The sequence below is a fragment of the Hypanus sabinus genome, chromosome 5 (assembly GCF_030144855.1).
Source record: "Hypanus sabinus isolate sHypSab1 chromosome 5, sHypSab1.hap1, whole genome shotgun sequence".
In the NCBI taxonomy this organism is placed as follows: domain Eukaryota; kingdom Metazoa; phylum Chordata; class Chondrichthyes; order Myliobatiformes; family Dasyatidae; genus Hypanus; species Hypanus sabinus.
In genome coordinates this window covers 152,941,608-153,013,696 of record NC_082710.1, presented here as the reverse complement: position 1 = coordinate 153,013,696, position 72,089 = coordinate 152,941,608, and the positions used below count along the sequence as shown (strand labels likewise).

At 43.1% G+C, this 72,089-nt stretch overlaps 1 protein-coding gene across 4 annotated transcripts; it reads left to right on the top strand.

The window, feature by feature from the left end:
• Nucleotides 1-22,700: 22,700 nt before the first annotated feature.
• LOC132394464 (major histocompatibility complex class I-related gene protein-like) lies at nucleotides 22,701-42,639 on the top strand. 4 transcript variants are annotated; one of them, XM_059970654.1, is made up of 6 exons: nucleotides 22,701-22,831; nucleotides 28,257-28,505; nucleotides 30,895-31,143; nucleotides 38,576-38,851; nucleotides 41,124-41,236; nucleotides 41,540-42,633. In XM_059970654.1, the coding sequence occupies exons 2-5, from the start codon at nucleotides 28,271-28,273 to the stop codon at nucleotides 41,198-41,200; spliced, it is 837 nt and encodes a 278-aa protein (XP_059826637.1). In that variant the 5' UTR covers nucleotides 22,701-22,831; nucleotides 28,257-28,270; the 3' UTR covers nucleotides 41,201-41,236; nucleotides 41,540-42,633. The 4 variants fall into 4 exon arrangements, with proteins under 4 accessions (XP_059826637.1, XP_059826638.1, XP_059826639.1 ...); XM_059970655.1 differs by having other exon boundaries at nucleotides 22,713-22,792; XM_059970653.1 differs by lacking the exon at nucleotides 22,701-22,831 and adding an exon at nucleotides 23,085-23,511 and having other exon boundaries at nucleotides 41,540-42,629.
• Nucleotides 42,640-72,089: the final 29,450 nt, after the last annotated feature.

Below are 72,089 nucleotides of genomic sequence, written 5' to 3'. Positions count from 1 at the left end.
TAGGCACCATGGTTGGTATGAATGAAGTGGTCCAAAATGGCTCAATTCTGTGCTGTATACTTCTTTGATTCTGTCATAATTGCATAATCAGGGATCATGGACTAGTTGCTTGTTGACAGAAAGTTAAATGTTAGATGGGAAATACAAGTAAATGAAATAAACTTGGAGTATCACTCCAGGCCTTTGAATTCACCCAGCTTGCACAATGTTACAAATGCTCTGGTCTATGTAGGGATGCAGTAGGTACAACTGCTGCCTCACATCTCCAGAGACCCGAGTTCAGTCCTGACCTCTGGCACTGTCTGTGTGGATTTTGCATGTACTCCCTGTGATTACACTTTGTCCCAGGAACTCTGGTTTCCACACTACTCACAGAAACATGCAGTTGGTAGATTAAAAGGGTGCTGTATATTGCCCTTTATTGCATGTAGTCAGTGGCAGGTATGGAGGAGCTTGATAAGAATATAGGAAGAATAAAGTGGGTTAAGAGTAGGATTAGCATAAAGTAGGTGTCCAATGCTCATGAATGGTGTGGTGAGGGACCTGCTTCCATGTTGTCTCTTTCTAAGAGGGCACAGAGTAAGTCTGGTTAAATACCCATGCTGATTCATGAGTACACAAACCAAAACTTACAGACATTACTGCTGTGAACACTGGGTTAGCAGCAAGTCTTTTCACCGAAGTGCAGAGAGATTAAGGCATTTGCCTTTGGCCTGGTCTGCAGATAAGTCAAATGTTCTTGACTTTGGATTTGGGTTTCCTGTGCTTGTGGATATCAGTACCAAGAGAATTACAGGTCCACTGTTGACAAGGTGTAAAGTGACCACCTTCTCAGCCACTGTGTAGCTTCAGACCATCAAGAACACAATGTCTTTGGACTGATCATTCTGGGATCATTTGTTTATTGAGCTCCCAGGGCTGAAATAACCGATCAGACCTGCTTACCCATCACTAAGGCAATTTATTTTGTTTCTAGCTTAGGATGTGAGGAAAACTGTACTGGGTTTTACCAAGAGAGTGCTGGAATGCACTGCCTGAGAGAGCGGTGGAAAGAGAGCCATTGATAGCACTCAAGGAGTGTCTAGATATACACTTGAATTTCCCATATATGGAAGCTACAGACTAAGTGTGGAAGGTGAGATTAATACAGATGGGTGATCACTAATTGGTGTGGAAATGGTGGACTGAACAGTGTTTTTTCCATGCTGTATGACTTGATCAATCATTTAACCAATACTTTGTTTGAAAGTCAGAGTAAAACAGCATAGAAATTGTCCTGTCAGATCAACTTCTCCATGCCGACAAAGGTGCCCAGCTAAGCCAGTTCCATTTGCTTGCCATTGGCCTATATCCATTGGCTTTTATTTTCATTATTCAAAATTTCTCACTTAAAGCTATGCCCTCTAGGTGTTGCTTCCCTTGTGAATTTTTGAACTGAGCAGCAATGTGTTCAAATTAATGTCTGGGCCTGCATTACAACTTAAGCTCAGGGCCACCATCCATCCAGATATACATTTACCAAGGTCCCAATAGATCACCAGTGCACATTGACAACCTATTGAGGAGTTGGGGAAGTGGGAATGGGAGAGAAGAGGTAACCTATGGGGTTGAGGCAGGGGGCAGACCCTCTGAGCTATTTAACTTTTTCATCTGGTTATTTGTCAGCAATGTAACATATTAAGCACACAGTTTTCAGTGCAAATATGACTTAGACTTTTGCATTTTTTGCTGCTTCCCTTTAGTACATATACAGGCAGTAGTATCTATAGAAAAGGCCAATGGTAACTTTCAACATGGCCGTACTTGGGCTATCAACTGATCTTGTCAACCGATTGTGGATTGCTTGAATACTTTTGCTACTTGATCTGGATTTCCTTGAGGGAGGCTGGGCTACTTCATGTCTGTTCCTTCATCACAAGACCACAAACATTGCCATGAAAAAACTATCAAATCACTATTCTGTCTTTCACTTTGCTGATTCTGATTAGGAAGATATTAAAATGTATACAGGTGCCATGATAGCAGAGCAGTTAGAGCAATGCTATTACAGCTCAGGGTTTTCTGGAGTTCAGAGTTCAATTCTGGCGCTGATCTGTAATGACCGCCGTGGAATGCGTGGAGTTAATCTGGTTGGTCGGAGTTTGCTGGAACGGTGTGACCTGAAGGCCAAAAGGGCTTGTTCCATGCTGTATCACTAAATAAATAAATACAGTAAATAAATAACTGATGCTACATTTTCTTTCTCTACCATATATTTTCAATCAGTACAATGATTCAATTTCTGCATGCTATTAATTATAATTCTCCTTCTCATAAGCTCTGAAAAAAATTATTATTCAGTACAAAAGAAAACTGAGATTGTGTGTCCACTTTGTGTATGTATTGATTGTTTATTCACTATAATGTACTAATTTTTCCCAAACCACTGTTCCTGTTTCACTTTTAGAAACTGAACTGACTTCCAGCCATTAATAAAAATGGACTAAGATTTATCATTCATCAATTTCACTTTCTGAAAAAGGGCTTTCTTGAAACACCCAGGAAGCATCAAGTTTGCTTTACACTATTTTATTGTGATGAAATGAGAGTTATCCCTTTCTATCCCATATAAATTTTCCCTTTCCAGATGTCCTCTGCCTGTCTGTGACGATCCTAACAGTACTATAGCCACAACACCACACAGTACATTTCCAAGTGAAGAGCAACTAATAGGTTCCCTTTAGGCTATCTACACAGACCTTTTGGTTCCTGAATAGTTGAAGTTAATTCGGCAGTAAACAGAAAAAATAATGGCACAGCAATAATAAAAAAATCACTAATACAGAAATATCCTGGGGATATCATGCAGACTGTGAAGAATCTCAGGATAATGTCCAATACTGGGAGCATCCAGACAGAGAATCTGTCATTGGGAAAGGTCCAGATTTGGAGTCTAACATTGGGGGAAGCCCAACTTTGAGAGGGATGAATGATGAGAAAGCCTAACAGGGGTGTTTCTGGAGTCACAGTCTGACATGATGGAGAATTCACGGCATGTTGGGAGAGTCTGGAACAGACCCTGACACTGTGGAATCCTGGACACAGCCGACAGCCTGACAATGGGGAGAGTCTGATGACAGAGACCAACACTGGGGTGAACCTAGGTCTGACCCCGATGCTGCTGGATGTAACACTTTGCCAGGCTGAGAAAGGTAATTAACATTCCATGTGTTTGTTATTTGTGGATCAAAGGACATCAGCAAAGTGTTTATAACTCCACAATGCATGCCCACAAAGGCCTCCACACAACACTTCACTGTCTCCAGCAGTGCTTTCTGATAGTTACTAGCACCATAAGATTATTACTCTTGTTTTTACAATTCAGAGTTTGTCATGTGTTACCAAAACTTTCCAACTGTTTTGAAGTGGTGGGATCAATGTCACAGCTTCTCTGTATATCTGATATGGAACGTGCAAGGCACAATCAATTCTAACATGCAGTAAGTCCCACACTGTAAGGGAATGCTGGCCATCCAGCTGTAAGACAGCAAACAAAACAGCAGAAACAGACATAACAACCAAGATACACTGCAAACGCTATGGGAGGGAGGGAGAGACAGAGAGAAACCAAAAATAGTAGACAAGATGACAGAAAGCAAAAAGTTCCTGCTGCCCTGATTATTAGCTGATTATTTCCATGTCCTGCTTTAGTTACCTGTGCATCTGTATCTTGCTTTGTTTGTCTATAAGTTGCTTTGTTCTGTTCATCTCTGCTCAGTCTGGAATTTACCTACCCTTTGGGAAGTGATTCTCGAGTCCTAGCCCGTGTTCTCTGCTAACCAAACCACAAATGTAGGTTCTTTCTTCAATTCCATCCTCAGCTCTGGTCTTCTCTGCATTTGGGTTCACTAATCTAAGTTTCTCCTGGTAGTTCACTGACTAAAGATATAGAACTTCATAACAACCCTGGTTCAAACCCAGCCTGACAACCACTCCTGTTACATTATTGGTGGCCTTCAGAGTGTTGTGACAGAATCTGTTGACAACATCTACCGCAGCTCCATTGTATTAGTGCTACAGGAGTGATAGGTGGCAGACATGACACTGATCAACTGGGCAGGATAGTGCTAAGGTTTTGTAATAGTGCAGTCATTGTGTTGGTATTGTTGAGTTCAAAAGTTTCACTCATACAGCACACTTGCTATCATTCTAGGCATTGGAAATACTAGGGGTCATTAGATACCATTCTATGCAGGACTGTGTTACATGACGACAGTCAAGGTACTTGTGGTGAAGGATTCAACAATGATAAAGTGTTCAATGTCAAAGACAGGTGGCTCAATTCTCCCTTGTTGGAAATAATAATTGTCTAGCCTTTGTGAGATATCAGCCTCAAACTGGAATTTGTCATATTAGAACCTGAGAAAATTTGAATGATAAGAAGCTTAGAACATGGTACAGCACAGGAACAGACCCCTGCTCTTCCCTGATCAGGAGATTGACGTAGGAGTTCCTGCTGCTGAACAGCTGATCCAGCGCTACAAGCTCACCTGGGGATGAGCCAGGGCTTCTCTGCTGCACGCCCAGAAACAGCGTTCCCGGCAGGCTGATCAGCTCCGTCGACAGGTGAGGTCATTCAAGCCTGGAGAGAAGGTCTGGTTGTCATGAAGCGATCTTCCCCTGAAAGTTGGAAACCAGAAATTGGCAGCACGCTACGTGGGACAGTTTGTAGTGGAAAAGGCTGTAAACAATGTGTCCTATAGATGCATCTTCTAGCATCACTGATGATCCACCCAGTATTCCATGTTTCCCATCTCAAGCTGGTTACTACATCTCCTCTGGTCTCATCACCCCACCCCCTCCTCCCCACCTCGTAGACAGTTCCCATGTCTATACTGTGCGGCACCTCCTGGCATCTCGCCGGATACGTGGTCAGGTCCAGTACCTTTTGGACTGGGAAGGGTAGGGCCCAGAAGAACTTACTTGGATCCCAGCAATGGACATCTTGGACAAGTCACTGATCCGAGACTTTCAGCGCACACTGGTCTGTGGCATCTCAGGGGCTGCGCCTAGAGTGGGGGGCTCTGTCACGACCACTGATTCGACAGTGCAGTAGATATGGCAATGGAACTTGTGAATTTTCATGTGTCAGCTAATTATTATTTAATCGTAACAGTACTTAACAGCATACCTGTCATAGTGCTTGTCGAGCCTTAAGGCACAGTAATGCTTCACTTCTGTTCTGCATCAGCCTTGCCTGAGAAATTGGACTGTGGAGTCAATGGACTCTGACGACTTGCAGTATTTGTTTAATAATTAGATGTTCTTTTTAACTGCAGTGTAGGCTTTGTTTTCTGTTTGAGAGTTTTAGCTAACAGCCCAGTTTGGCCTTGCTTTATTGTTTTATTTTCCCTCGAACACTGCTCGCATTAAAGTTTTGTGCAATATTGAACCATTTTGGTGTCTCTCACTCTGCACCTGGGCCATATCTGAACCATGGTGACACTCAGCATCTGAAACTGATGTGAAAGCAGCTTTCAGGAGGGTGAATCCACAGAAAGCAGCCAGACCTGATCAGACAAGGTACCTGGCATTGTACTAAAAACCTCTGCCGACTAAATGGCTTGTGTGTTCACTGAGATCTTTAACCTCTCACATCAGAAGTATATGGTACCCACTGCTTCAAGTAGGCTTCAATTTTACAGGTGCTGAAGAACAGCATAGTGACCTGCCCCAATCTTGCACTTACATTCACGATGATGAATGGTTTGAGAGGCTGCTGATGAAACATATCAGTTCCTGAGTAAGAGGTGATTTGGATCCACTCTAATTTGCCTAGCAGAGCAATAGCTCTACAGCAGATGCATCTCACTGGTGCTTCACACAATCCAAGAACAACTGGACAGCAAAGATTCATACATCAGGATCCTTGTTATTGACTACAGCCCAGCTTTCAATGCTAGAATCCCCTTGAAACTAATCAATAACCTCCAAGATCTTAGCCTCAACTGGATCCAGTATTTCCTTTCTTGCAGACCCCTGTTGAACTCAGTCTTTTTTTGTGTTTCCCCCTAGCCATCATTGTGTTTTTGTAATGCCATATGCTCCTGTCCCTGCCCCTGTTCAGCTCTGGCCCCTGTATCACTGATTACCCTGCTCCTCACCGGTTTCTCATTATTACCTGTATTACTGCCACTTGTGTCTCATTGTGATTCACCTATTATCTGCCTCTCTGTTTATTGCTCAGTGTATTTTAGTCCTGTGTTTTGCCAGATTGTGCCAGTCAGCTTTCCTGAGCCTTTCCAGCATTCATGTCTAAACTCTGTCCTTCTGAGTATGGACTGCTTGATCCAGATTCTGATTTTTGGATTTCTCTGGATTTTTTGATCTCTGCCTGAACTTTGATGCTGAATTTATTATTCCTCTGGATTTGTTACTCAATAAATATCACAGTCTGCACGGTACTGGTTCCGCAATTGGGTCTCTGCTTCAGTGTCCTGACAGACCCCAGTCAGTTCAGATAAGCAACACAATCTCTTCCATAATCTTCATCAGCAGAGGTGCATCACAGGGCTCTGTGCTGAGTCCCCTGCTGTACTCACTGTACACCTATGACTGTGAGGCCAAGCACAGATCCAATGCAATATTCAAATTTGCTGATGATACCACTGTTGAGGGCTGCATCAAAGGTGGTGACGTATTAGCATTCAAGAGGGAGACTAAAAATTTGGCTGAGTGGTATCATAACACCAACTTCTCTCTCATTGTCAGCCAGACCAAGGAACTGATTGAAGATATCAGAAGAGGGAAGCCAGAAGTCCATGAGCCAGTCCACATCAGAGGATTAGCAACTTTAAATTCCTGGGTGTTACTATTTTAGAGGATCTGTCCTGGACTCAGCAAGTAAGTGCAATTGTGAAATAAGCACAGCAGCACCTCGACTTCCTAAGGAGTCTGTGAAGATTTAACATGTCAGCTAAACCTTTAACAAACTTCAATAGGTATGTTGTTGACATTTATTGACTGGCTGCATCACAGCCTCATATAAAAACACCAATGCTGTTGAACAGAAAATCATCCAAAAGGTAGTGGATTCGACACATTACATCAAGGGTAAAGCCCTCCCAACCATTGAGTGCATCTACATGAAACGCTGTCAAAGGAAAGCATTAGCCATCAATGATCACCATCACCCATGCTGTTTTTTTCTGCCATCAGGTAGAAGGTACAAGAGCCTTAGGACATGCACCACAAGGTTCAAGATCAATTACTACACCTCAACCACCAGACTCTTGAACAAAAGTGATATCTGCACTGCATGCCCATCCATTGAGATGTTCCCAAACCAATTATCTCAATTTAAGGACACTTCATCTTGTTATCTCATGTTCTCGTTATTTATTTGTATTTGCTTTTGAACAGTTTGTAGTTTTCCGCACTCTGTTGATCTTTCACCGATCCTGTTGCAGTTACTATTCTATAGATTTGATGAATTATCCTGCAGGACAATGAATCTCAGAGTTATTTGTAGATGGTTATATATATGTACTTTGATAATAATATTTACTGTGAGCCTTTGATCTTTGAAATCTGTATGAGATCCTCTAATCTGGTGTAGTTTTTGTATTGTTCACATAGCACCATAGTCCTGAAAAATGTTGTCTCATTTTTACTGCGTACTGTACCAGCAATTATGGTCAAAATGACAATAAAAAGTGACTTGACTTGACTCAGTCTCTGCCACTCAAAGCACAGCAAAATCATCAGCAATCAATTACATTCCTAACGAAATGAATGTCACTAAAGCAGGAGATGATGACTGCTGGGCCTAAATTCTCTGAGGAAATCATTGGCTGGGGTGCCATGAAAAAGGCGTCTCCTGCGAACAGCTCGATGGAAATCATCAAGTATTCACATTTACTGCTGTCAAGTGTAAAGTCTCTGGTAAATAAAATTGAAGATCTCAGAGCAAGATTGCTGTACCAGAGGCACATTAAGGGCTGCAGTGTTTTTTTGTTTTACAGAGACTTGGACATCCTCTGTCCTTGAGGACGTAACGATAAAGCTCGATGATTTCACAATTCACCACCAAGACAGGACTGAGTCAAAGGTAAAGAAGGTGGTCAATACTTTATGATCAACTCTTTGTGCTGTTCAAACATGGTGGTGCTGCCCCAGTCCTGCTCACCTGGCCTAGAATATCTAGTGACCATTTAATCTGCCGCGTGAGTTTCAGCTAAAATGAGGTGAGATGTAGTAGTTTACAAATCACCTCAGGCCAGCGTCAAACAGCCACTAGACAAATTGAGTGATGCAATAAGCAGGCATGAAACAGCACACCCTTCACTCCCAGGTGAGCACAATGCCTTTTAAGCACACTTTGAAAGGGACAATAAAACTACAACTATGAGGATCCCTGCAGCACCCAGTGACCCTGTGATCTCTGTTTTGGAGACTGGCATCAGACTGTCTTTCAAGAGGGAGAACCCTCTCAAGGTGACTGGCTCCGATGAGTACCTGGTAGGGCTCCGAAAATCAGCACCAACTAATTGGCAAGTACGTTCAAGGATGTTTTCAATCTCTCATAACTGCAGTTGGGAATTCCTACCTGCTTCAAAAGGGCAACAGTCATACCAGTGCCCAAGATGTGCAGGATGAGCTGCCTTATCATCCAGTCGCACTTACATCTACGGTGATAAAATGCTTTGAGAGGGTCATTATGTCTACAACAACTCCAGTCTCAGCTGGTGCCTGGACCCACTGTAACACCCCAAGCACACCGACACCTCCAAGAGCAATGATGGCATCTGCCTTGGTGGGGGGGGGGGGGAGATCTTCTCTCCTAATCATTGGGAGGAGTCTCTTTTGGATTTATGAGACACACCTGAAACTGGCTGAGGTGTTAAGGCTGGTGGCTGCATCTATCAGTAGCTCAGTCTTGATACTTGCTCTGCTTGTTAGAATCAACTGCTAGAGTTTGTCAATCACTGTGGATTTATTTACCTGTGTCCATCCTGTGAAAGGACATACCTGAGATCTAGCCTGTGGAAATAACCCCTTTATTTTGTAATATTAATAATATAATGATAAATAATATCGTTATTTCCCTTCTGCCGTCATCAATGATGCCCTCACCCACATCTCCTTCATTTCCCGCACTTCAGCCCTCACCCCCTCCTCCCCTCACTACACCAGGGACCGAGTTGCCCTTGCCCTCACCTACCACCCCACCATCCTTCGGATCTAGCATATTATCCTCCACAACTACTGCCACCTTCAACAGGACCCCACCACTAAGCGTATCTTTCCCTCTCTACATTCTCAGCTTTCCACAGGGTTCATTCCCTCCGCGACTCCCTGGTCAACACGTCCCTCCCCATGGATCTCCCACCTGTCACTTATCCCTGTAAGCGTAAGTGCTACACCTGTCCCTACACCTCCTCTCTTACCATCAATCAGGGCCCCAAATAGTCCTTCCAGGTGAGGCAACACTTCACTTGTGAGTCTGTTGGGGTCATCTATTGCATCTGGTGCTTTTGGTGCGGATTCCTCTATATCGGCGAGACCCAATGCAGATTGGGGAACCGCTTCGTCGAGCACCTCGGCTCCATCCGCCACAACAGACAGGATCTCCCAGTTGCCACCCACTTCAACTCTGCTTCACATTCCCATTCGGATATGTCCATACATGGCCTCCTCTACTGCCATGATGAGACCGAACTCTGGTTGGAGGAGCAACACCTCATATACCGTCTGGGTAGTCTCCAACCCCTTGGCATGAACATTGAATTTGCCAACTTCCAATAATTCCCTCCCTCTCCCTTCACCCATCCCATCACTCTGTCTCCTCCTCCAGCCACCTATCACCTCTCTCATGATTCTGTCTTCTTCTACTACTCAATGTTTTCACCTTACATACTTCTCCACCTTTCCTGCCTATCCCCTCCCTGCTTGCCCTCCCCCAACCCTTGATCTTTCCTCTGATTGGTTTTTAACCTGACACCCACCGGCCTTCTCCTTCCCACCCTCCCCCCACCTTCTTCATAGGGACCTGTCCCCTCCCTCTTCAGTGTTGATGAAGGGTCTTGTCCCAAAACATTGACTGTTTGTTTCCAAGGATGCTGCCTGACCTGCTGAGTTCCTCCAGTTTGTTCTATGTGTTGATTTGACCACAGCATCTGCAGTGTACTTTGTACCCACTTGGAGTACTGTGCTTAGTTCTGGTCACCTCGCTACAGGAAGGATGTGAAAACTATAGAAAGGGTGCAGAAGAGATTTACAAGGATATTGCCTGGATTGGTGAGCATGCCCTTGACAATAGGTTGAGTGAACTCGGCCCTTTTCTCCTTGAAGTGGTGAGGATTAGAGGTGACCTGATAGAGGTGTATTAGAAGATGAGAGACATTGATTATGTGCATAGTCAGAGGCTTTTTCCCAGGGCTGAAATAACTTACATGAGAGGGCACATTTTAAGTTGCTTGGAAGTAGGTACAGAGGCGATGTCAGGGGCAAATTTTTACGCAGTGAGTGGTGAGTGCATGGATGCACTCTGCCAGTGACGGTGGTGGAGGCGGATATAATAGGGTCTTTTAAGAGACTCCTCGGTAGGCACAACTTACTATGAACAAATCCATGATGACTCTCTCTAAACAGGCCATGTCTATCCATATACTTATATATCATGTCCCTGATAATACCTTCCAAAAGTTTACCAACTGATAACTTCCAGTCACTGACCTTTAATTTACCTACTTATTATTAGTCTTGCTTAAATAATCGAACAACATTAGCTATCCAGTCCTTCAGCATTTCACCTGTGCTGAAGGACATTTTAAATACCATTACTAGTGTTCCTATAACTTCTGCGCCAGACTCCCAAAAAGTCTGGCGGGGACCAGATGAAGGGTCTTGGCGTGAACTGTTTACTCTTTTCCATAGATGCTGCCTGGCCTGCGGACTTACTCCAGCATTTTGTGTGTGCTGTTTTGATTACGAACTCTACTTCAATACACACAAAATGCTGGAGGAAGTGAGCAGTCTAGGCAGAATCAATGGAAAGGAATAAACAGTCAAAGGTTTGGGCTGAGACCTTTTATTGGGTTTGGGAAAAAAACATGAGAAGTTAAAGTAAGAAAGTGTGGGGAGGGGAGGAAAATGTACAAGGTGGTAGGTGATGGATGAAACTGGGAGGGGGGAGGGGAGCAAAGTAAGGAACTTGGACGTCAATTGGTGAAAGAGATCAAAGTCTGATGGAGGGTGAATCTAATAGAAAAAGACCATGAAAGAAGGGGATGGAGGAGGTGCACCAGAGGCAGATGATGGGCAGGTAAGGATAAAGGTGAGAGAGGGAAACAGGAATGCTGAATGATGAAGGGCGGGGGCAATTACTGGGTTTGAGAAATCGCTGTTCATTCCATCAGATTGGAAGCTACCCAAATGGAATATAAGGTGTTGATGCTCCAACCTCAACACAGTAGTAGAGAAGGCCATGGACTGACATGTTGGATTGGGTATGGGAAGTAGAATTGAAGTAGGTGGCCTCTGGGATATCCCATTTTTCTGGCAGATGGCGCATGGGTGACATGGTCTCCCAATCTACATCAGGTCTCACTAATATACAGGAGGCCATACCGGGAGTATCAACAGTAGATGATCCCAACAGACTCATAGAAAAGTGACACCTCACCTGGAAAGACTGTTTGGGGCCTTAAATGGTAGTGAGGGAGAAGATGTAGAGGCAGGTGAGGCACTTTTTCCACTTGCAAGGATAAATTGGAAAAACAGTGGGGAGGGACAAATGGACAAGGGAGTGGCATAGGGTACAATTCCTCTGGAAAGCAGAAAGTGCGGTGGGGGGGAAGGAAAAGATGTGCTTGGTGGGTGGAATCCCATTGGAGATGTCAGAAGTTACAGAGAATTATGTGCTGAATGTGAAGGCTGGTGGGGTGGTTGGTATGGAAAAGCAGAACCCTATCCCTGGTGGGTTGGCAGATGGATGGGGTAAGAGCAGACATGCGCAAAATGGTAGAAATGTGGGTGAGGGCAGTGTAGATAATGGAGGAAGGGGAGAAGGAGGAGATCTCATAAGTTCTGGAGTGAAAACTCTCATCCTGAGAGGAGATACAATAGAGACAGTGGAACTCAGAGAAGATGGCATTTTTACAGTGATGGGGTGGGAAGAAGTATCGTCCAGGTAGCTGTGAAAATTGGTGGGTTTATAAAAGACATTGGTGGATAAACTGTCTCCAAAGATAGAGACAGAGAAAAGGGTAGTTGGTGTCGGAAATGGACCAAGTAAATTTGAAGGATGGCTAAAAACTGCAGACAAAGTTGATGAAGCTGACGAGCTCAGCGTGGGTGCAGAAGACAGCACTAATGCGGTTGTCAATTTAGCGTAGGAAGATTTGTGGAGATGTACTGGTATAGGCTTGGAAAATGGACTGTTTCATGAAGGTGACAAAAAGGCAGGCATAGCTGGGACCCATACAAGTACCCATAGCTACAGCTTTGGTTTGAAGGAAGTGGGCGGAGCAAAAGGAGAAATTATTGAGAGTGAGGACCAGTTCCACCATACAGAGAAAGCTAGTTGGGTCTGTTGTCAAGAAAGAAATGGAGAGCTGCAAGTCCCACCAGATTGGGGGTGGAAGCACAAAGAAAGAGAGGGAAAGAACTGGTTTCACTTTCAATAATTTCTCCTTCGGCTCCTCACTGTGCTCTCTCCCTTTCTTGCACTTTGCACTCTCCTGATTTGTTGGAGTACTATGTGCAGTTCTACACTACAGCAAGTGTTTTATATGTACAAAGTACTGTCTGATATGGGGTTTGTATTCATTTTTTAACCAATGAGGAATGTTATTTTGTCTATGAGACTGGAAGCTTGGGGGGTTTTGCGGTCTTTTCTGGGGAGGCGGGAAGGAGACGCCGAGGAAGGTGGACGAGCGCTGTACTGCTTGTTCGACCACTGGGGGTGGTCCCAGGTGCGAGGACGTGCAGGTCAGAGGAATATTTAAATAAAAGAAAGAGGATATTTGTGATGTCTTTGAATGGAAAGCCTCATCCTGGGAGCAGATGCGGTGGAGATGGAGGAACTGGGAAAAGGGAATAGCGTTTTTGTATTTGGCAGGGTCGGAAGAGGTGTAGTCGAGGTAGTTATGAGACTCAATGGGTTCATAGAAGATGTCAGTGGACAGTCTGTCTCCAGAGATGGAGACTGAGAGATCAAGAAAGGGGAGAATAGAGTCAAAGATGGACCAAGTGAATTTGAGGGCTGGGTAAAATTTAGAGGCAAGGTCAGTGGAATTGATGAGCTCAGCATGGGTGCAGGAAGCAGCACCAATGTAGTTGTCAATGTAGTGAAGGAAAATTTGGGGAGCAGTGCCAGTATAGATTTGGAGCATAGACTGTTCAACATAACCAACGAATAGGCAGGTATAGCTGGGGCCCATGTGAGTGCCCATAGCTACACCCTTGGTCTGAGGAAAGTGGGAAGAGCCAAAAGAGAAGTTATGAAGTGTGCGTACTAGTTCCGCCAACCAGAGGAGTGTGGTGGTGTTGGGGAACTGGTAAGGTCTATTGTCAAAAAAGTAGCAGAGGGCTTTGAGGCCTTCTTGATGGGGAGTTGAAGCATATAACGACTGGACATCCATAATGAAATTGAAGCGGTCGGGACTGGGGAACTGGAAGTTATTGAAGAGGTTGAGGGCATGGGAAGTATCCCGGACGTAGGTGGGGAGGGACTATTCTATGGGTGACAAGATGGAGTCCAGGTAGGCAGATACAAGTTTGGTGGGTAAGGAGCAGGCCAAAACTTTGGATCTACTGGGACAGTCAGGCTTGTGGATCTTGGGGAGAACATGACTTCCTTACAGCATGATTAACCCTTTATACATTATATGATTTACTTATTGAAAATGGATAAGACTATTAATTTTGTTTCATGGAATACTAATGGTTTGAACCATCTGATTAAACAGAAAAATTAAAAAAAATATTCAATAGACTGAAAGCTCAAATTAGACAAAGGAGGACAATCAATGTTCCTTTAGATTTTCTACGGACATGCAGTTTCATTCTAATTCATCCACAAAGGTGAAAGGTGTTTCTATATTTATTGATTCTTCAATTCCATTCATTCATTATGAGACAATTTCAAACCCAACTGGTAGATTTTTGTTGATCATGGGTTTACTTTATAATCAAAAAGTTGTTATGGTTAATATTTATGATCCAAATCTCGATTATCCTGATTTTTTAAGAAACTATTTGCATTATTCCCTAACTGAAATGGATATAAGTTGATAATGGGTGGTGACTTTAATTGCTGTTTGAATACTTTGATGAATAGATCTTCAGTTAAACAAATCCTAACAAATAAATCTACATTTTTATTAATTTCTTTTCAGTGGACTCGTGAATATCAGACTTTTGCCAGCTTCTTCACCCTAATGATAAAGTATTTTCTTTTTTCTGTCATGCATATCACAATTATTCTAGAATTGATTATTTTTTTTATTGACTCCCAATTAGTACCATCTGCCATTGCTTGTGATTATGATGCAATTACTATTTCTAAGCATGCACCTCTGAAGTTATCAATTAAATAAGCTGATGTAAGTATTAGAACTAGACAATGGCAGTTCAACTCGACCTTACTTCAAGACTTAAAGTTTGTTATTTTCATTAAAGAACAGATCACTCTTTTCTTTTCAACTAACTCTACTGAAGGAATTTCCAGCGGGATGTTATGGAAAACTTTAAAAGCATGTATTCGTGGAAAAATTATTTCATACTCTGCTGGATTAAAAAAGTGAACCAATAATGAAATGTGTATATTGGTTGACAAGATTAAAGAAATTGTTAAATAATATTCAGTTCCTCTCAATTTGGAGCTTTATAAAAAGAGAGTTGAACTTCAGATGCAACATAGTTTGTTATTAACATCTCCCATTGAAAAGCAGTTAACTTAAAACTAAATCTCAATTTTATGTATATGGTGATAAATCGGGGAAATTATTGGCCAATCAATTGAAAACTGTTTCGGTTAAATGCCAGATTATTAAAGTTTGAAAACAGGATGGCAATTTTATAGTTGACAATGATGAAATTAATAAATCCTATCAAGAATTCTATACCTCTTAATATATATCAGAATTCCCTGACAATACTAATACAATGCATGAATTTTTAGGGAAATTGAATATCCCCAAACTATCATGTGATGAATGTTTACTATTAGATACACTGATTATGGAGAAAGAAATACAGACAGCAATTTCTTTAATGAACTCTGGTAAAGCCCCTGATATGGATGGATTTACAGTACAATTTTTAAAATGTGCTTCTGATTTACTCTCTCCTTGGTTAAGTAGAACTTTTAAAGATGTCTTATTGATAGGTAATCTATCACAATCCTTTTATAAATCATCCATTTCCTTAGTTCTTAAAAAAAGATAAAGACCCTACTGCATGTGCTTCATACAAACTAATTTCTCTGTTGAATGTAGATTTTAAAATTCTCTCTAAAATAATGGCAATTAGATTGGAAAACATTTACCCAGAATTGTTTCAGAAGGTCAGACAGGATTTATAAAAATCGTTACTCGTACTTTAATGTTAGGAGATTATTGAATATTACTTATACTTCCTCACCTAAAATTGCAGAATGCATTATTTCATTGGATGCTGAGAAGGCATTTGACAGAATTGAATGGAAATATTTGTTTTATGCACTTCAGAAATTTAATTTTAGTCCAAAGTTTATATCTTGGATTAAATTGATATTTCACACTCCTTTGGCCTCTGTGGATACAAATAGTCAGAGATCACCCTTTTTTAGGCTTTTTCGTGATACTAGGCAGGGCTGCCCTTTAAGTCCTTTACTATTTGACATTGCTTTCGAACCCCTGGCAATTATTTTTCAAGATTCACCAAATATATTTGGCATTATGCGGGGCAATGAAACACATAGGGTATCATTATTTGTGGATGACTTGTTATTATATATTTCTAATCCAGAGAAGTCCTTTCCTTTAGTAATATCATTACTTGCTCAATTTTGTACCTTTTCTGGTTATAACTTAAATTTTAATAAGAGTGAGTTATTCCCATTAAATACGCAAACTTTAAGTTACAGGAGTTTTCCAGTTAGATTGGCTACAGATATTTATGTATATAGGGGTTAAAATTACTAAGAAACTTCAGGACCTATTTACGGCTGATTTCTTACCTTTAATTGATCATATTAAACAATTATTAACTAAATGGTCTCCAATGTCTTTACCATTAGTTGGCTGAATCAATGCTATTAAGATGATAGTTTTACCTAGAGTTAGATAAAACCCAAAGTCCAAGGTGGTTGAATCTTGAATATGAGTCTGTGCAAGGGTTTTCATTTGCGTCTATTTTAGGGGCTTCACTCCCCTTTGCATTTACTAAATTGAACAAGCAAATTACTAACCCAATAATTAAATATACAATATCAATATGGTTTCAATTTTTTAATTTTTTTTTGATATGAATAAATTTACCCTTTCTAGTCGTATTTTGTTTAAATTTTTTTCAACCGTCTAGAGTTGATCAAGCCTTTCATCTTTGGAAAATGAAAGGAATAAACTGTTTTCGTGATTTATTTACGGATAACTGTTTTATGCCTTTTGAACAGTTATCTAATAAATACAATTTGCCTAGATAGCACTTTTTTAGATATCTACAGATTAGAAATTTTTTTATGTTATTTTGCCTACCTTTCCGATGACATATCAAGCTGAAATTACAGAAAAAAATTTAAGTTGAAATCCCTTACAAAAGAGTGTAATAGCAACTGTCTACAATTTGATTATGAAAATCTCTTTAGGTATGTTTGATAAAATAAACAATGAATGGGAACGAGAACTTAAAGTAAGTATATCCATAGAAGAATGGGAAAAGATTCTTAAATTAGTTAATACTTATTTAATGTGTACTAGACATACTTTAATACAATTTAAAGTGGTTCATTGAATATATCAGTCAAAAGTCAAACTAGCCCATTTTTGTTCCCATATAAATCCAATGTGTGACAGATGTAACTCTGAGGTTGCTTCTTTAACCTATACGTTCTGGTCCTGCCCTCTTTTGAAAAAATATTGGCAAAACATCTTTGATAATTTTTCAGCAGATTTACATATTGATTTACAACTCCATCCTATTACTGAAATTATTGGATTACCAATGATTGATTCTAGTTATTTATAGTCTTCAGCCTGTCGTTTGATAGGATTTATTATGCTCATGGCCAGAAGATCCATTTTATTTAAATGGAAAGATTTTGATCCCCTTACTACACTTCAATGGTTCTCTTAAACTATAGCTTGTTTAAACCTAGCAAAAAATTAGGAGTGGCACGATTAAGTTTGAGGAAACCTGCGAGTCTTTTATTCAATATTTCCATACATATGTCTTAAGTTGATTTTTTTTCTTTTTTGAATCCTTTTTCATAATACTTAACCGTTTATGGAAAGAGGAACGGAGTCAAGGACAGAATAATTATATTTAACATATTATGGCAGCCCACTTTTTTTTGTTTTGTTTTACTGTTTAGTTTAGGGGATTTTTCTTTCTTTTTCTTCTAAACAAACCTTTTGAACTTTTTCCTTCTTCAATTATCAAGAGATCAGGTGGACATGTCTGGATGTGATATTTGGAACTTATGTTTGTATGTGTTATAGCCATTATTGTAATCCTGTTCTCTAGATATTGTTATTATTGATATGTTCATTTAACTGATAATACTGCAATAAAACAATTTGAAAAGGAGGGGCATCTAACCTGCCAGGGGAGGTGGTGAATGTAGGTTTGTTTGCAACACTTATGAGAGGTTTGGTTAAGTACATGCATAGGAGCAGCCTGGAGTGCTGTCCAAGTGTGAGTTGATGGCACTATGAGGACTAACAATTCTGCATGTTTGAGATGGGCCATATGACCTACGCCTGTGCTCCATGAATCTGACTCTATGAGGAGAGGAGAGAGTGCAGGGGGAGAGAGTGAGGATTGGGAAATGGGAAAGAGCACACAGGTGAGTGGAAGATCATGGACATGGGGAGCAACAGAGAGCAGATGTATCTGAAAGAAGTAGACAGAAATTCTGGTGTGGGAGAGAGAGATGGATGGGAACAACGTGAGGAGCAGTGCAATGTGGAACTGGAGAGCAAAGGAGCTGATGAAGGGATGTCTGCAGTGTGTGAGAGTATGTTGCACTGCAGTGCAGTCCTGGTATTTCCAAGAACAGCAAAGCAGAGGGAGGGAGGTACAGAAAGAGGTGCTGGGCAAATGGTGGCACAAGAGACAGCAGATGCTGGAATATGGAGCAGAAATCAAAATGCTGTTGAAAGTCAGGGTAACTCTTATTTTTAAACAGAGTATTCTTTGTATATAAACTGAACTGCCAAAGAAATTGTTTGAGATAGGTAAATAAACAGCTTTTAAAAAACAGGTACATGGTTTGGAGAGTTATGGGCTAAACACTGGCAAATGGAATGAACATGGGCATCGTGGTTGCGCAGAAAGGCCTGTTTAATGTATTTTAATATCAAAATAAACTTTTATGCATAATAAAAATATTTACAAGAATAAAACATACAATGTATTTTTATTCACAGTCACAGTGAATGTTTAGAGTTCTATTATATTTGATAAAATTATTACGATTGTTGCCATGCACAGAAATTGCTGGAGGAACTCAGCAGGTCAGGTAACATCTATGGAAAAGAGGAAACAGTCTAAGTTTCAGATAGAGACCCTTCAACAGGACTGGAAAAAAAAAAGGAGATAAGAAGTCAAAGTAAGAATGTGGCATGACAGAAGTATGTGTAGGCAAACAGTTTGGGTCCAGTGATAATAATGTCATTAGTTTCAAGTTAATTATGGATAAGGATAGGTCTGGTCCTCGAGTTACGTTTCTAAATTGGAGAAGGACAATTTTGAGAAAATGAGAAAGGATCTCGGAAGAGTGGATTGGGATAAGATGTTTTCCAGCAAGGATTTGTTCAGAATGTAGAAAGCATTCAAGGGTGAAATTTTGAGAGTGTAGAGTATGCATGTTCCTGCCAGGGTTAAAGGCAAAGTTAACAAGCAGAAAGAACCTTGGTTTTCCAGGGAATTTGGCGATCTGGTGAAGAAGGTATAGGGAACAAGGAACAAATGAGGTTCTTGAAGAGTATAGAAAATACTGAAGAAGGAAATCAGGAAGGCAAAAAGAAGACATGAGGTTGCTTTGGCAGATAATGTGAAGGTAAACCCGAAGGGTTTCTACAAGTATATTAAGAGTGAAAAGATAGTAAGGGACAAAATTGGTCCCATAAAAGATCAAAGTGGTCATCTTTTTGTGGAGCCTCACAAGATGGGAGAGATCTTAAACAAATTTTTTGCATCAGTATTTACTCAGGAAACTCGCATAGCATATATGGAAGGAAGGGAAACAAGCAGCAGTGTCTTGGAACATATAGAGATTAAGGAGGAGGAGGTACTTGCTGCTTTACAGCGAACAAAGGTAGATAAATTCCCGTGCCTGACATATTTCCCTGGACCTTGAGGGAGACTCGTGTAGAATTTGCAGGGGCCTTGGCAGAAATATTTAAAATGTCCTTAGCCATGGGTGTGCTGCAGGAGGATTGGAGGGCAGCTCATGTTGTTCTGTTGTTTAAAAAGGGCTCCAAAAGCAAACCAGGTAATTACGGACCAGTGAGCCTGGCATCAGTAGTAGGTAAAATATTGGAAGGTGTTCTGAGAGATCGGGTATAGAAGTATTTGGACAGCCAAGGGCTGATTAAGGATAGTCAGCATGGCTTCATGCATGGTACATCATGTTTAACGAATCTTGTAGAGTTTTTCAAGGAGGTTACCAAGAAAGCAGGCAAAGGAAATGCTGTGGATGTTGTCCACATGGACTTTAGTAAGGCCTTTGACAAGGTCCCACATGGGAGGTTAGTTCAGAAGATTCAGATACTTGGTATCCATGGAGAGGTTGGAACTTGATTTGAAATTGACTGTGTCGGAGAAGACAGAGATTGATAGTGGATGATTGCTTATCAGACTGGAGGCCCGTGACTAGTGGTGTGCCTCAAGGATCTGTGCTGGGACCTTTGTTGTTTGTTGTCTATATCAATGATCTAGATACTAATGTGGTAAATTGGATCAACAAGTTTACTGATGACACTAGGATTGGAGGCCTTGTGGACAGCGAGAAAGACTTTCAAAGCTTGCAGAGGGATCTGGACCAACTGGAAAAATGGGCCAGAAAAAGGCATATGGATTTTAATGCAGACAAGTGTGAGGTGTTGCATTTTGGAAGGACAAATCAAGGTAGGACATACACAGTAAATGGTCAGGCACTGAGGAGTGTGAAGAAACAAATAGATCTGGGAGATCAGATACATAATTCCCTGAAAGTGGCATCACAGGTAGACAGGGTTGAAAAGATAGCTTTTGGCATCCTGGCATTCATAAATCAAAGTATTGAGTATAGGAGTTGGGATGTTATGGGGAGGTTGTATAAAACATTTGTGAGGCCAAATTTCTGGTCACCGAACTATAGGAAGGATATCAGTAAGATTGAAAGAGTGCAGAGATTTATGAGGATGTTGCTGGGGTCTTCAGGAGTTGAGTTACAGGGAAAGATTGAACAGGTTAGGGCTTTATTCCGTGGAATGTAGAAGAATGAGGTGAGAATTGATAGAGGTTTACAAAATTATGAGGGGTATAGACAGAGTAAACGTGAACAGTCTCTTTCCACTTAGGTTAGGAGAGATAAATACAAGAGGACATAGCTTCAGGGTGAAAGGGGAAAGATTTAGGGGGAACATTAGGGTGAATTTCTTCACTCAGAGAGTGGTAGAATTGTGGAACGAGCTGCCATCTGACATGGTAAATGGAGGCTCACTCTTAAGTTTTAAGAATAAATTGGATAGGTACTTGGACGGTAGAGGTCTGTCGGGTTATGGACTGGATGCAGGTCAATGGAACAAGCGGAATAAAGATTCAGCACATACTAGAAGGGCCAAATGGCCGGAATTTTGTGCTGTAGTGTTTTATAGTTCTATGGTGGCTTGGAGAGGAGGAAGTACAAGGTCGTAAGTGATAGGTGAAACCGGGAGAGAGGGAGGTGTGAAGTAAAGAGCAAGCGGTTCAAATGGTGAAAGAGATAAAGGGCTACAAAACGGGAAGACAGAAGGCCATGGAAGGAGGTGAAGTGAAGGAGCACCAGAGGGAGGTGGTGTGCAGGTAAAGTGTTAAGATGAGAAAGGGAAATGGGGAATGGTGAAGGAGAGGGGAGGAGGGGCATTACCAGAAGTTGGAAAAATCAATGTTCATTCCATCAGGTTGGAGGCTACCCAGACGGAATACATCATGGCAATAGGGGAGGCCATGGCTTAACATGTCAGAATGGGAATGAGAAGTAGAATTAAAATGGGAGCCCACTGGGGGTTGCTGCTTCCTCTTGTGAAGAGATTGTCAGTGTTTGCGAAGCAGTCTCCCAATCTATGTCAGGTCTCACCAATATACACGAGGCCACACACCTAGAGCACTGGATACAGTAGATAAACCCAACAGACTCATAAGTGAAATGTCGCCTCACTTGGAAGGACTGTTTGGGGCTCTGAATGGTAGTGAGGGAGGAGGTGTAGGGGCAGCTGTAACACTTGTTCTGCTGGCAAGGATAAATGGCAGGAGGGAAATCAGTGAGGAAGAACATATGAACAAGGGAGTCATGTAGGAAGCGATTCCTGCAGAAAGTGTGGTGGGAGGTTGTGGGGAGGGAAAATGTGTTTGGTCATGGGATTTTGTTGGAGATGGCAGAGGTTATGGAGAATTATGTTTGCTGAACACAGAGGCAGGTGAGGTGGTAGCTCAGGAGAAGAGGAACCTTGGTTGGGGTGGTGGGAGGATGGGGTGAGGGCAGAGGAGTGTGAAATAGAAGAGATGCAGCAGAAGGCAGCTTTGATGGTGGAGGAAGGGAAGCCCCTTTCTTTGAAGAAGGAGGACATTTCTTTAGCTCTGCAATGAAAAGCTTCATCCTGAGAGCAGATGCGGTGGAGAAGGAGGAATCGAGAGAAGGGGGTGGCATTTTTTCAAGTAACAGGGTGGGAAGAGGTATAGTCCAGATCGATGTGAGGGTCAGTGGGTTTATAAAAGACATCAATAGCTAAGCTGTCTCCAGAAATAGAGTCAGTGAGATCGAGAAAGTGGAGGGAGGTGTCAGGAATGGACCAAATAAATTTGAGGATGGAAACTGGAGGCAAATTTGATAAAGCTGACAAGCTCCACATGGGTGTAGGAAACAGCACCAAACAGTGTAGGGTTAGAACATAGACTATTCCTCACAGCCAACAAAAATGTAGGCATACAAGTTCCCATAATAAACCATTTGCTTGAAGGGAGGAGCCAAAGGAGAAGTTATTGAGAGTGAGGAACAGTTTCACTAGGTGGAGGAGAGTGGTGATGGAGAGGAACTGGTGGGGTATGGTGTCCAGAAAGAAACGGAGAGCTTTGAGACCATCCTAGTGGGATGTGGTGGTGTATAGGGTTGGACATCCATTGTGAAAATATGATAATCATGTCCAATGAACTTGAAATCATTGAAAAGATCAGGAGGGTGTGAAGTCTCAAGGATGTAGGTGCGACGGAACTGAGCGGAGGCGGGTGGGGGATAAAACTGAGCAGAGGTATGTAGATATACGTTCAGTGGAGCAGGAACCAGCAGAAACAATCGGTCTAACTGGACAGGCAGGGTTGTGGATCTTGGGCAGTTACGGATCGTACGGGGTGCGGGAAGTATGAGGTTGGTGGCAGTGGATGGGACATCCCCAGAGTTAATAAGGTCGGTGATGGTGTGGGAGACTGTTGACAATCTTCTAGGGTGGGGGGACGGGGTGGGGAGGGGTGGGGAGCTCTATTACAATAATTGAGGGGCTCTCTCAGAGAACCTGGCCACTCCCTGTCCAGTGGCTGAAGAACCCTATTCTATGATCATTCCCCATCCAGTCCTGTTTTATGAAGTCTGACTATGAATCAGCGTGTCTGGCCGCAGCTGAGAATTTATAGGGACAGTGGGTATTTTGTGTCGACACCTGTATTTCCCATCACATCTGCCGCCTGGCCCGCCGAATTCCTCTAGAAGTTTTGTTTTACCCAGTGACTGGTGAAGGTTTGTGCTGAGCAGCTTAGCTCGGGCTTTTAGGAGGTTCCTGAAATCTCCGCTCGTCGGATTTGATGCAATACTGGAAGTGGTTTGGCTCCGCTCCCTCCCGCGATCAGTCGACTCTCCGCAGCGCCCACAGTCCATTTCTCTAGAAGGATTTTCAGTTACTGGCTGCACCTGTAGATTACCCTGTTTACCCCAAGCCGCGTCTGTGAGTCTAACTCCACCCTCAGCACTTTACTGACTAACGATCAGGGTTCAGTCGATGCGAGGAGTCGTCGCAATGGAGAGTTGGACCGGACCGGTGTCGCTCCTTGTCACCGCGTTCTCTCTCTGCTCTGTCGCGGGAAGCCAGACAGGTGAGGCGAGGGTATGTGACGGCGATGGTCGGGGGTTGTGTCGGGAAACTCACCTTTAAATCTTTCAGAGTTCCTGGCTGTGGCTGCATTAGACGGGAAGACGAACTCATCGCACTCCTGTGTTCTATTTCACTCTTGCGACATTTCTGGAGTCGATAAACTCGGGGCAAAATGATCCTTGAATATGTTTCACCACTGGGTAGGAATTGTCGCCAGTTCCCAAAGTGGAAAGACCCACAATCTTAATAGAGGCATCACATTAAAGTACTTAATATGAGTTTAACTATCCCTTAACTTCCACGTTATATCAGTCTATTTCACAATACCAGAGAAATACTCCTGTTCTACCCATTCCTCAAGGATCTGCACACATATAGCAGTCCGAGTGTCCTCTTTCTGTGCCGTATGTGTGAATGACTTCTCTGCTAACAAAAACTAACTTGATTTCTCTCGTTCCAAGTTCTGACTCAGGCTCCCCAATCTGAAACACTTATTGTTTGTCTCTCAACAGATGCTTTGTTTTATTTTGTTTTATTTGCTCTGATGTCTCAATCTGCAGATATTTTTGTTCATTGACTTGCAAAAACTTTGCATATTGACATTCTGTGTGTTCCCTGAATATGCCTGCTTGTAATGCTGTTGCAAGCAAGATTTTCATTTTATCTATATCTAGCCATTCTTATGCATATGGGAATAAATTTGACTGAACGTGACCTAAAATCTCCCTGAACATCCTAAATTCCCTGCTACCTAAGGTAACAGAAACTGAGCAATATTGTTCTTCGTGATATATTGCTCCTATTTCTTCTGCTTCCTTTTCAAATGTATTTTCTGTAAGCAGCCAGTGCAGGCACAGAAATCTCCCATAATCTGCCATGTGTAAACATACTGACCAACCGCCCCAACACCAGAGCTTTGATGAACTCGGCACTCATGTCCAGTGCCAATTGCCTCCACTTCCTGCTGCATCATTCGCCATGAGCGGTGTTAACCTGGCCATTCACTTGAGAGGGGCCTTTTATCAAACCTCCCAGAAGTCGTTGTACATAACATGCATCGATGTTCTCTCAGTCTATGACCACAGCAATCACCAAAAACTTAGAGCCAACTCTTGATGCACTTTGAAAATAGAAAGAAAAAGTTCTGACAATAGTCAACAGGCCAGTATCTGGGGGAAAGAGGAACTGTTAATGTTTCAAGTTCAAGATGGAAAGCTCCGCAGTTCCGATAGCATGCAAGTACAGAGAAACAGAACTAATGTTTAAGGGCCAAGATGGAAACTTGCAACAGTTGAAAAAGGGCACGTTGCATTTCAATCCAAGAGGGACCAATATTCTTGTGGCCAAATTTACTAGAGCTGTTGGGAGTGGTTGAAATGAATATGGCAGGGGGATGGAAACCAGGACGATAGAGCTGAGGATGAGCCAGCAGGTTTGCAAGAAGATGATTGGTGTAACATGAATGTAAAAAGGACAAGACAATGATTGGGTACAAATACAGACATAGCAAAGAGTTAAATTGTACTACAGAGGCAAAATTCAAAAGGGTGAAGAACGCAGCACTGAAGGTGCTGTATTTGGAATAAGGTGGATGAACCCGTGCCGCAATTAAAGATTGGTCTCAATGACATTGTGGGGATCACGAAGCTGTGGCTGAGAAAAGGCCGAAGTTGGGAGCTTAACGTCAAGGGATATACTTTGTATTGAAAGGACAGGCAAAAAGGCATAGGCAGTGGTGTGACTCTGTTGGTAAGAGTTGGAATTACATCTTTAGAAAAGGGTGACATAGGGTCAGAGAATACTTGTGCTTGAGCCTACTCAGGGAAAGGCTATCATAGATTGGGTGATGTGTATTGAATTGAATTGAATTGAATTGACTTTATTAATTACATCCTTCATAATGGTAACATTACATCTCCAACTAAATGTACAATGTGTAATTCATAGTAATTTATAATAAATAGAATGTACAACAAGATAGTCAATATAACATAGAAATTCAGTTGTGTAGGCATGAATTAAGCAGTCTGATGGCCTAGTGGAAGGAGCTGTCCCCCTTGGGGCTGGCTTTTATGTTGTGGTATAATTTTCCAGATGGTAGCAGATGGAACATTTTGTGGTTGGTGTACCTCAGTTTCCTAAGGACCCTTTGGGCCCTTTTTACACACCCGTCTTTGTAAACGTCCTCAATAGTGGGAAGTTCACATCTACAGGTACGCTGCAAAAACACAGATCTTATTAGGGAGCTAAACATAAAGCATTCCTTAGGAGTCAGTGATCAAAATATGATTGAATTCATACTGCAGTTTAAGAGAGAGAAGCATAACTCACATGTATCAGTATCGCAATGGAATAAATGGAATTACAGAGGCATGAGAGAGGAGCTTGCCCAGGTACTCACTGGAGTTTAGAAAAATGTGGGGTGATCTGATTAGAACCTACTGAATGTTGAAAGGACTTGTTGGGGTGGATGTGGAGAGAATGTTTCCTGCGGTGAGAGTATCCAGAACTAGATGGCACAGCATCAGATTTGAGGGGTAGCCATTTAGAACAGAGGTAAGGAGGAATATTTTTATGTATATAGCCAGAGAGCTTTAAATCTGTGGAATGCTCTGCCACAGACTCTCAAGTCTGTGCATATATTTAAAGCGGAAGTTAATCATTTCCTGATGGTCAGATATGACAAAAATACAGGCGTATGGGGTTGAGTGGGTTTTGGATTCAGCCATGATGGAATGTAGAAAAGTCTCAATGGGCTGAGACTTTCCATAGGGGCACGATTGAGAGCATCCTGACTGGCTGCATCACTGCCTGGTATGGGAACTGTACATCCTTTAATCACAGGACTCTGCAGAGAGTGGTGCAGACAGCCCAGCACATCTGTAGATGTGATCTTCCCACTATTCAGGATATTTAGAAGGACAGGTGTGTAAAATGGGTCCAAAAGATCCTTGGAGACCCGACTCACCTGAACCACAAACTGTTCCAGCTGCTATCATCTGGGAAATGATACCGCAGCATGAGAGCCAGGACAAACAGGCTCTGGGACAGCTTCTTCACCAGACCATCAAACTGCTTAGTTCATGCAGAGACACTGAAGTTCTATGTTATATTGACTATGCTGTTCTACATAATATTTATTATAAATTTCTATAATTGTACATTGCACATTTGAATGGAGACATAAAGATTTTTACTCCTCTTGTATATGAAGGATGTAAGTAATAAAGTCAATTCAATTTAATTCAATTCAATTCGTATGTCCTCCAATCCAGGAAGCATTCTGGAAAATCTCTTCTGCACTTGGATACCTGTGAAAGTCTTGTACCATAAGACCATAAGATATAGGAGCAGAATGGTCCATGTGGTCCATCAAGTCTGCTCTGCTATTTCATCATGTCCATTACATCCAATTTTACTCTTGGCTCCAATATGTTGCCTTCTCCCTGTATCCCTTCATGTCCTGACCAATCAAGAATCTATCAACTCTGCCTTAAATATACATAATGGCTTGGCCTCCACTGCTGCTAAGTTGCCTGTGACAAAGGATCCCACAGATTCACCACTCTATGGCTAAAAAAAGTTTCCCCTTATCTCTGCTCTAAAAGGACAACCCTCTATTCAGAGACTGTGTCCTCTGGTCTTAGACTCTCCCACCATAGAAAACATCCTCTCTACATTCACTCTATAAAAGGCTTTCACCATTTGACAGGTTTCAATTAGGTCCCACCTCATTCTTCTGAATTCTAGTGAATACAGGCCTAGAACCATCAAATGCTCTTTAGGTGACAAACCTTTCAATCCTAGAATCATTTTAATGAACCTTCTTTGAACCCTCTCCAGTTTCAGCACATCTTTCTAAGATAAGGGGCCCAAAACTGCTCACAATACTCCAAGTGAGGCCTCACCAGTGCTTTATGAAGTCGAACATTACACCTTTGCTTTTATATTCTAGTCCTCTTGAAATGAGTGCTAAGTTTCAATCCCATTTGGGCTCCCTCACTCAGCTCCTTTCCTTTTACATTGATCACTGTATTGGTGCTGCTCCCTGCACTCACACAGAACTGGAAATTGTCGTTTTCCTTGCTCCCAATTCCTAGCCTGTTCTCCTCTTCATACAGGGCATAGCTAAGGGTTTCCTACCCTCACTGTGCTCACAAATGTCTGTTTCAACCTACAGAGTCACACAACTATCTTTACTTTTAATCCTCCCACTCTGCCTCTTGTGGGTCTCCACAACGAATTTTCTGTCCTCTTTCTCTGTCACCTTTGCTGTGATGATGAGAATTTCTACACTGGTGCCCCAGAAATTTCTTTTGCTTCTCCTCGAACCTTGGCTTCCTCTCTATCATGGCGGACACATATTCCAGTATGTTTGCCTCTGAATTAGAAGCAACCCTATAGTGGGAGTTGGGGTTCCTGTTTGCCTGCTGCCCTTGACCTCCTTTGTGCTGGGATATGGGTTATTCTGTTGGATTGGCTTCGGTGAGTACCTGCTTAGGAGTTTGAAAACAGCCAGAGCAGTGAGGCATGTTTTAGTTGCTCATGTTTGGGGAGCTAATAAAGTGGGGGGGGGGGGGGTGGGTGTGCTGCCTGATCCGGTCGGATGTCTGCTTGGATGTGTATTAATCCATTCAAGTGGTGAGTATGTTATCAAACTCCCGAGTTATGCCTTAGAAATTGTGAGCATCCTTTGTTGTTTCCTAACACTTCCCTCTCTTTCTCTCTCTCTCTCATTTTACTCAGGCTCACACGGCTTGATGTATTTCTACTTCCAATCCATCAACATTACTGAACTGCCAGCCTTCTTCAGGATTGGGATGTTGGATGACTTGCAGATTGACTACTATGACAGCACCCTCCGTGAAGTAGAAATCAAGCATCAGTGGATTGCAGATGGCTTATCGACTGACTACCAGAAAGAACAGAAAGAAATAACTGACAGGCTTCATGGGCTCCTCTCCGCATGTCTGATGCCAATCACCCCACACATTAGTGAGTGTCTTTGATCTCCACCGCCCCTTGAGTATCATAGTGACTTGCATATTGTCAATATCTTGACCTTCTCTTGGATCCGATTTTGTTGTGTCAAGTTTAAAGTCCTTCACCTTTTCAAATCTCTCAAATCTCCATTCTGCTCTCTACCTTCCTTAACTCCAATTAGAAGAATTCCATCCTAATCATCTGGGTAAGTTCTGACCCTTAAATGTAAACTGATTATCCAGTCCTCATTCCCCACTGACCTATTCAGAGAAATAGTGAACATCAAACCCACTGTCCACACAGGATTTGCCCTGGCTCTGACCCCAATCCTAAACTTGACCCCAACAGCAGACTTGGGAATGCTTCAGTCTCGAATGGTTTGGAACTAAGATGTCCATGGCTTACCTAGTCACCTGCCACAGTGACGCTTTCCAGATCTGATTCGGTGCTGGGACTCCGTGCATTAGAACATAGAACACAACAGCACAGGAATAGGCCCTTTGGCCCACAAAGTTCTGCTGAACTAATTATATTAATAATCAAATGCCAAACTAAGCTAATCCTTTCTGCATACACAATGTCCATGTACTCCTATTTCCTGCTCAACTGAGCTTCTTGAACACCCTCTTTGTATCTGCTACTTCCACCACAATTTAGCACAATTTAGGAATGGGCCACTCTGTAAAAGACTGACCCTGCACATCTCTATTGAACATACCCTCTTGTATTAGACATTTCAGCTGAGGGAAAAATGATACAGATGTCGACTGAAAGCAGCCCAAGCTGGTCCAATCTCTTGTTATAGCACATGCTGTCCAATGCAGGCAGCATCTGGTAAGCATCTTCTGCACCTTCTCGAAATCCTCACCATCACAGAGCGACCAGACCTGCTGTGGTGCACACTCTGTGCTTATTGACACTGAATACAAACACGTTGCTTTCACAATTCTCCACCGTAACTCTGCAGTGGACATGGTTCAACACAGACTGCACAGTGCAGATTCTCACCGAGCTCCTGCTCTGTCCCACATATTGACAGAGTCCTTCGATATGCCCCCTGCTTTGTATGCACACTGTTTCAATGTGATCTCTGTACTGTGCACTCTGCATAAATACGAGCTCAAGTTTATTTCTGATCATAGGCTTACATACACAGGGTACAAATGCCATAAAATTACTGTTTTGCAGCAGCAGAAGTCTTTATTACAGGACGTGTTAGCATGGAGTCAATTTTAAATAAATATACACAACCTGCACATTTGCAAAGATATACAACAAAATTAATGTAACAATATTTGTCCAAGGTTAAGAGAGGAAAGAATATAATCTCGGGTCACGTTAAGGCTTTTCTGGTTGGTTAAAGAACCTGGTGCTGTTGGACATGGAGCTCTTGTCGGAGCCTGAGGTGTGGGTCCTTCGGCCTGTCTCTCCTTCCTGGTGGGAGCATCAAGAAGAGGGTCTGTCCTGGATGATATGAAGGGTGCGGTTCCAGATGATGGACATTGTCTTCCTGGGACATTGCCTTCAGCAGATGTCCTGAACGATGCGGAGTGCTGTACCTGTGATGGGACTGACTGAGTCCACCACCCCCTCAGCCTTTTGTCTTTCAGGGCTTTAGCGTTTACCTACCAGCTGTGATGTAACCAATCCGAATGCTTTTCACTGTACATTTAAAAACGTTGCCATTCTTTGATAACAAATTAATCTCTTTAAACTTTCCCCTCCCACCCTGCCATGTAGACAGTTGCTCACATTGATTAGTGATTCCTCAAGACCCTGTGATCTGTGCCGCACAGTGACAAACATCCTATATGGTACACTGTCACCCCATGATCTCAGCCTTAACTGTACACAGTCCCTCACTGTGACCCACTATTTTGTGCACCTCTTTGTCACGTACGAGGGGTGATTGATAGGTTTGTGGCCTAAGGTTGAAGCAGTCAATTTTAGAAAACCTAGCACATTTATTTTTCAATATCTCCTTCCACATTAGGCTACAAACTTATCAATCACCCCTGACGAGTTATTAACTTCAAACTTTCTGCATAATCACTCAAAGAGCTGAACTGCATATGCATGTAACTAGAGCTGTATAACGCATTTCCTCTACCCGAGGCCACAAATTTATCAATCACCCCTGCGTGGACACTTCCTGGAGGTCTACGATCCATATGCTCCACATCCTCTGGACTAAGTGCGTTAATGAAGGGGGGGGGGGGATTATGTTGAAAAATAAATGTGCTAGGTTTTCTAAAATTGACTCCTTCTACCTTAGGCCACAAACTTATCAATCACCCCTTGCAGCATTTATGTATTTAGCAGGCCAGTATCCAGATGGATATCAGATTTAATGTTGGAAGCTTCAGCCATGAATGTTAATTAATCTGTTGGTACTTTACAGACATCAGCTACATACAGGGAATCTTGGGCTGCACACATTCTGGAAATACGATCAATGTGATTCTAAAAGTCAACATCCCAGATTTTGGAACGGTCAGCTGTGATATCAGCGCAGAGAAAAATCTCATAGAATTGATCAATTCTCAAATGACCCAACTCACTTTCAATGAAGAGCGTGAAATGAAGATTTACTGCATTCGGTACTTGCAAAGAGCTGTTCAGCTTGGAAAAGAAGCATCTGAAAGGCAAGGCAAGTGGAACATTCTGTGATGGTGAGGGAACTCCCAATTCAGCGACATAAGAGATATCTCAGTCTGAGACGATTATGGGGCTCTGAGACAGAGATGGTGTAGGCTGTCATGATTCGAGATACTGAAGGATTTGATGGATCTCCTGATCTGGACAGTAAGGAAGCTCCCAATTGGAGATGCAAAGGGATCCCCTGATATGGGAAAGAGGGGGAGCTCCCAAAACAAAATGCTTAGGGGTTTCCCACCCTGGTGTATTGAGGGATCTCCTAATTTGAAACAGTGAGTTCATTGGAGTGTACGGCTTGCAGGCCTGGAGGAGGACTGTGAGCCCATGATTGGCTCTGTTGCTTCTCTCTGACTGAGGCGTTGAGCAAGGTTGAAGTGGACGAGGCCGGGGGCGGAGGCCAAGCTGGTGTTTGGCGCCATCTGCTGTGTTTGGCTGGTATTCCTTGCCCTTTTACGAGCTGCGGTTGGAGGAAAGTGCAGGAGGCTTGTGTTCCACATTGCAGGGATTGATCAGTGAGGCTTGTGGTTGTGACTCATTTTGGGGAACTTTAGGATTCATGTGTTTCAGGTATTGCTGCTTATGAGCAGTTTGATCGAGGTGAATCAGCGTGCACTGGGCGCTTCAGCGAACATTGATTCTGTGCCTTGCATTTGACTTGTAGCAAGGCACTGAACTAAACTGAATACATCTAGACTCGATAAAACCGTAAGATATAGAAGCAGAACGGGCCCATCAAGTCTGCTCCACCATGTCATCATGCTGGTCCATTATCCCTCATACCTCCAATGTCCTGCCTTCTCCCCGTATCACTTCATGTCGTGACCCTAAAGAACCTATCAATCTCTGCTTTAAATATACCTAAAGGTGTGACCTCCGCAGCTGCCAAGTTGCCTGTGGCAATGAATTCCACAGATGTACTGCTCTCTGGCTGAAGAAATACTTCCTGATCTCCATTTTAAAACGAAGCCCCTCTACACTGAGTGTCACAGAAACTTACTATCGCTGATTAAACAAAGACACAGACCCCAGTATTCAGTTGAATTATTTAATTACATGACCAAAGAGAGCCCATGAAAAGACTGCTAAAGTAAGCACAAGTATGGTCTTTTATACCTTAAAATACATGCAATTCAGCAGTTTTCAGGAGTCAGGAGTTCCTGCTTAGACCTTATTGACAAATTTCAGGATGCTTCCACACCGTACATAAACTTAGACACACTACACTCGTCCTCTCTTCCAGATCATTAATGTATATCGTGAACAGTCGCAAGCCCAGCACAGACTCCTGCAGCTCATCACTCACTACTGATTGACAACCAGAGTAACACCCAGTTCTCCTAACTCTCTTCTCTCTATTAGTCAACCAATCCTCTATCCATGCTAATACATTACCCCCAACTCTATTGTTCATTTTTGGTAAATTATCACCAAAGCCTCTACTATAACTTCTGCCATTTCTTTCAGTACCCTGGGACTTATCTATCTTCGGGCCCACAAGTACGCTCAGCACCACCTCTTCAGTGATTCCTATTGTATCAGGGTTCTCACCTCCCAGCGCATCCATAACATCTGTCTTTGGCACGTTAGACGTGTCCTCCACCTCCATTGTGAAGACCGACACAACATAGATCTAAAGCCTCTGCCATTTCCTCATTACCCAATATTAATTCCCCTTTTTGTCCTCCAAGGGACCTACGTTCACTTAAGCCACCTTTTCTGCTTTATATAATTATAACAACTTTTACAATCCTTTCTTGTATTTTGTGCTAGTTTAGTTTCATAATCTGTCTTCCATTCCTTTATTGCTCGCTTAGTCGTTCTTTGTTGCTTTTTAAGGTTTTCCCAATCTTCCAGTTTCCCAGTACTCTTGGCAAATTTGTACAAACAAGCTTTTAGTTTGATGCCTTCTTTCATTTCCATAGTTATCCAAGGCTGGCTCTCCCCACCCTTACTTAATTACTTACTTCCCACTTTTGACTGGAATATACTCTTGTTGAACACCGTGAAAAATCTCTTTGAAAGTCTTCCACTGCTTCTCAACCCTCCCACAATATGATCTGTGTTCCCAGTCTACGCAAGCCAAATCCTCCCCCATTCCATTGTAGTCTCCATTGTTTAAACATAAAACACTTATTTTCGATTGAACTATTACACCCACCATTTGTATGAGAAACTCAATCATACTGTGATCACTTTTTCCAAGAGGATCCCTATCTACAAGATCACTAATTTTACCTGATCATTGCACATGATCAGATCTAAGATAGCATGTTCCCTTGTAGGTTTATTAACATGCTGTTCAAGAAAGCCATCATGGATGCATTCTATGAAGTCATCCTTAATACTGCCTCCATCATCTTGATTCACCCAATCTATACGCAACTTAAAAACCACCACGATAACTGCTGTTCCATTCTTACATGCCACAGATATTTGTCTGTTTATTGCCTGTGCCACTGTAATGTTATATTTCAGTGGTCGATAGACAACTTCCACCAGTGATTTTTTTTCCATTTTCTATTCCTAAACTCTACCCAGTTGGATTCAAAATTCTGCTCATTAGATCTTACAGCATCTTTCACTATCACCCTGATCTGATCCACAATTAAGAGTGCTACTCCACCTCCCTTACCTTCTTGCCTATCCTTCTGTATTACCTGATATCCTTGGATATTTACTTCCCAATCCTCTCCACCCTGCAACCACAATTCTGTAATGCCCATGAAATCATACCCCTTTGTACTGATTTGTGTCAAAAGTTCACAGACCTCATTTTGAATACTACGGGCATTCAGATAACGTGCCCCTACCCTCATTGTGCTTTTAAAATCTTGTAATCTTTTTCTCTTTTGGACTTGACTTTTCTTTACTCCATTCTTATTTTATCTTTTGATTTTTCATTGTCTTTATCTATACTTTTCTCTTTTACTTTATATATACTTGTATAATCTGTTGAACCCTTTCCCCCTACTAAACCCACCCCTTACTATTTAATTTAAATCCCTATGCAGAGCCCTGGTTATGTGATTCACTAGGGTCCAGGTCCCATCACAGTTCAGGTGGAGCTTGTCCCATTGATATGGCTCCCTCCTTCTCCAATACTGGTGCCAATTTCTCATGAATTCAAACCTACTTCCCCCACACCAATCCTTCAGCCACACACTTTACTCTCTAATCTTCTAAACCCTATGCCAATTTGCTCGTGGCTCAGTAGTAATCCAGAGATTCCCACCTTATTTGTTCTGCTTTTTTAATTTAGTCCTCAAATTCCCTCAATAGAACCTCTTTCCTTGTTCTACCTCTGTCACACCTTGTCAAAGGCCTTCTGAAAATCCAAATACACAACATTCACTGCTCCTCCTTTGTCTATCCAGCTTGTTATTTTTTCAAATAATTCCAACAGATCTTCCCTTGAGGAGACTATGTCCACTACGACCTATTTTATCATGTGCCTCCAAGTACCCCAAAACCCCATCTTGAACAATCAGCTCCAAAATCTTCCCAACAACTGAGGTCAGACTAACTGGCTTATAATTTCCTTTCTTCTGTGTGTCTCTCCCTGCTTGAAGAGTAGAGTGATATTTGCAATTTTCCAATCTTTTGCAACAATTCCAGAATCTAAAGATTCTTGAAAGATCATTACTAATGCCTCAATAATCTTTTCAGCCACCTGTTGCAGAACCCTGGCATCTGCACCATCTGTCCAGGTCACATTAAGACCTTTCATTTTCCCAAGAAACATCTGTCTAGTAATTGCAACTTTACACATACCTGCTCCCCTGACACTGCCAAGCTTCCAGCATACTGCTAGTGTCTTCCTCATTTCATCCACTATTTCATTGTCCCCAGTTACTACTTCTCCTGCATCACTTTACAGTTGTCCAAAATCCAACCTCACCTCACTTTTACACTTTATCCATAGAAACTTATTGTATCCTCTTTATTATTATCTTGCTTACTTTTATATTCCATCTTTTCCTTCTTCAAGTCAAGTCAAGTCAACTTTTATTGTCATTTCAACCATAACTGCTGGTACAGTGCATAGTAAAAATGAGACAACGTTTTTCAGGACCATGGTTTACATGACAGTACAAAAAACTAGACTGAACTAGGTAATAAAAATAACAGAGAAAGCTATACTACAAACCTACAGTGGACTGCATAAAGTGCACAAAAACAGTGCAGACATTACAATAAATAATAAACAGGACAGTAGGGCAAGGTGTCAGTCAAGGCTGCGGGTATTGAGGACTCTGATAGCTTGGGGGAAGAAACTGTTATATAGTCTGGTTGTAAGAGCCCAAATGCTTCGGAGCCTTTTCCCAGACAGCAGGAGGGAGAAGAGATTGTATGAGGGGTGCATGGGGTCCTTCATAATGCTGTTTCCTTTGCAGATGCAGCGTGTAGTGTAAACATCTGTGATGGCGGGAAGAGAGACCCAATGATCTTCTCAGCTGACGGCTGCAGGGTCTTGCGATCCGAGATGGTCCAATTTCTGAACAAGGCAGTGATGCAGTTGCTCAGGATGCTCTCAATACAACGCCTGTAGAATGTGATGTGGATGGAGGGTGGGAGATGGACTTTCCTCAGCCTTCGCAAAAAGTAGAGACACTGCTGGGATTTCTTTGCTATGGAGCTGGTGTTGAGGGACCAGGTGAGATTCTCCATTAGGTGAACACCAAGAAATATGGTGCTGTTTACAATCTCTACCGAGGAGCCATCAATGTTCATCAGGGAGTGGTCGCTCCGTGCCCTCCTGAAGTCAACAACCATCTCTTTTGTTTTGTTCACATTAAGAGACAGTTTGTTGGCTCTGCACCAGTCCGTTAGCTGCTACACCTCCTCTCTGTAAGCTGACTCGTCGTACTTGCTGATGAGACGCACCACGGTGGTGTCATCGGCGAACTTGATGATATGTTTCGAGCTGTCTGTTGCAGCACAGTCGTGGGTCAGCAGAGTGAACAGCAGTGGACTGAGCACGCAACCCTGGGGAGCCCCCGTGCTCAGTGTGATGGTGTTGGAGATGCTGCTCCCGATCCAGACTGACTGAGATCTCACAGTCAGGAAGTCTAGGATCCAGTTGCAGAGGGAGGTGTTCAGGCCCAGTAGACTCAGCTTTCCAGTCAGTTTCTGAGGGATGATTGTGTTGAATGCTGAACTAAAGTCTATGAACAGCATCCAAACGTATGTGTCTTTTTTGTCCAGGTGGGTTAGGGCCAGGTGGAGGGTGATGGCAATGACATCATCTGTTGAGCAGTTGGGACGGTACGCAAACTGCAGGGGGTCCAGTGAGGGGGGCAGCAGGGTCTTGATATGCCTCATGACGAGCCTCTTGAAACACTTCATGATGATGGATGTAAGTGCAACGGGACAATAGTCATTTAGGCAGGACTCTGAAGACTTCTTCGGCATGGGGACAATGGTGGCGGCCTTGAAGCACGTTGGAATGGTGGCGCTGCTCAGGGCGATGTTGAAGATGTCAGTGAGAACATCTGCTAGCTGGTCTGCACATCCTCTGAGCACTCTACCAGGGATGTTGTCTGGTCCATCAGCACAGGGTTCTTCTCACGACATCCACGGAGAGACACAGCACCTGGTCATTTGTAGGAGGGGTGGACTTCCTCGCCGCCATGTCATTTTCCACCTCAATCCGGGCATAGAAGTTATTCAGCACATTTGGCAGGGATGCATCACCCGCACAGTCAGGTGATGTTGTCTTGTAAATGGTGTTGTCCTGGATGCCCTTCCACATGTGCCTTGTGTCACAGGTGTCCTGGAAGTAACTGTGGATTAGCTGGGCATGTGCACATTTTGCCCCCCTGATGGCTCGGGACAGTCAAATTAGTTTAATCCTCCTGAACAACTCTAGAAAACCTGCATGCAAGGATATTGGGCCCCCTTGGGTTCAAGTGTAACCTGTCCCTTTTGTACAGGTCATACCCAGAAGAGAACCCCTGCTGTCTCCACTAATTCCTTGGCCACACATACACCTGCCAAATCATACTATTCTTCCCCTCACTGGTGTGTGGCATGGGCAGAAATCCAGTGATTACTACCTTGGAGGTCCTGTTTTACAGCTTTCTACACAGCTCCCTAAAATCTCTCTTGAGGACCTCTTCAACTTCTCCACCCGTGTCATTGGCACCACTATGCACCAAGATTTCTGGCTGCTCACCCTCCCTCCAGAAAATGCAATGGACCTGATCTGAGACATCTGTGATCCAGGCAACTGGGAGGCAACATACCATCCGGCTGTCTCCATCGTGCCCATAGAATCTTGTCTCTGTTCTTCTGACAATGTAATCTCCTATCAACACCGCAGTCTTCTTCACCTCTCTGCTCTTCTGAGCCACAACACCAGACTCAGTGCCAGAGACCTGGACTCTGTGGTTACCCCCGGTTGGTTGTCCCCCTCAACAGTATCTGAAGTGGTACACTTATTTTGAGGGAAATAACTGCAGGTGTGTTCTGCACTGGCTGTGCATTTCCCCTCCTTTTTCTGACAGTCACCAATTTATCTATCTCCTTCATCCTAGGGTGACTACTTCCTTGCAGCTCCTATCTATCTCTTCCTCTTTCTCCCATATGAAGCTAAAGTCATTGAGCTGCAGGTCCAGTTCCTTGACACATTCTCTGAGGAGCTGCAGCTTGACACACCTGGTGCAGATGTGTTTATCTGAGAGACTGGATGTCTCCCAGAATTCTCACATCTCTCACACAGTACACAGTACAAGACACTGCCCCTGGTCTCATTCTCACTATTATGCACTAACAGATGAGGAATGGACAATTAAGAACAAATGTACTCCTGCTCAGATGTTTGATATTCCACGTGTTGCTAGCTCACTTCACTGTTTGTGCAATTTGTTCTCTCTGCATGTTTGGTGTTTGATGTTTTCTTTGAAGTGGTTCGTTGGTGTCTCGTTGTTTCTTTGCTGCATTGGAGGATAAATCTCAGTGTTGTATTCTTTATACACACTTTGATAATTAATGTACTTTGAATCTTTAATTGAGGGCACACCCAAATCAAGACATTGACTGATGTCCTGATCTGGAGCAGTGTGTGGGGCAGTGAGAGACCTTCTCATCACCACTGCTGTGCTGAGGACATTCTCCATCTTGCAGTTTGAGGATGATCTTAATTTGGGATATTGCATGACAGTTGTATTGGGAACAGTGCTTGTGACCTCAATCTGGACCTGTTAGATGAATGAACGTAATCTCTGTCTGTCGCCTGCATGAGCTTAGGCTGTGGAGGCTGATTTCAGATCAGATAGTGAGTGTTGTAGTGAGACAGATCACGTTCTGAGGCAGTGACAGATGTGAGAGTAATCCCAACATTGAACACTGTAACTTCAGCCTGTAACAGTAAAGTAACATCAGCCTGTGTTGAGATGGTGACATAATCTTTAATTCTTCAACAGTTGCTCCAGAGGCTCAGGTGTTGACAAGGAGGCCAACAGCTACTGCAGGCGAGAGTCTCTCATGCATCATCACTCCCTTCTACCCCCGTGCTATCAACGCTATGTGGCTGAAGAATGGGCAGGTTGTTTCTGAGGGCTACAAGGTGACTGTGCTACCGAACTTCAATGATACGTACTGGATGGAACTAGTCATTGAGCTGCAGGGCAACAACCCAAACATCTATGCCTGTCGCGTCGAGCACAGCAGCCTGACACAGGAACTGGTGGTGAAGGGAGGTAGGTCATTGTATGGTACAGAATTTGCTTCATTCTGCCTGTGGTGGCTCATGCAGCAGAGAAGGAGGCTCTTCAGCCTACCTGATTAATGCAAACCCTCTGTTCTCAAAAGCACAACCCGTCCCCTTCTGTAACTTGATGATTCAAGTGCTCATCTAGATACATCTTGAAAATTATGAGGGTCTCTGCCTCCACCATCTCCTCAGGCAGTCCTTTCCCAACTCCAACACCCCCTTGCTGAAAGCATTCATTTTGTAGATTCCCTATGAACTTCTAAGGGTCATCAACTTAAACCTACCTCGAGTTATAGGCAAATTTACTATGGGGAAAAGTTTACTACAGCTCAAGCAAACACATGAAATGGAAGCATAAACTGCAGCAAGCAAAACCTATAGCGTTCTTCAGAATTAAAATTAGGTTTATTGTCACTGGCAAGTGTTGTGAAATCTGTTAACTTAGCAGCAGCAGAACAATACAATGCATGATAATATAGAAGGAAGAAATATAAAATAAGTAAGTAAATCAACTAGTGTGTGTATATATATATATAACTGTTTTTAAAATACTGCAAAACAGAATTAATATATATTTTAAAAAATTCTTCCAACAGTTTCTATGTGTTTCCTATCCACAACCCTAATAATTTTGTATAACTCCATCAGGTCCACCCTCAGTCTCCTCCCATCTAAGGAAAACAAACCCAGTGTATCCATTTTCTCTTCCCAATCCATCTGAGCCACATTCTGATGAATCTCCTCTGCACTCTGTCTAATTCAATCACATCTTACCTCTCCTCTGGTGACAAGAACTGTAAACAATACTCAGAATGTAGCCTCACCAATGTTTTATAAAGCTGTACCATAATTTCTGTGCTCTTGTATTCGAAGCACTGATAATTGTTATCTTGTACACTTCCTTCACCACCCTATTTAACTCTTTGAAAGACCTAATCAAGGATCTCCACCATGAAGCTACACTATTAGTTCCCTTCTCTTGAATTCTATGCCCTGATCAATGAAATCCAGCATCCTGTAGGCTATCTTCACCACCCTATTCCCTACTTTGGAAGAATTGCGCAAGTAGCCCCACTCCTTCTCACACACCATTGAAATTTTCTTAATTCCAAGAACATATCCCATTTCCAATTTGGAAGTTATTATTTACTATGCTCTTTTACCACATGAGTTAAATCTGTTCCTTCTGCTCAGCAGCTGTTACAGAAGCTGTTGAGCTGTTGGTCAAAGAAATACAATAGGAACTCAACAGAAAGAACAACTAAGAAACAATTGGGACTGTGGGGAAGACCTGACTGTCAAGTGGTCACTGCCTGGCTGTTGAGTGTTTGATTGTCATAGATTTGTAGAATTCAGCAGCAGAGAAACAAACCCTTCAGCCCAGCACATCTTTGGTGATCAAGACTCCTGTTCAAGAAAGTCCCATATATCCTGGCCCATATCTCCCTAAACTCTTAAGATCCATCTACATGTGGATGTATCTTTAAAAAGATGTTAACTTATCTGCCTCAACCACTTCTTCTGGCACCCATAAAATGACCACCTTATGGGTGAAAATGTTGCCCCTCAGGTTCCTGTTACATCTTTTCTCTCTTAACTTAAACCCATACCACCAGGAGCCCTGAAAAATTATTGTGCACTCTATCTTGTATATACCTCTTTGTATAACTCAGCCTCCTACACTCTGGGGGGGGGGGGGGGCGGAATAGTACCTGCCTACACTGTCTCTCCTTGTATCTCAAGCATTCCACTCCTTGTGAATCTCCTCTCCATCCTTTCCATCCGAATGACATTACCTTCCTTCTTCAAAACACCTTCCATTCTCCTATCATCCAATATATAAGATACCACCCACCCAGGATCACCATCCGCCCCACACCTCCCCACCCTCCGCTTCTCCCAGCTCCCATCAGGAAAACGATACAAAAGCCTGAAAGCATGTACTGCTATGATCAATGAATACTTCTGTCATGCTCCTTTGAGAAAACTGAGTCACTCCAAACATAGTAAAATGGGCATCTGACCTCACAGTTTAACTTTTAATGGTCTTGCATCTTATTGCCAGCCAGCACCACACATCCTCTGTAAAAGTAATACTTTCCTCTACATTCTGTTATTGTTTTCCCTTGCACAAAATTAATATCCTGATGTAATGATCTGTTTGGACAGAATGCAAAACAAGTATTTCCACTGTAACTGGTAACTGGTAACAATAATAAAATCATTTATAAATTTACCGATCTTTACTTGGTGGACAGGAGTTGGTGTGCCCCATTGTGCAGGTCCCATGTTGGGGCTGATGACTGTGTTTGCGATAATCTTTGGAGTGATGTAGAGGTGCAGCAAGCAGAGAACCAAGATATCACTGGAGGTGGGTAAACATTGTTTATCTTTGTTAAACCTGCTACAGTATTTGATGCACCATCAACAACTCACTCTGAGACGTAAAGGCGAGATATGGGCTTTTATTGACTGGAAGAAGGAACAAGCAGTGAGTGACCACCATACTATATCCTGGAGACTGAGAGGCTGGGCTCAGTCCTCTATCGCCTTTATACAGGGGTCTGTGGGAGGAGCCACAGGAGCAGTCAGCAGGGGGTGTGTCCAGACAGGTATATGTGGTTCACCACAGTATTATACTGTAATTCAATCTCTTCTCTTTTCTCCTTTGCAGGTGAGCATTTGGCTCTCTCAACCACAGTTGTGACCACAGGGTGGAGCCTCAAACAGGTTTTGTGATGAGTGACCGCATACCACAGCAAGCTTAGTCAGAATCAGAATCAGATTTAATATTACTGGTATAGGTCATGAGATTTTTTAACTTTACAGCAGCAGTACCATGAAATTGACAATAAATAAACATCAAGGAAAAAAACTGAGTTACATAAAGTATATATATGACTATTTAGTTAACATAAGCAGCACAAAATTACAGAAATAAAAACAGTATTGAAGTAGTGTTCATGGGTTCAATGTCCATTTGGAAATTGGCTGGCAGAGGGGAAGAAGCTGTGCCTTCAGGCTTCTGTACCTCCTTTCTGATGGCTCCAGTGTGAATCGGGCATGTCCTGGATGTAGCCTTCCTGAGGCATCACTCCTTGAAGATGTTTTGGATACTATGGAGGCTGGTACCGCTGATAAATCTGACTAATTTTACAAGTTGTGCAGTAGTCCCTCATAAAAGATGGTGATGCAGCCAGTCAGAATGCTCTCCATTGTACGTTTGTAGAAGTTTTCGAGTGTTTTAGTAGAACAACAAAATCTCCTCAACCTCCTAATGAAATATAGCCACTGTCATGGCTTCTTTATAGCTGCATCAATATGTTGCATCCATGCTAGGTCCTCAGAGATGGTGACACTCAGGAACTTGAAATTGCTCATTCTCTCCACTTCTGATCCCTCTATGAGGATACGTTTAGTGTTACATCCACTGTGGAAACTTATTGGCTGAATCTTCTGCTGCTTTAACGAACTCCCATTTAGCTATGATTTAACTTTTTCTTACATCTGAGAAAATACTCAAGTGAACTGTAAGGTCTGTAAGGTCCCACTTGAGTTGAGTTCCTCCTTCCAGTCCTAATTGCACCACAAATGCCAAATGTTAAATCATTGCTCTGAAGTACAAATGCTTGTTTTGAACACTGGACACCCAAGAGTAATTCTTTTCTTCAAGGGAGATTGGCAGTGTCCAACATTTAGTTTATAATATGAGCAGAAACTCTGGAATTTTTTGGCAATTTGGAGAATGAGTGAGTACAAAATATGAGGATTACACAATGGAATAAACATGGTTACTTTCTCTGTTGTATAGTTGGGCAAACTCATGTTGTTTTCTCTGGAGCATTGGAGGTTGAGGGCAGACCTGGTAGAGATCTATATAATCCTGAGAGATACGCAGAGATGGGATAGTCAGTTTTTTCTACAGACTAGAAATGTCAAGTATTTAATGCACCACTCTCTATGTAAAAAAAAAATACTTACCTCTGACATCCCACTATAGTCTCTTCTAATCATCTTGAAATTGTTCTCACTCATATTAGCCATTTCTACCATGGGAAAAACTCTGGTTATCCACTCAACCTATTTTTCTTATGCCTTTTATCATCCTGTACATCTCTATCAAGTCACCTCTCATCCTCCTTTACTCTAAAGAGAAAAGCCCTAGCTCAATGAACCTATCCTCATAAGACATACTCACTAATCCAGGCAGCATCCTGGTAAATCTCCACTGCACCCTCTCCACTCACCCTTTGAGAGTTAGATAGAGCTCTTATAGATAGCAGGGTCAAGAGATATGGGGAGAGGGCAGGAACAGGGTATTGATTGTGTATGATCAGCCATGATCACAGTGAATGGCGGTGCTGGCCAGAAGGGCTGAATGGCCTACTCCTGCATCTACTGTCTATTGTCTATTGTCTAAAGCTTCTACATGTGTCCTATAATGAAGTGGCCGGAAATGAGCACAATAATTAAATTAGCACAACACCCCTAAGGATGCAAACATGCGATACTGCAACATATTCCCATGACTGATTCCCTAAACATGCACTACTCCCTCAGCTCTGACAGTGTGTTTCTCCAGGGGCACAATGCTCCAAGCATTGCACCTTTGGCACTATCGCAGCCCCTCAGCAATGGCCCTTCTTCAGATAATCCACTTCTTCATGTGAATCATAAGCTTAGTTACAACAATGGAGACTGGCACAACCCCTGCAGTTGCACAGTGTTCCCTTTGCACTGTCTCTCAACAGAACAGTTCTCCCTCAATATCCCTCTTTGATTGCTTCCTTAAAATTAATCTTTACAGTAGCACAGTCTCTCAGTATCTCCCTTTAACTGTCTCATTGCACACCTCTGCTGTTACAGTGCTTCCTTGGAATGTCCTGTTACATTGGAGCACTTGCTTAGTATTACTCTTTCAAATCGTACAATGTTTCCTCAGTCCTGCCCTCTGACAGGGTAATATTACCAGCTGACAATACAACACTCCCTCAAAATTGGCCTCCACAAGTAGCATTCTCAGAACTGAGCCCAGCAGTGCAGCACTCCGGATGTTTCCCTCTATCTGTACCTTGATGACTCAGCACAGAAAATGCTGCTTTCCATACTATTGCTCCTCCTATGTTGCATGGCTTCACAACAAAGATAACACACGGATCATGAATGAATTCCATTCCTGAGAAGCACATGTGGAGTGAGTCACAGACGTGCTGTGAGAGCATTCGTCAGGAAGGTGAACCCACAAAAAATCATCTGGCCCCAATGGGGTACCTGGCCAAGTACTGAAGATTTTTGGTGATCAAGTCGCTGGTGAGTCAACTTAAAGCTTTAACCTCTCACTTCAGCAGTCTGAGGTACTCATCTGCTTCAAGCAGGCTTCAATCACACCAGTGCCAAAGAAGAATGTGGTAACCTACCTCAGTGACCATCATCCTGTAGCACTTACATCCACTATGATGATGTATTTTGAGAGGTTAGTGATGAAACATATCAACTCATGCCTTAGAAGCAACTTGGATCCATTCAATTTGCTCTTCACTCAACCCTGGAACATCAGGATAGCAAAGATGCATACATCACAATACACTTTATAGACTACTGAACAGCTAGGCGTTTAATAATATCACTCCCTCCAAAGTAATCAATAAGCTTCAGGACCTTGGCCTTAATATCTCTGTGTGCAATTGGATACTCTATGTCCTCACATGTTATCACATGTTTAGGTTGGCAGCAAGCACAGAACAAGCACAAGCACAAGCACAGCACAGAAACACCACAAGGCTATGTGCTTAGCATCCTGCTGTACTTGCTTTATACTTTTGACTGTGAGTCTATGCACAGCTCCAATGCCACATGTAAGTTTGATGATGACACACTTGTTGGCCGAATTAAAGGTGGTGATGAATCAGCATATAGCAGGCAGTTTGAAAATCTGGCAGAGTGGTGCCACAGCAACAACTTCTCACTCAATGTCAGCATGATCAAGGGACTGATTATTGACTTCAGAAGGAAGAAACAAGAGGTCTATGAGCCAGTCCTCATCGGGGGGAAAGAGCTGGAGAGGTTTAGTGACTTTAAGTTGCTTGGTGTTATCATTTCAGATGACCTGCCATAAGTGCCATTATGAAGAAAGCACAGCAGTGCTTCTACTTGGTTAATTTTGTGAAGATTCGGCATGAAATATAAGATCTTGATAAACATTTATAGATGGATGGTAGAGAGTTATTATGGAAACACTAATGCCCTTGAATGTAATATCCTGCAAAAAAAGTGGATGCAGACTAGTCCATCATGGTTAATGCCCACCCTGCAATTGAGCACATCTACATGATGAGCTGTTGCAGGAATGCAGCATACATCATCAAGGATGACCACTACCCAGGCCTTGTTCTTTGCTCTCTGCTGCCATCAGCAAGAAGGTACAGGAGCCTTAGGGTTTTCACCACCAGGTTCAGAAACGGTCATTACCCCTCAACGATTTGGCTTCTGAACCAGAAGGATATCTTCACTTGCTCTGTGACTAAACTGTTCGCACAACCTATGAACTCACTTTCAAGGTCTCTTCCTCTCATGATCTCAATTTTCAATGATTGCGTATTTAGTTAGTTTTTTTTGCACAGTCTTTTTGTTTAGATGATTCTATTGTGTTTCTTGGATTCACAGTGTATGCCCAATAGAAAACCAATCTCAGGGTTGTATATAGTAACATTTACATACTCTCCTAATAACTTTACTTTGAACAGAATTGGGAAAGCGAGCTCACGTTTGAAGAGCCTCCATGCATGGTCAGGCTCTGACCACTTTGGCTAAATCCAGATCACTAGATTCAGCTCAGGAACTCAACCATGAATCTCAGCTCTAAAGTGAGGGAAGTTCTAAAATTGTTTTAAAAGTTATAGGAAACCTTCAGACAAATTGAAATTTCATCAGTAAATTCATTCATGTTTGTCCAAAAGTTGGGTGTTCATACTCCAGGGAGGAGCTATACAAGATAAGATTTTGATTAATCTGATATTTCAGCATCTGGGTCACATATAACATATTCCTTGCTTCCTGAACCTCACTGTTACCTCAATTCCCATAGTTCGAGGAGACTCACTTGGGTCTCTACTTCTGTTTTCCCTTCAATGTCTATTTTCTGTGTTCCCTTCAAACTCACCCGTTATTCTCAACTGAAATTCACAGGGTCGCCGGAACACTACCGGAGTTCCTGTTCTCGGCCTCCCCAGAAACTTGTTAGTGTCCCGGAAACCACGCTCCCTGTAAATTGACCAGGCTCCTGATGCCGTGCACTCTTCCGGAATCACGGGAAAATTTATCATAACATAGAATAGTACAGCACATTACCCTGCCCCACTTTAAATTCCTCATTGCGTAAGATCTTTAAAAGAGGTAACTACACACTGGGATATTAAATTGGGTTACATTCAGTACTCGTGAAAATCTGATTGTCTGGTTCCTCTAAAGTCTTGAGCGTGCTGGGATATCGGAGCTTCACAGGACTTACTATGGAGGGAATGCGGTGGAGATTCACCTGGGTCCTGGCCTGTGGAGTTCCTTCAGCACTTCGCTTGTGCTGCTGGAATTCTTGGGGGTTCTTTCTTCTGTTCGCGGAACAGGCACTCCCCAGTTACAAACGCTCGATTTATGGACACTTAAAGACACTCACGGAATCGAGTATTTTCCAGACCGGCGTGTATTGGGGCTTATACGGAGCTGCGGGCACCTTCTGCCGGGAGGATACGGGGCATCTACCGTGCCTGCTCGCTCCTCACCCAAAGTCGCACTAATTGGGTTCTGGGTGGAGCTGAGGAGACTCGCTCCTTCGCTCACTGAGTCAAATAGGCCAGCTGATGGACGCACTTTATAATTAAACCAAGGTTTATTCATACGATTACAATATCACACGAATACAATATTGTACATTTTACAGGACAAACACACTATTTACAATTTCATATTATAATACGAACGTCACTCTCCACGATAAGCAGAAGAAGAAGTCACTGTCCAAACGCACTTGAGCCCCTGAGGTGCCCATCGGTCCCTGAAAAAGCCATGGACACGTATACGCCTTCTCCAGGGACACCAAGGCATGGATGTAGCCCTCTGGCGGCCGCTGTTCCCGTGTCTGCATCGTTCTCCCGTCTCTCCTGTTCCCGCAATCCCCTCCCACACACACAGAAATTCGGGTGATGGCCAGTTCTCAGGACCCGGACTCTGCACATTAAAACCCTGATAAACCAGTGTTCTGGGGTTATCTGTTGGGGTTCGATCAGCAGGTTCTCAGGATTATTTGCATTGGTACCTCACCAGCCTCTTATCTCGTTTGTAAGAACTATTGCATAATATGAGAATACATTTTGCCATGAACCAGCCAAGCAGAAAGGGTGCGCAGGTTTCAGTGATGGACCGGAAGAAGCAGGGCTTCAGTGAGAGGGAGCCCGGCAAACATTACCTGCTGAGCTGGATTCTGAACCTTTGTGATCGCTGAAAAGCCAGTTAGTTGATTATTGGAGTGTTACTTTATTGTCCTTCTAACAGTGCGGACGTCCATCAGTTAGTTCCTTTAAGGTTGCTATCGCCGGGGTGGCAATGGGGATACGCTGCCACTGTCTAATGGGGTGCGACTCAAATAGCCTGACAACCCAGTCCAGTTCCTGATCTCCCTGTGTGGTTCAGCTACCTAGCCCAGCGGAACTGTTTCTACTGACAGGAGAAGGACCAAAGCTGGGTTACCGTACTGTCACTTTAAAACCAGTCACCTCAGGCAGATGCGGCTCGCCAGCCCTGCTTGGCAATTGATCTAGGAGAAGGAAAACTCTGATCTCAAACCTCTGCTGCCTTGCAGCTATACCCACTCATGGGGAAGGCTTTGGGAGTAAACCCTGAGGGAAAAATCTGGAGCTGCAGTCCGTACATTGAGTTTATCGCTGACTGGCAAATCCCGCGACTCAGCTGGTGCCAAAGTGTATCGGTCTCTGCTGTTCCTCTCGGTTCATCAGATGCCCGGAGAGAGAGAGAGAGCTTGCTACATGGGCAACAGCTCGTTCTCCACATTGTATTGCCCAGGCTTGCGTATCTGGACAGCTAGGATGACACATCCATGGTCAACGCTGACCGACAGAAGCCTCAACAAGCCCATCAGTGCCGATCGCTTCACTCTGCAGTGCTCTCTCAGTATTGTCTCCGACCACTGCTGAAGTCACTAAATACCGCTGCTCTGACAGCGCAGAGCTCCCGCAGCACTTCTCTTCAGTATTCTGTACCGGGCAGGAAAATCTCTGACAGACTCGAGCTACTCAGGGATATCATCGACTAAATGCTGAAGAGAGGGCTGGATGTCTCCCATGTCAGGTCGGACATGAAAGAGGCCTTCGCCATGACACGCCACACATACAGTATGGGGTGACTCTAAAAATGGGGTTTGATAAAGGTGCAGTATGGTGCCGGTGAATCACGGCGACATTCTGTGGGCTATGTACAATACTTCTAAATATATCTCCTTTGAATTACTCTCACTGCAATCTGCAGTGTGTAATTTGCCTTTAAGCAATATATAGTTAAATTGAGGTTGGGTGGGACTATAAGGTGTCTGTTATCGTTTGCTTTTTGTTTTTTTTAAATCCTCTTTTACTATACTAATTAAATGGCTGTAATGTGCACTTCGTGCCAGATGTTGGAGAACTGGGAGACCCAGAATCTTCCGGAGATCTACACCTGCATGAAGTGCATCTGCCTGCAGCTCCTTAAAGACAGTGTTAGGGATCTGGAGCAGGAACTGGATGACCTTTGGATTATACAGGAGACTGAGCAGATAATTGATCAAAGTTACAGGTAGTATGCACCCCGAAGCTGCAGGAGTTAGGAAAATAGAAATAGGCAGTTACAGCAGAGCACCCCTGTGGCAGTTCCCCTCAAAGGTGGTGAATTTGCGGAATCTGTTGCCACAGGCAGCTGTGGAGGCCAGGTCGCTGGGTGTATTTAAGGCAGAGATTGATAGGTTCTTGATTGGACTTAGCATCAAATGTTATGGGGAGAAGGCCGGGAACTAGGGTTGAGGAGGAGAAAAAAAAAGGATTAGCCATGATTGAATGCCGGAGAAGACTCGATGGATCAGATGGCCTAATGCTGCTCCTATGTCTTATGGCATTATGGATACTTGATCTGCTATTAGGGAATGACTGGACAGGTGGGGCTCATTAACCATGGATGGTAGCTCATGTCGGAGAAGGAAAACTCAAATTTCAAACCTCCGCTGCCGTGCAACTATACCTGCTCATGGGAAAGGGTTTGGGGTAAACCTCGAGGAAAAATCCAGAATCAGAGTCCCGAAAACGGCTGACTGCTGTACCCAGAACCGGCTCAGCAACTCCTGCAATGCTGCAGGCACCAAACTGTATCAACTTTCGTTGTTCCTCTGGACCTGTCATCAGCATGGAGAGAGGGGTCCCACTGCATGGGCACAGATGGATCTCCATATCAATTCTGCCCTGGCTTGCGCCCTGAAGAGGCCACTGCAGTGACTACCAGAGGTGCAGTACCCATGGTCGACCATGACCAATGAAGGCCACACACACACACACACACACACACACACACACACACACACACACACACACACACACACACACACACACACACTCACACACACATACAATGATACAGGGCAGGTGACATTAGTTTGTATAGGGGAACACTTTGCATCCAGTGCCCATAATGCATTTAGTTTCAAGGTAAATATGCAAAAAGATAGGTCCAGTCCACTGGTTGAGATTCTGACTTGGAGAAAGTCTAATTTTGATGGTACAAGAAAGAATCTGGTAACTGTGGATTGTGACAGGCTATTTTTTTGTCAAGGAGTACTTGGAAGGTGAGAGGACTTCAAAAACAAATTTTGAGAGTACAAAACTGTATGTACTTGCTAAATAAAAGGTAAAGATGAGAAGTGCAGGGAGCCTTGGGTTTCAAGAAATGTTGAGCCCCAGGTTAAGAGAAAAAAGAAAGTGTCGAGCAGGCATAGGCAGTGGGGAAACAAATGAGGTGCTGATGGAGTACAAGAAATGCAAGAGAACACTTAAGAAAGAAATCAGTAAGGCTAAGACATAAAGTTGCTCAAGCAGAGAAGGTCAAGGAGAATCCCAAAGGATACTATAGATATATTAAGAGCAAAAGGATTGCAATGGACAACATTGGTCCACTGGAAGATCAGAATAGTAATCTGAGTGTGGAGCTGAAACAGATGGGAGAAATCTTAAACACATTCTTTCCATCTTTATTTACTCAGGAGATAGACACAGACTTAACAGAAGTGAGGCAAGGCAGCATCAACTTCATGGATCCTGGGCAGATTATAGAGGAGGAGGTGTTTGCTACCCTGAGGGAAATCAGTGGTTTTTGTGTGATGTCTGTCTTAAGGTGATGCGGTTGTCATCCTTGGGCATCTGAGGGGCTGGGAAGGTTTGCATATGCTTGCAAGTCATCCACAGAGCTAATTAAGCTGACTGGGGTTGGAACAATGGACTAAGCCCACCGTTGGGAGTTTTCTGTCAGGCAGGAGGGGGTAGAAATGGCTGGAAGCGACGGGGACCTTGGCGGTAGCGACTGGGAGGTGTATGGAGGAAGGCAAATGGCAGATTTCTGGGAAACTGAGAAATAAAAAGCTCTTTGAAGATTGTAGAGGCTTATCTTCCAGTGACGATGGCAGTCGACAGGATTTAACTAAAAGAAGGAAGAGTTTAAGGTTTTGAATGTGGATCTGCCTCCAATATAAATCCAATCATAGCAACTATCGATCTGAAAAATTGTGAAATATTGTGCATGCAAAACCTTTATAGAGATATTACAAGGATAGAAAGCAATATGAGAAAACTATGGGGGTTAAAAGCAGTGGGAGGAAAAAAAATAACACCAAGTAATTATACACAATGGCTTTGGGGTGTAATCTCTGGAGTGCCTCTAGATGTATCCATGGCAAAGTTAAAACTTCTTTAGTGGTGTAGTAGCAGTGTGTAAGGGTAAAAAGCAGTGTGGTAGATGTGGTGATTATTGCAATTCTGGAGAAAGCATTAGGCTAAATTGTAGCAACTGTAAAGGAAAACATAGCTTGATTATCCGGGATGTCCTGCATATTGCTGTGTTTGGATGGAAATAGGCATATCATATGCAGAGGCTCTGCAGAAAGTATAGAAGACAGTGTCAATGGGATCGATTAATATCCAGAATGCAGATAGTTTAATGGCATTGTGTAAAGTGCATTATTGTATAATAAGGGATTCTCTGATTGTTGATAAACTTTCATGGCAGATGTGGTGAATTGTACAGCACAAACTAAAATAGGACAAAATATTAAAATGATGTGAAAAGCAGAAGAAAACATTGAGACAAGAGACTCCAGAAGCTATTAATGATGCCTTTCAAGGAGTAAAAATGTTCACATTTCAAAGGAGAGTTGTTAATGGCTTTTTAATCTTACAATGGAATTCTCGAAGCCTGTTAACTAATGGTCAAGATGTTGAAGATTTACTAATAAACCTCATGTCATGTGTACAGGAAACCTGGTTGAAATCCTGTAAGTTTCAAAATACAAAACTATGTTAACATAAGCCATGATTGGAAAATGGGCATTGGAGGAGTGGCTACATTTGTCAAAAATGAGCTAGCATATTCAGTAGACTTTTGGAGTTTTGGGTTGTTTACGAGTCAATTGTGGGTTGAAATTTAGTGAAGCTGAGATCCTTCAATGTGTGCAGCAAGATATTGGAAATCACTTACCAGTCTGTTGTAGCAAGTCTCCTTTGCTGCTTTATGTTGGGGGAGCAGCATCGGTGCTGATGATGCAGAAAGCCTAAATAGACTCATCAGAAAGGCTGGATCCACCCTTAGCTACAAACCGGACTCTTTTGAGTTAATGCTGGAGAGGAGGTCTGTGTGATGTCCGTGTGTGTTTAAATTTTTTCTTGCATGGTCTAAATTTATTTGCTTTTCTGAAAGGAACATTACACCCAGACATGATCTCAAGTTATATGCTACATCACTTAAACAAAAGATACTGATGAAGTTTTATATTTGTGGTAGATATGTGGATAGATTCAAGGGTAACATGAAAAGTGTATGTGAATAAAATTCCCGAGAAATATAAAAAGCCGTTAATGTGCTCAGTTGCTTAGTTGGGTGTGAGTAGGAGGTCAGTTAAATAAATGTATATTGCTTTAATCAGATTTGTTTGATTATGGATGTGTTACTTATGGATCAGCCTCACTAAAAGTCTTAAAGACTCTAAATAAAATTCAAGCTCAAGCATTCAGATTATGTTGTGGTACTATTAAATTTCCCAAATACCACTATTAGTGGGATAAATAGGTGAAGTACCTTTTTAGTTGGGATAAGGGAATAAAACAATGGCTTTTAAATAAAATTCATAGGATGGTGGGAACTCAACTAGCAGATGGGTATGAAAGGAAAGAAGTCATACTTATACATTTACATATTGGAAATACTAAGTTGAATAATATGCATGACATTAGCATCTGCAGTGAGTATATTTGTCAAGAAACAGTGCAGCATACATTGTTTGAATGTAGTTCCTTAGAGGTGGAAAGGAAACATCTTATTGCTGAATAGCCATCTTTGGCACACAGGTGAACATGGAAAGTTTGTTATGATACCACTGCCATCTCATGTGTTTAAGTGAGCATTGACTTTCATTTTGATATTATTTGAGGATTTCTTGGTGATGGTTCGTGTGGGGGGGGCGGGGGTGAGGTGATATCGTGTATATTAGTCCCGTCTCTTTACTCCACACCCCAATTAAGTAGGTGGCGGTAATGCACCTTATGTAGATCTGCCAGCTGCTGTTAAACTTCATAGAGAAAAGAGATCTTTTGGAATCCGCGACAAATCTCAATGACCAGTTGAACATTTTCAGTGATAATTTTATCCCGAACTTATAGACTCCAGAAATTCCCCAGCATCTTGGATTTCCTCTGTATCAGTGCGATGTAGCAGTTCTCCAGTCTAATGGAGGATCTCCAACGGAGAGCCTGGGATCTCTCGAGATTAGCGGTGAGTTTTCAAATCGCAACCCCAGTCCTTTAAAACAATCACACAGCCTCGCCTTCCCAGCCTGGCTTCCCGCAGAGAGACAGTATGGTGAAAAGGAGCGATCCCAGTCCGTTCCGACTCTCCATTGCGGTGTCATCGCACCTCGACAAATCTACTCGTTTGCCAATAAACTGCTGAGTGCGCAGTTAAAATTCACGGAGGCAATTCGGGGATAAATAGCGCTCTCTACAAGGAACAACCAGTAAGAACTCCTGTAATTAAAAATCTTCCTGCAGAAATAAACAGCCCCGCCGCTGCTCCGGAGTGTGGAGAGAGGGAGGGAGGGAGGTGGGGCGGTAGACAGCCGGCCAGGTACAGGATGTGCAGAGGCAGGGTGCGGAGCCAAACCTCTTCATGTAAGGATGTGGACACGTGCAGACAGCGACAGGGGGGCGCAGGCAGCAACGCCCAGTCACCGACATGTCTCTGGGCAGGTTTCCAGGATCCTCTCAGTAGATGCTCGCCAAAAACCGTCACCAGCCACTGTATAAAACAGGGGTTCCCAATCTTTTTAATTCCATCGACCAGTACCATTAAGCAAGGGGTCCATGAACCCCAGGTTGGGAACCCCTGCTGTAAAACAAAACTGATGCAAGAACTGAGCGGGTCGGGATGCATCTATTGAGGGAAATGCACAGACGACGTTTTGGGTCGAGATCCCTCCTCTAGACTGGAAGGTCAAAGGGCAGGTAGCCAGCTAGGTGAAGGACTGAGAGTAAAGATAAGATTCCAAAATGTCGACTGTCCACTTCCCTCCACACGAGATCCCCCAGAATTTTAGATTCTGCTCTAAATTCTAGCGACTGTACACTCACGAGGCTCTATCCACTCGATTCTGCGGATCTCGTGTCTTGCGCCCCCGCTCCTGGACAACTAAGATTATACTTCATACAACACACTGCCAGACACCAGTGCGGACTTCCCTGCAAACTAATTGCTCCCCAATCTGCACCTATCCCTCTCCCTCCTCCCACTTGCCTACACCCACCCTTTTCTATTCCTATGTGCGCGTTCTTCATTCGTGCACGCGCCCCCGTGCCGCCCAAGCACACTCTAACCCCGCACGCTCTTTCCCCAAATCTCCCCCACCCCCGTACGCTTTCCCACGTTCATTCATGCATCCCTACCCATGAACTGCACTGTCGACTGCACCGTGTGCGCTCTCCTCCCTCTTGAGTGTTGGAGCTTGTGTGCAGTTCCACACTACAAGAAGGATTTGTGAACAGTATAGAGGATGGAGAAGACGTGCATCTAGAATGGCTGATTAATGAGAAAAGGCTGGAGAGGCTGGATTTGTTCTCCCCGGGACAGAGGCTGTTTGAGGGGTCCTGAAATTGCATTGAGTATAAATAGAGTACAAGACTCTACTCCTCGTGTCACAGGTATTTATTGAGGTGATTGACTTGGGTAATAGGGAAAAGACTGGATGACGTTTTCTGCCAGAAAGCAGTGAGTATCTGGAACACATTTCCAGTTAGTTCTGGAAGCAGAATCACTGACAGCACTGAAGTTGCATCTGGACAAACACGTGTATCTCCCAGCTGCAGAAGACAAAGGAACAATTGTTGGAAGATCAGTTTAATAAGGCAGGGTACTCACTGGTTGACATGGACATGGTGGACTGAATTGCCTGTTTCATGCGGTATGGCCATGACTTTCCTTCCCTGTGCACTTGCACTCCCCATTCGTTCTCCCTTCACCATCCATCGGGTGTTCTTCCTCCTACTGTAGTCCCGTTCCCACCACCCACCCTGCCACATTCTTCCCTCTTCCCCAATGTGCCATACTTTCCAGGTTTCAACCACAACCGATATTCTGTCCTAAATTGGTGGAAGGTTTATCCTCAGATAATAGAGGAAGTAAAGTTAGAGTTAGTTCGGGCCAAAGTGGAGAATTTTTCACTTTTGTTAGCCATAGTGAGGCAGCAGAGGGCTGGAGGATATGTAATGTTCTTTTATCCAAGAAGAGCACCAGGAATGTGCAAAGTAACTAGAGGCTGATAGTCATTATCTGAGTTGTAGGGAAGTCATTTAGAATAAATTCCAAGGAACAGGATTTATTTACGATTGGAAAGGGAGGGATTGATTTGGGAGCTTGTAGAACAATAGCAATCTCTCACTCAACATCAGTAAAACCAAAGAGTTTATTATTAACTGCAGGAGGAAGAAGCATGAGGTTCACAAGCCAGTCCTTATTAGCTGATCAGAGGTGAAGAGGGTCAGTAGCTTTAAAGTCTACTGAAAGTGGTATATACAGACCAGTCCATTACAGTACACTTACATGGAGAGCTGTTACAACAAAACATATCTATCTTCAAATACCCCTACCATCCAGTCTTCTTGCAACTACTATTGGGTAGGATGTACAGACACCTTAGACTTCACATTACCAGGGCAGAAACAGTTATTGCCCTACAATCATCAGCTCCTAAATTGGCATGATAACTTCATTCACCACTACTCTGAACTAATTTTATAAGCTCCAGACTCATTTTCAAGGACTCTTTACAACTCATGTTCTCAGTATTATTTGTATTTACGGTTTGTCTTATTTTCCACAGTGGTTGTTTGTCAGGTTTTCTTCATTTATTTGTTTTTAAAATTGTATTTCTTTCTTTCCCTTACATGCCTGCAAGAAAAGGAATCTGTAGTTAGTACAGTATATGGTAACATGAAATGTAGTTTATATAGTTTAGATAATAAATTTTCAATGAATTTTATATCCTTCATTCTCGTATACCTCAGACGCCTCACTCTCCTGTAGACCTCCATCTCCTGAAACCTTGCCCTCAATGTTCACCCACACTCCTTACAGTTACCCTCATTCCTGCACTGTCACTCTTTACCTCCTTTACTCTGCACCACTCACCTTCAGTCCTGAACATGTCACCCTCACTCCTCTGCTACTCACTTTCCCCTACCTCTCCCACTCATGATGTGAACCACACTCTCTACCTCCCACCCTTCACTCCTGCTTTGCCTCCACCCACTGTGCTGTCCAATGTCAATCAATCACTCTGTGTGCAACCATCAGAAAACACTCTCACTTGCAGAAAAGCTCATCCAGCAAAGTGGTGCAGAAGGTGGAGTCACTGCCTCATAGCTTCAGAAACCCAAGTTTGATCCCGACTTCTGGTGCTGTCAGCAAAGAGTTTGCAACTTACCTCTGTGACCCCACAAGATTCCCCCAAGTGCATCATTTTTCTCTCCACATTCCAAAGACAAAACCTCTTTGGAGATAAATTTGCTGCTGTAAATTGTCTCTAATGTGTGGGAATTGGGGAAAATTATCGAAATGTGTGACAAACAAAATGGGATCAGTGTTGAATTTGAGCAAATGGGTGGTTGACAGCCAGCATAACCCTGGTGGGTCAAAGGGTCTAGTTCTGTGCTGTATGAGTCTATGTCTATGTGCAAGAAAACAACAGGGAGTTACCAGTCCAATTGTACAAAAAGACTCAACTGATACAACTAAGCTGAATGCCTGTTTGAAAAGCAAAACATCAAAAAAATGACAGAAACAGGCTATCCAGCCCAGTGTCCACACTGCCAGCAAGCAACCGGTTTTACTAGTTCTATATTTTTATTTCATGCTCCCCATGTTATCACAATCTTCTGCTCAGATTCTGCCCCTCACCCAGACACTAGTGGCAATTTACAGTTGCCATTTAATGCACCTACCTGTGCATCATTGTGATGGGGGGAGAAACCAAACCACCCAGGAAGAATTCCAAGGGCATACAGGGAGAAGAAGCAAATCTGAATTATCTGGAGTAGGTGCCTTGTGTAACTCAACAACTTCCTCTCCTTGGTGTGCTTTGGTGCAAAATCTGTGACCACAATGGTTTTCCCCAGATGCCCCTGTTTCCTTCCCTGTCGAAGAAATGTCCCTTATGTTCCTTGTTAGGTTAGCAAACAGTTGTAAGTTCCTCCTAGTGTGTGAGTATGAAAATCTAGGGTGTGGGGGTTAGCACAGACTCAGCAGGCTGAAGGGCCAGTTTCTCCATGGCTAAGTGACGTTATGAATAGAAGTGGGAAGAGATGGACTGGGAAAGACAGAACAGAGCTGAGAAGTCAATTCCAAACATTTTGGACATGCACAGATGGATCACAACGCTTTTTGCCCTTTCAATGCAGGGAGATGGTTGGTCTGGCTACATGGATTTGGGACTAATTCCATTGAAGTTCCTTTTCACCTGGTCTAATCCAAATTGATCATTACACAGAAGCACTGCACCTCTGGAGAGATGGTCCCCACCACTGGAGCAATGACACTGGTTCACATTCAGAAGTGAATTATCCACCATTACCGAGAGAGTGCAGCAGTGTCAGAGGTGCAGTGCTAGGGGAGCACTGTGGCATTGGTGAGCTGCAGTGTTGCACGGAGGAAGCAGTGCATGTTCAAAGAATTGGTAGTGGGGCAATGTTGCAGCATTGCATGTCTGCACCCTTGGGGGGGGGGGTGCTGTGCTACATGATTAGAGAGCAGTTCAGCAATATTTCTGCAATTGTGTTTCATGGAACAGTACTGTCCCTTTGGCCCACGATGTTGTTTTGTCCAATAAAAATGTACTGTGTGATCAGTGTTAATCTTTCCTCCTAGTACTGCATCAGACCATCTATTTTTGTTACATCTATATGCCCATCTAAAGGACTTCTAAATATCCCCATTGTGTTAGCATCTACCACCACCCCCAGCAATGCATTCCAGACACCCGCCATTCACTGTCTCAGAAAATCTACTTCTGACATCTTCCATAAACTTCCCTCCATTCACCTTAAATGATGTCTCCTGGTATTGGCCATTGCCACCTTGGGAAAAGGTTGCTGGGATTTCACTCTATTGATGCCTCTCATAAAACCATTACTGAGTCACCTCCCATCCCTCATAGAGAGTACAGGTGGCTTGTCAGAGTCTTGGTATTGGGGGAATTTTACACGATCAGAGAGCAGTTCAGACGGTTTTCCACACTGTCAAAGGTGCTTTGTTTCAGTTAAGACATTAGACCAATCCTCCTTTGCACCTCAGGTGTAGAAAATCCCACAGTATGTTTTAAAGAGCAGGAGAGCTGTCACCACGTTCAGGCCAATGTTCCCCTCAGCCCACAGCTAAGAAGCATCTGGTAATTATTTAATTGCTCTGGGTGGGATCCTGCTGTTCACAGATAGAATATCCCCACTCCTACTTCACAACTTGGCTACACTGTAGCAGGATTAATGGACGGCAAGACATTCCTGGACATCCCACGTAAGGAAGGGGTTAAAGCCTTAGAGGCGCTGTATATCTGAAAAGATCATCAAATGCAGAAATCACATGGATAATTAAAGAAATTACTTGTAGCACTTGATGATCTTACCTCAAGTTTCAGAACAACCTGTGGGACTGAAGCACTTGCTGAACCCAGACACTCACTGGACCATATTCAGGGCTGGGATCATGCATATTCCCCCAATAACTCTCCCCTAGGTGCTTCGCAAACTCAGGGAGGTAGCACTGGATAACACAGAGATACCGTGTCTGCTTCAAGCATTCATGCAGTGAGGTGAGAGTACATTTTGTTAGTCACTTGAAGCTGGACAGGGATTTTCCCAAATCCTCGGGACCCCCTATGCCTGTAGAGGTAATCAGCACAGTCAGGTCAGTCTCCAGTCTGCTATTGCCCCTCCATCACAGCCTGATTTTCAGCCAGATCAGGGCAAAGGGCCAGAGCAGGAACTCTTAAAAACATCAGGTGAAGACAGACACTTCTTCATATGGGGTTCTTTCCCTTGCATCAGGACATGGAAACACTTTCTTCAGCCTACATAGCCTGTGCTGAGTATCTATCCCTGTACACAATCCCATTTTACTCTCCTTCACACTTCTCAACTGCCCCCAGATTCTACTACACACACCAGAGAAACTTTACAGTGACCAAGTTTTGGATAGAGGAAGGAACTGGAACCTCTGAGCAGTCACAGGGACAATGTGAAAAAAAATCACACCGACAATGCTGGAGATCAGATTGAACCTGGATCTCTGGAGTACTAAGGCACGAGCTTCAAATAGCAAGGAAATGACTGGTTCCCCCATCCAAACAGTGTTATCACAGGGCAATAGCAAAGGCAAATCTCTGTCATTGTAGATTGCCCAGTAACAGCAAATGGTACACATGATGCAGGGAAATAAATGATCATTGTGTTAGATTTTAGAACATAGAACAGTACTGCACAGCAACAGGCTGTTCAGCCTACAATGTCTCTGATGACCATGATGCCAAAGTAAACTAAATCTATTTGGCTTCACATGATTCACTCTAAAAGAATTAAAGCACACTTATTATCAATGTATTTATGCAGTATACAACCCTGAAATTCATCTTCCCCACAGACAGCCTTGAAACAAAGAAGAACCAGGGAACATATTCAAAGAGAAAATAACATTGGGTGTGCCTCCCCCCATGCTCAAAAGAAAAACAAATCACACAAACAGCAACAAACCAAGCAAAAAACACAGAATATAAAACACAATATCAAACACATAGTTCAGTTCAGCTCAGTGTTCCTTATTTGCAGGCTGTCTCGATTCAAAATCAAATCAAAATCTGACCAAATCAAATCAAATCAAATTTAATTGTCATTCAAACCATACATGGATACAGCCAATTTCACGACACAACATCTTTGTGTCATCTTGAAGGCAGCAACTCCAATGCCGTCAAGTAGCAGGCAGCAGCGTGGTCTGCACCCAGGTCAGATCTCCCAAACCCAATCCAGATCATGTGCCTCCACTCGAATCCCTTGGGCTGATGATCTGACTGACATCTCTTGGCCCAACCGGCTGACCTAACTTCCTTAGCCCAATGGGCCAACTCACATTCTCTGAACCACCAGCCGGCACTTATGGCACCCCAGCCGACTACTCCAAACAATGAGCAGCTCACTGATGCAGTAGACCTGCTGCACTTGTAGTTATTCGAGTCAAGAACAGTTTTACTATGTATAAATCACTTTTAACAAAGATTAAAGCTCCTCTCATTAGCCCCTGAGAAACTGCTGCATGTGTATGTGCCACTATCACACAAACAAGTAACTAAACAGTGACCCACCAGAAAAACTAACCCTGCTCTGGCACCATCCTCTGACGGCATTGAGGGAGAGAGATAGATCATTAGAATGCAAGAACCTTCCTTTGGCAGAAGCAAGAAAGAGAGACGGGTTGCTGCATGCACATTCATGTATCTATCTACAATTATTTTATGATTCTCAAATATTTTCAACTCTTATCTCAAACAAAATTGCTCCATTAGCCAGAGACTTCTGTTCATATTTTAAGCTAAATGTTGGACACTCGCAATGCCATTGAGGAAAGAATTACTTTAGGGTGTCCAATGTGCACAGCATTCCCACTTCCAATGAGATACTTCCAATCACCCAGCAAAGCTTTCTCTGCTCTGTCTCACTAACTTTCCTTGGCCACAGCCCTTTACAGGAATGGTCTGATATATGATATCAATGTTTTAGATAAAGCTGAGGAGAGCAACTCATCTCACATAAGACCTTGTGAATGAGATGCTCAGATTTCAGCACTGAAACCTGAATTCTGTGTGAGATATAAGAAAAGTTAAAACTGGTAAAAAGTTGCATTGCAGAGCAGCAGAAGATTAAGCTAATAAGTTTCCACACTGACACAACACTAAGTTTACTGAAATATGTGGCCATTCATCACCAAACCAGGCAGAGGCTCCACTCTGTGCTCAGAGCTGTGCTTGAGTTAGGGCCAAACAGTTATTTGCAAACGAAAAATGAGAAGAGATTGGTTGTCCAAAACTGCGACAGAAAAGAGGATTAGCTAATGGATCTGTGTTTACCCACCTGTAGTAATGCCTTAGCTAACTCTATGCAGTACCTCTACATCACTTCAATAATCATTGCAAACATAGCCATGAACCACAGTATGGGACTTGCTCCATGGGGCTAACTGAGTCCTGCCCAACAAGTAAAGTTGGCACATGTTAGTTGAACTACTCAAATGATACAGCACAAGAGAGGGTGTACGGGAGATCTGCAAAGTCTGGGTACTTTTGTTTTTGAGGACAATCGAACAGATGCAGTTGCTTCTTAGGAGTCAGGATATTAAAGGGAGATAAGAAAAGTTGTAAGGGGCTAGGATGCAGTAGATAGGAAAGATATCAGCAAAGTGGTCTAAAAAGTAGAAGGCTGAGACCTAAAGTAATCAGTGGGGTTGGAGGGGAAACAAAAACTTAAGAAGGAATCTCTGGGAATCATAACAAAATTGGAACGGTTTGCCCTATGGTCCTCATTGATGTGAAATAAACTGGAAAATAATTATGGGGAAAAAGGTCATTAGTGGAAGTAATTTAAAGGCTAAGTTAGAAGGTCAGGGTAGTAAATAGATTCAGGAGGTGTGTATATTGCTGTCACTTCCAGTCATCGTAGCCCCAGGTTGAGGAATAACAAGGACAGTCTGTTTCCCAGTGCACTGTTCTGTGTTTCTTTGGTTTGGGATTTTCCTTTTACCATCTAAGTCCCTGCTGTTTGTCCAAACACAAGGCTCTAACTACTAAATTCCAGGCCTTCCAAAACAGTCTAAACTCCATTCCTCCACAGGTTTCACAGCCCCATGCCCATCCAATCACACTTCTTTATCACTTGCTCTGAATTCCTCATGCAGACACTAAGGACTAATCTTTTTCCTCATCTGCTCTGCAGAATAGACAGAACCTGTGTAACATTACTCAGCTGGGGTTGGAGTGGGGTGGAGAAGGTAGGGCACAGCAAATGTAACTCTGCATCTCAGACAACAGATCCCTACCTAGGGGGACAGAAGAGACTGCAGACGCTGGAAAATGGAGCCACGCACAAACTCCTTGGGGAGCTCAGAGTGTTAAGTAGCATCTGCGGATGGAAATGGAGAGTCAACATTTTGGATCAAATCCAGGTGAAGGACCTTGACTTGAACTGTCAACTGTCCATTTCCCTCCATACCTATATCCCTGGAGTATTTGTTGTTGCACAAAATTAAATGCAGAACCATGTTTTGAATGTCCTTACCCAGAGGCCTCTACTACCCTGTGCTGTGAGAAAATATATGTAAAGATAGCACAATCTGAAATTTCCCTATTTTTTGGGGAACCTTGATTTCATGTTTTTCTTGAGGAAGAGAAAGCAGTTCACTAGCACCAGTCCAGCAATTCACTATGTGTGCACCCCCTCTTCTTCTAGAACAATAGCACTAACTTCCACCACTAACAACAGCCTACAGGCCACAATGTTTTCCAACCCCAGAGAGGAACCATGAGCACAAAGCAATATCCCAATGTTGACACAGAGAGCTCTGTAATAGGTTTCCGAGCTGCTTGTCACTTCTGTGGGCTGAAAGAGACTGTGTATCACAAGTATATGGTGTGTATGAGGATGCAGCCCCTCTTTACCTATTTGAAGTGGCTGTTCCCAACCTTCCTTGTTTAATGTGGTACTTGTAGTATATAATGAACCTACTTTTCTTATTTTGGAAAATACATACAGTGTTTCTTTGAACCACACCCTGCCAATGCGTTGCAACTGACTGCTGATGGAGTGCCATTTCTTCATTGCGTTCCCCAGAGCTAACAAATCACCTTGCCCTGATGACAGATGGTATCTGCTCCACTGACCATGCAATGCTGCTCCTTCAGTACCCCACAACTTTTACCTGCCCCTCCACAGCGCATGGCGGCAGTGACAGTGTAGTACTCTCCCCGTATCTGAGTGTGTCACCCTACCACCCTTGTATGATCACATCACAGTCTCAAATTAGACTTTCCTCAGTACTCAAAGCTTACACTACCTGGGTTCAAAACCATTTCTGACCACCTGCTCTTGCCTTTTCTTCCTCATTCCTCATATTCTTCCTTCTCTCCTCAATATATGAGAAGTGCTTGATCTCTATTGGCTTGTACTGAGTGAAATTCAGAAGGATGGGTTGGGGGGGGTGGGATCTCACTGAAATCAGCTGGGTACTGAAAGGTCTGGATTGAGTGAACATGGGAAAGATATTTTTATCAGCAGGAGAGTCTAGGATCTGAGGGCACACTTCTGAATAAAGGGACTTCTTTTTAATACTGGAATGAGGAGGAATTTTTTCAGCCTGAATCTGTGGAATTTGTGTCCACTAAGGGCTGTGAAAGCAAAGTTATTCAGGGATTTAAGGCAGAGATTGATAGGTTCTCGATTGGTAAAGGGGTGAAAGGTTTTGGATTGAAAAAGGGTGAATGGAGTTCAAAAATAATCAGCCATGAGTTGATGATGGAGCAGACCAGAAGGACAAAATAGACCAATCCTATTCCTGTATCAATGGTCTTATATCCTCTCTATTCATCTTCACTCTCTCAATATTCTCTTGTTTTTCACTCTTTGCCCGAATCTTCCCCCTCTCATTTTCTTTACCACTGGAGATCAAAAGACAGAAGATCCATCAAGATTTTTAACCAATTGTCAGTGTGAGATTGAAGGATCAGTAGCTCTGTCCCTACTGCTTTATCCTTCTAACCCTAACTTTTCTCTCCTATTTCAACTCTACTGAAACTAAACATATTTTCTTTCTCCACAGGTACTGAGTGATCTTGAATATTTCCAGCAGAGTTATGAAGCCTAAGAAGATGTAGGTCTCTTAAGTTTGCCAATTGAGTATATAATGCATTGACATGTAGCGGTTTGGTGTTTTGGGCAATGGCCAATCAGCGATCAGCATTGATTTGCAAGAACAAGTTAAATGAAGGCAGGGGCACGTGGAGCAGCCATCATTTGAGTGGAGATTTTGAGGTTTTAGCTTTGAAGTTTCAGTGAGCTGTAGGTAGATACTTTTCCAAACAATTTATTGTTCTTTCCTTCCTTATATTTAAAACAGAAGGGAAGACAGGCAGGATAGTGAAATGCTCTTCTTGCAGGATGTGGGAAGGCAGGGAGACCTCCAGCATCCCTAATGAATACACCTATGAGAAGTGCACCCAGCTGCAGCTTCTAACAACCCATGTTAATGAACTGGGGCTGGAACTCGATGAACTCCAGATCATTTGGAAAGTTGAGGGGGTGACAGACAGAAAATACAGAGAGGTAGTTGCATCAAAGGCACAGGACACAGGAAAGTAGATGACAGTCAGGAAGGGAATGGGATTAAACAGCCAGTGCAGAGTACTCCTGTGGCCATCGCCATCAACAACTGGAATACCAATTTGGATGTTTTGGAGGGGATGGGGGAATGACTAGGTAGAGGAAAGTCACAGCTGTCATATCTCTGGCACTTAGTTTGGCTCTGTGATTCATAAGAGAATGGGGAAGACGATGTGAGCTGTGGTGATAGTGGATTTGTTAGAGAAATAGAAAGGAGTTCAGGGACTTAGGTGTTAAGCAGGACTTCCAAAGTTGTGATCTCACGATTGCTATGTAACACCTGCCAGTGGGGCTAGAAATAGGAAGGTTATACAGTTGTGGCTAAGGATTTGGTGTAGGAGGGAGGGCATCAGATTTATGGATCATTGGGCTTGCGTGTGTTATTCTTCTGTTAAGGCACTACCAGCAGAGTGGTGCAGCTGGTAGTCCTGCAGCTTAAAGGTAGACACAGGTTCAATTCTGATTTTGGGTGATATCCGTGTGCAGTTTGCATGTTTCTCCTATGACTCCATGGGTATCTGCGGGGTGCTCCTCCCTCATTCCAAAGACATGGCAGATCGGGAGGTAAACTAGCTGCTGCAAGTTGTTATTTTATTCACTCCAGATTCTTATCATCTTCTCCCTCAACTCCAGGTTGTACCCCTCACTCACACACAAGGGGCAAGCCACAGTTGCCAAGTAATGCACCAACCTATACATCACTGAGTTGAGGGAGGACACCAGGACACCTAGGAGTTACAGGAAAAATATGCAAGTCTGAATTCTTTGCGGCAGGCACCTTGTGAGACCCTTCCAATTCCTCTCTCCTCGTTGTGTCTCCATTGAAAAGTCTGCAACCCCTGGATGTTCCAATTTCCTGCCCTGCCTCAAAAATGTTCCCTGTTTGGTTTAACTGGCTGTTGTAAGTTCCCCCTAATCCATGGATGAGTGTGAAACCCTGAGGGGCTTTGGAGAATGCTTACTGCCTGTTACACTGCTTGCATTTAGGGCAGCAATGAGGTTCTCCATTGCTGGCGGTATTCAAGGATCCCTTCACCGTGACCGTATCTTCTGCTCGGTTTTCACTACTGTCAGTCATTGAAGTCCTGGGTGGACCATGGCACTCAGAAGCAGAAGGATTCTTAATTGCTGTTTCCAGAACAATTTTGTGTTACCAGTCAGGGGTATTAGCCCAGAGCCAAACCCCAAACCTGGAGGACCTATGGACTTCTCTTTGTCTGTCCTCTACCCTTTGACCTATTTGGCAATGGTGACCCTATCAAGAGCCAAAACCTAAATCCCTGAGTCCAGACAACATAGTCCTCCAGATGGTTGAGGCACACAAGCCTCCAAACCATGACAGGCTTGTCTCTATAGCTCAGTGGTGTTATGGGTGTAAGCGTGAAGTGATGCGTTGGAAAAAGAAGAACAGTTTCACTAAAGAAATTTGTCATTGGAAAAGGGACCCCGAGGGAACAGGTCGGCTGAGGAAGGGTATGAGATGATAAGCAGGTAGCAGGTGAGTGGAATTGCAGCTGGGAGACAGTGGCAGGTAAATGACAGATGGAGGATGACAATGTGAGTACATGAGAAACCTGATGGAGGGAAGTAAGAAGGGTGATATATGAGTAAAGGAGGGGTGGGGATGGAGGTGAGTGAGAAGCTAGGGTTGGGTGTGGGAAAGAGAAAAAAAGTGGGAGGACCGGAAGGTCAAAGGAAGAAGTACGAAAAAAAGGGATATGGGGACCGGGAGTAAAGTAGGTTGAGGGTGAAATATTCATGCCATTGAGTTATAAACAACCCAGGCTGACTATAAGATGTTGCTCCTCCAGTTTGCATTGTGCTTCATCCCAGCAGTGGAGAAGATCTGCAGGCTTTACAGGAACTGATTTGTAGAGAGATTGCACGCTGTTGCAAGAAACATAAGGTGTGGTAATATGTGAATTTAATTTTCCAAATATTGACTGACACTTCCCATACTGTAAAAGGGCTGGATGAAATAGAGTTTGTCAAATGTGTTCAAGTAAGTTTCTTTGGACACACAGGAATTCAACATTGAGCAGTAAAAAGCCACTTTAGCCAGGACAAAGTCCCATGCGTAATGTCGCCCACTGAAGTCACCTGTCATGTCCTTTAAGACTGGATCTTGCTGCCATGGTCAACCTCCAGCAAGATTTCATAGCTCTTTGCCTTCTCATCACTTGGTGATGCTGGCAGCACATACACTTGTGCACATGTGTCACACAGGAAGTGTCGCCTTGAATAGATGTCCATAATGAATAGCAGACAACCCTGGCAGTTGAAACTCACAGTGTTCACAGATCTCTGATGTCCCAATGTGCTGGAATTGTCAAAGCGGAAAAAAGCCAGCACTTCTTTGTGTTCGTACTAAAGCGAACATGATAAAAGCACAGCCACATCATTTTTTGTTTCGCAGTTGCGGGCATCCTCACATTTGGGGACTGGATAAGGCAAACAATTGTTTGGCACGTTCAGACTCTGATAATCAACAGTCGGTAAAAGGTTACTTTTCAGCAATTGGTAGTTATCGTGTTCAGGTGGATGTTCAAGCAGATTCACCACTCTCGTATCCATAGAAATGCTGAGTGATGCTACCATATGGCAAAATTTGGTGTCGTCGGTGGTGATTTCTTGCAGAGTGAACTGGGCCTCAGCATGCATGAAATAAGTGACAGCATTTTGCTCCCAAAACTTTGGCAGTTTCAAACCTACTGTGTTGCCTGACATGTTCAATAACTCTGGAATCGTCCGAGAGTATCAGGGTCACTAATGTAGGTTTTTCCAAATAAAACCATGTGAGGCATTTTATGTTTAATGAAACCCATCACTCATTTTAAACTCCAAAATATCACTAAAATTCTTTATGTAACGTCATTGTGTCAGACCAGCCTCTTAAAGCGAAACATCAACTCAATGTCAGTAATCATGAATAATATACATTTTCCCAACCAGGTTACCCTACAATAGTTCCCTAAAAGTGGTGTATAGATCTATAGAGTGATGAAGAAGGCACATTACAGGGTTACCTTCATGGGTCTTGGCACAGAATATAAAAGTTGGTACATTATGTTGCAACTTTACAAGATTGGTTAGGCCACACTTGGTGATTACCACATTATGGGATGTGCTGGCAATGGAGAGACTATGATGATGTCGAGAAGTCTGAAAACCCTCACTAAGCAATTCAGGAACAGGTTCTCCATGATTCAGTTTCTTAACGGTCTGCAAACAGTCTGTCGTTATTCCTTTTCTCACTACTAATTTTGTATTTCTGCACAGTACCTTGGCAACAAAGCAAAAGTGAAGCAAAGAATTCATAGTTCACCCTCTGGTGTTCTAGACTCCATCCTTGGCTCCAGCCACACACGTTGTCCATAGTCAGGTCCCCAAACTCTGGCTGTAGACATTCCCATGGACAGCTGTGGAGGTCAAGTAACTTGGGTATATTTAAAGCAGAGATGATGAAGTCCTTGAGTATACTAAATGTTATAGTGAGAAGGCAGAATGGACTTGAGGGGGAAAATAAATCAACCATAACTGAATTGCAATCTCGATGGGCTGAAAGGCCGGATCCCACGCTTATGTCTTGCTGTCATACACTATCCATACTCTGGACCTCCAGTTCACTTCCTGGGATAGTGAGTCAGCTAGACACCAAACTGTCAAAATTCTGGGATTTGGAATGTTTATGAACATCAAGTTCATTGGCCTATGTACAACTTAAGCTCACAAACCAGGGCAGCCTCCATCTCAAGACTGATCCATCAGTAAGCTTGGACACAGTCTCCTGTGGAATCTCAAACTGCAAGAGACACCATGGTGTGGGGTAGTGTCTGGTGCACACAGTGCAGAACAGATCTAGATCTTTGTACCTGGGTAAGCATGCGAGGACTCTACAGAGAGTGATGACATACAGTACGTCAAACTACACAGGGTTGTAATGAATAGTGGGGTATTAGCAAGGAGTTTTCGGGAAGAAGTTTGGGATCTAGTTACTTGAGGGACAGGGGCCAGTAGCTTGTGGAATATACAGAAGTGATAACCCTTCAGGTTTTGAGAGGGTGGGATGGTCGAACAAAGGAGGATGGAGATCGGAAAGGTGATGCATGTAATGACAAAGTGGGGTGTGTGTTTACCTCGAGGAGCTGAACACAGAGGAAAAGCCTTGAAAGATGGACATATACACACAAAAAGCTGGAGGAACTCAGCTTGACACCAGGACCAATGTAAGGAAATATACAGTCAAAGTTTTGGGCCAAGACTCTTCAACATGATGGGTCTGTTGGAGGCTCACAAGATGAGAAACTAGTGGTCACTTTTTTCTGAAACCAGAAAGCAAAGGAACAGTCAGTCAAATACTTCATTGTGAATCAGAAAGTAACATGACATCAGCAAGCCACAGCTCTGGTTGTAAATGGTCAGTGCAGAAATCCAGCACTGTAACAGATTCAAAGTGCATTTATGATCAAAGCATAAGTCTATGTCCCTAACATTCATCTTCTCCACAGACAAGCATAAAACAAAGAAAACCATGGAACCTGTTCAAAGAAAAACATCAACACTTCCCTCCATGCAGAAACAGCAACAGAAAAACATGTAAAAAACACAGAATATAAAACATAAAACTGAAAAGAGTCCAGCCATATTCAGTTCAACTGAATTCATTATCTGCAGCCTGCCCTGATCAAAAACACCTGAAATAGCAAACAACAAGGAACAACCAGAAACAAGAAATGTATCATGGTATGAACCACATTATGAGGAAAGAAGAAGTAGAATGATAAAATTAGAATATGCAAGGAAAGTGAGGTAAAAGAGAATGAGATCAGTTTCATACAGTGTGAAAGAACTGCTGTTGGCAGGGAAGTATCAGCTCAGCACTGTATGGTGAGCTGAGCCATGGTAAAGGATTGTTGTACCTTGGTGAGCTGCACAGTTAGCAGGAAAGCTTTTTTAAAAAATAAAGGGTTCATTTAATAACAGAGAATGTATACAGTGTACAACCTGAAATTCTTACTCTTCACCAACATCCATGAAACAGGAACACAAGAAGGCTGAGACCAAAAGTAATCAGTGGGGTTGAAGGGGAAATAAAAACTTAAGAAGGAATCTCTGGGAATCATAACAAAATTGGAAAGTTTTGCCCGATGGTCCTCATTCATGTGAAATAAACTGGAAAATGATTATGGGGAAAAAGGCCATTAGTGCTTTAAGGGCCAGGTTCTAGATCAGGGTAGTAAATAGCTTCAGGAGGTGTTTAGATTGCTGTCACTGTGTGTGCTCACCCTCTTCCTCTAGAATAATAGCACTACCTTCCACCACTAACAAGAGCCCAAAGTCCATGATGTTTTCCAACCCCAGTGAGGAACCATGAGCACAAAGCAATATCCCAATGTTGACACAGAGAGCTCTGTAATAGGTTTCCAAGCTGTTTGGCACTTCTGTGGGCTGAAAGAGACTGTGTACCACAAGTATATGGTGTGTATGAGGATGCAGCCCCTCTTTACCTATTTGAAGTGGCTGTTCCCTACTCTTCTCATTTAATGTGATACTTGTAGTATATAATGAACTTACTTTTCTAATTTTGAAAAACACATATTGTGTTCCTCTGAACTACTCCCTGCCAATGTGCTGCAACTGATTGCTGATGGACTGCCATTTCTTTATTTCATCCCCCAGAGCTAACAAAGCGCATTGCCCTGATGACAGATGGTATCTGTCTACTGACTGCGCAATGACCCTCTTTCAGTACTCCACAATTTTTCTTTGCCCCTCCACAGTTTATGGCCACACTGACAGTGTGGTACTCCCTTCTACCACCCTCCCTTTGACCACACCACAGTCTCAGTCACAATCACAGTCTCAGATTAGACCTTCGTTAGTAACTAATGATTATATTACTTGGGTTCAAAACCAATTCTGACCACCTGCTCTTGTCTTTTCTTCCTCATTCCTCATATTCCTCCTTCTCTCCTCAATATATGAGAAGTGCTTGATCTCTATTGGCTTGTACTGAGTGAAATTCAGAAGGATGGGTTGGGGGGGTGGGATCTCACTGAAATCAGCTGGGTACTGAAAGGTCTGGATTGAGTGAACACGGGAAAGATATTTTTATCAGCAGGAGAGTTTAGGATCTGAGGGCACACTTCTGAATAAAGGGACTTCTTTTTAATACTGGAATGAGGAGGAATTTTTTCAGCCTGAATCTGTGGAATTTGTGTCCACTAAGGGCTGTGAAAGCAAAGTTATTCGGGGATTTAAGGCAGAGATTGATAGGTTCTCGATTGGTAAAGGGGTGAAAGGTTTTGGATTGAAAAAGGGTGAATGGAGTTCAAAAATAATCAGCCATGAGTTGATGATGGAGCAGACCAGAAGGACAAAATAGACCAATCCTATTCCTGTATCAATGGTCTTATATCCTCTCTATTCATCTTCACTCTCTCAATATTCTCTTGTTTTTCACTCTTTGCCTGAATCTTCCCCCTCTCATTTTCTTTACCACTGGAGATCAAAAGACAGAAGATCCATCAAGATTTTTAACCAATTGTCAGTGTGAGATTGAAGGATCAGTAGCTCTGTCCCTACTGCTTTATCCTTCTAACCCTAACTTTTCTCTCCTATTTCAACTCTACTGAAACTAAACATATTTTCTTTCTCCACAGGTACTGAGCGATCTTGAATATTTCCAGCAGAGTTATGAAGCCTAAGAAGATGTAGGTCTCTTAAGTTTGCCAATTGAGTATATAATGCATTGACATGTGGCGGTTTGGTGTTTTGGGCAATGGCCAATCAGCGATCAGCATTGATTTGCAAGAACAAGTTAACTGAAGGCAGGGGCACGTGGAGCAGCCATCATTTGAGTGGAGATTTTGAGGTTTTAGCTTTGAAGTTTCAGTGAGCTGTAGGTAGATACTTTTCCAAACAATTTATTGTTCTTTCCTTCCTTATATTTAAAACAGAAGGGAAGACAGGCAGGGTAGTGAAATGCTCTTCTTGCAGGATGTGGGAAGGCAGGGAGACCTCCAGCATCCCTAATGAATACACCTATGAGAAGTGCACCCAGCTGCAGCTTCTAACAACCCATGTTAATGAACTGGGGCTGGAACTCGATGAACTCCAGATCATTTGGAAAGCTGAGGGGGTGACAGATAGAAAATACAGAGAGGTAGTTGCATCAAAGGCACAGGACACAGGAAAGTAGATGACAGTCAGGAAGGGAATGGGATTAAACAGCCAGTGCAGAGTACTCCTGTGGCCATCGCCATCAACAACTGGAATACCAATTTGGATGTTTTGGAGGGGGTGGGGGAATGACTCGGTAGAGGAAAGTCACAGCTGTCATATCTCTGGCACTTAGTTTGGCTCTGTGATTCATAAGAGAATGGGGAAGACGATGTGAGCTGTGGTGATAGTGGATTTGTTAGAGAAATAGAAAGGAGTTCAGGGAGTTAGGTGTTAAGCAGGTCTTCCAAAGTTGTGATCTCACGATTGCTATGTAACACCTGCCAGTGGGGCTAGAAATAGGAAGATTATACAGTTGTGGCTAAGGATTTGGTGTAGGAGGGAGGGCATCAGATTTATGGATCATTGGGCTTGCGTTTGTTATTCTTCTGTTAAGGCACTACCAGCAGAGTGGTGCAGCTGGTAGTCCTGCAGCTTAAAGGTAGACACAGGTTCAATTCTGATTTTGAGTGATATCCGTGTGCAGTTTGCATGTTTCTCCTATGACTCCATGGGTATCTGCTGGGTGCTCCTCCCTCATTCCAAAGACATGGCAGAGTGGGAGGTAAACTAGCTGCTGCAAGTTGTTATTTTATTCACTCCAGATTATTATCATCTTCTCCCTCAACTCCAGATTGTACCCCTCACTCACACACAAGGGGCAAGCCACAGTTGCCAAGTAATGCACCAACCTATACATCACTGAGTTGAGGGAGGACACCAGGACACCTAGGAGTTACAGGAAAAATA

Coding starts and splice junctions, on each gene's coding strand:
- LOC132394464 (XM_059970653.1), top strand. CDS start 23,418: ATGCGAGGAGTCGTCGCAATGGAGAGTTGGACCGGACCGGTGTCGCTC. Junction 28,506..30,894: donor GCCAATCACCCCACACATTA/GTGAGTGTCTTT, acceptor GGTACTTTACAG/ACATCAGCTACATACAGGGA. Junction 38,852..41,123: donor GGAACTGGTGGTGAAGGGAG/GTAGGTCATTGT, acceptor CTTGGTGGACAG/GAGTTGGTGTGCCCCATTGT.